Source organism: Suncus etruscus, chromosome 9 (assembly GCF_024139225.1).
Source record: "Suncus etruscus isolate mSunEtr1 chromosome 9, mSunEtr1.pri.cur, whole genome shotgun sequence".
NCBI classification, from domain to species: Eukaryota; Metazoa; Chordata; class Mammalia; order Eulipotyphla; family Soricidae; genus Suncus; species Suncus etruscus.
Genome location: NC_064856.1, coordinates 103,271,052 through 103,343,140, shown reverse-complemented (window position 1 = coordinate 103,343,140; position 72,089 = coordinate 103,271,052). Strand labels below are relative to the sequence as shown.

The window sequence follows — 72,089 nt, the reverse complement described above, 5'->3', positions numbered from 1 at the left end:
TTATCCCCCTCATCAATTTCTATCTTTATCTGTCCTTTTTACAATACTCTTAGGTCATGTGTGCTCTAGGCAATCCTAAATTTTATATAACGACTTTTCATATCCTATTATTCTATATACTACACATAAGTAATATCATCCCGTGTTTGTCCTTCTTCTCACTTACTTCACTTAATATGGTATCTTCCATCTCCATCTATGTTGCTGCAAATTGAATGATTTCATCACTCCTTAAAACTGCACAGTATTTCACTGTGTCGATATGTTAAATCTTTATTATCCACTTATCTATCATTAAACACCTAGGTTGATTCCATATCTTAGCTATTATGCTAAGTGCTGCAATAAATAATGGATATTTTTGTGTCCTGGAGGTAGATACTCAGGAATAAGATTGTTGAGTCAGGTGGCAGCTCAAATCTTACTTCAGTGAGAAATCTCCATACTATTTTCCATAGGGATGAATTAGTCTGCATTCCTCCAGCAATAAATAAGAATTCCTTTTGCCACCTCTTCAATGACACAGATATTTTTTCACTTTTTTTGGATATGCTCCATTCTAATTAGTGTGGAATGATATTTCATTGTTGCATAAGTGATGATGACTTTTTTTTTCATGAGTCTGTTGGATATCTATCAATCTTTCTCAGAGAAGTGTCTATTCAGTTTTTCTTCATTTTTTGATGGAAATTAGATTTCTTTTTGTTGAATTCTTTGAGCACTTTGTATATTTTGGACATCATCTCTGATGTGTTGAGTTAGCCATCATAATAGCATGGAGGTAAGGCGTTTGCCTTTCATGCAGGAGGTCATCGGTTCGAATCCCGGCGTCCCATATGGTCCCCCGTGCCTGCCAGGAACAATTTCTGAGCCTGGAGCCAGGAATAATCCCTGAGCACTGCCGGGTGTGACCCAAAAACCACACACACAAAAAAAATAAAATAAATTTAGCCTGTGTTACTTTTGTCATGCAGAAAAACTTTGTAGTTCCATTTGTTTATTTTTGAGTCTCTTGCCTTTGTCAATGGCACATATCATTGAAGATACTTTTTAGATCCGATTATTAGAGAATTCTGACTATATTTTCTTCAATGAACTTTACATATTCTGGTGTTATCTTGGGTCTTTGGTCCACTTTGAATTGACTTTTATGAAAGGCATGAGATATAGAGCAAAATTTCATTTTTATAGGAAGTTTCCAGTTTACCCAGCACCGTTTGCTGAAGAGGCTTTTTTTAAAACTCCATTTTATGGTCTCAATTCATTGTTAAAAATAAAATGATTATAATACACATGGAGATTTGTCCTTGGGTATTCTATTCTGACTCATTTGTCTGAGTTTATTCTTATTCCAGCACCACACTGTTTTGATCACTATAGCTTTATAGCATAGTTTCAAGTTAGGTAATGAAATAATTCTTAGTTTCTTTTTTTTCTCAGTATGGCTTTGGCATTTTGAATATTTTGAATGATTCCATACAAAGTTTATTATTGACTACTCTAATTCTTTAAAGAATGTCATCTGAATTTAGATGGGAATTGTATTAATTTTATATATTGTAATTTGGGTAGAAAGATCTTTTTTTTTTTTTTTTTTTTTGGACCACACCTGGTGATGCTCAGTGGTTACTTCTGCTTGGGGGACCATATGGGATGCCAGGGGATTGAACAGTGGTCCATCATAGGTCAGAGGCTGTAAGGCAACTTTCCTACCACTGTGCCACCACTCCGATCCCAGGAAGATCATTTTAAACAATATTTATTCTTCTGATCTGTGTGCATGGAATATTTTTCCACTTACTAAGGTCTTTTATCTTTCTTGAGTGATTCAGATTTTTCATGGTATAACATTAGCACCTCTATTGTTAGGTAGATTCATAGGTTTTTGGACACTTTCATTTATTTATTCTAAAATTGTTATTACTATTATATTTTGGTTTTGGGTCAACCTCACTAATGTTCAGGCTTCTGGATCTGCACTCAGGAATTAATCTTGGTGTAATTTTGTGCAACTTTATGTCCCTATAGATAATTGTAGATGAGTGACAAGGCAGGACCAATGGCAAAGGGGTGATTCTGGGTGTGTGGCTTCATCAGGGTAGGGCTTTGGCCTTTCCCCTCATCCCCAGAAGGCCAGCTTACAACTGTATGGCCACCATTTGTACTCATGACTTTTTTTTTCTTTTGGTTTTTGGGTCACACGCAGCAGCTCTCAGGGGTTCTCCTGGCTCTACTCTCAAAAATAGATACTGGCAGGCTCGGGTGACCGTATGTGATTCCGAGATTTGAACCACTGGCCTATCGTATGCAAGGCAAACACCCTACGTCCATGCCATCTCCCCGGCTCCCCCCCCCCCCCATGATGTTTTTTATGGCTTGATTTACATTTCTCGAGAAAATAGTGAGTCTATGGATCTGTCATGGTGTGAACCTGGTTGCTACCCGGAGAGATTCTTAATTTCTCTTTCAATTGCCTACTTATAATTGTCCTGTTCAGGTTCTGTTTTTTCCTCAAAGAGTTTTGGAAGATTACCTGATTATAAGAATTTGTTCATGTCTTCTAGAGTCTACAGTTTAACAGCATAAATTTGTAAATAGTAATATTCCATAATATCTTGAATTTGGAAGGATGGTTATAATTTCTCCCTTTTGGTCTCTGATGCAATTTAGTTAGAAATACTCTCTTTAAGTTTTACTCATGAGTCTAGTTAAATTTGTGTCCATTTTGTTAATTTTTTTCAAAAAACCAACTTCCTGTCTTCTTCATTTTCTTTTGGTATTGTTTTCTTGGTATCTATATTATTGATTTCTGTTCTGGTTTTTGTATTATTTTTCTACTACTTTTTGTTTCATTTGTTATTCCTCCTTTTCTATGATTTTTTAAAAATTATTATCCTGAACTTCTTTGTAAGTCAGCATTGCTATGAACTTCTCACACCAAATAGTTTTTGCAGTGTCCCAGAGATTCTGATAGCCTGTATAGTACTTTCATTCTCATTTATTTCGAGTATTTTTTAAAAATTTCTTTCTTGATTGTAATGTGTAAATTTAAAATAGCTCTTTATATAAACAATTAGATTATGTTGCCTTCTATTAATTGTATGTCATTTATGCCTTCTGACTCAGAATTATCTCCAATATGCTACGCTGTATTACTAATTTTTTATTTAAAATGTATACTTAAGTTCAATGCCACCATTTTTGGATGTGTTTGTTTCTTAAATAGAAAAAATAATGAAGAGTTCATTTCCTTGCTTATAGTAGAAATATATAAATACTTTTGTTAAGTTCTCAGACTTGATCAGCTTTACCCATCTTATGCCTTGCGAGAAAGGTTACATTGGAATAAAGTGTTAATTTTTTTTTTTTTTTTTGGTATTTGGTTTTTGGCTTTATGTTTTTGGGTTACACTGGGCAGTGCTCAGATGTTACTCTTGGCTAGGCATTCAAAGATCGCTCCTGGCAGGCTTAGGCTACCATATGGGATGCTGGGATTTGAACTGGGGTCTGTCCTGTGTTGACTGAGTGCAAGGCTCGCCCTATGCTGTTCTATTGCTCTGGCCCAAGAGTTAATTATTTAACTTAAAACATGCTAGTAATTATGCAGCCGTCAGGAGAGATGAAGTCTTGAAATTTTCCTATACATGGATGTACATAGAATCTAATATGCTGAGTGAAATAAGTCAGAAGGAGAGAGATAGATGCAGAATAGTCTCACTCATCTTTGGATTTTAAGAAAAATAAAAAATATTTTTGTAATAATTCTCAGAGACAAAAGGGAGGAGGGCTGGAAGGTCCAGCTCACGACATGAAGCTCATCACAAAGAGTGAAGAGTGCAGTTAGAGTAATAACTACATTGAGAACTATCATAATAATGTGAATGAATGAGGGAAGCAGAAAGTTGTCTAGAGTACAGGTTGGGTGGGGTGGGGAGGAGCGAGATTTGGAACATTAGTGATGGGAATGCTGCACTGGTGAAGGGGGGTGGGTGTTCTTTACATGACTGAAACCCAACTACAATCATATTTGTAATCAAGGTGTTTAAATAAATATATTAATGTAAAATGACATTGAAATAATTCTCAGAGTGGAGGGTCGAAAGGACTGGCTCTAGATATCAAGCTAACCACGAAGAGTGATGAGTGCAGTTAGAGAAATAACTACACTGACAACTATCATAACAATGTCAGTGAGTGAGAGATATGGAAAGCCTGTCTCGTATACAGGCGGGGATTGGGGGGAAGAGATAGAAGCATTGGTGATCGGAAGGTTGCATGGTGAAGGGGGGATGCTATTGTTAAGAATGAAACTTAACTACAATTATGTTTGTGAACCCGGTGTTTAAATAAGGAAATTAATTAAAAAAAAATCCATGCTAGCAGAGTCTGTTGATGTAATGACAGTTGGACCTAAACATGCTCCTTGGATACTCACACTGTAATGACAGTTGAACCTGGCCAAACCACCCCCCTCCTGTCATGCTGGGTATAAAATGGAAAACTTTGACCATTGGTGGATGGTGGCAAGATAGTGACCTGTCAGTGGGGGTGAGGGTGGGGCAGAGGTAAAGAGTCGGTGAGATGCTGCCTGCTTTGATCATCTATCTCTCTTTCTCTTCTGAACCTGGGATTATAGAATTTCCATCTCTGTCTCTCTGTCTCTGTCTCTCTGTCTCTGTCTCTGTCTCTGTCTCTGTCTCTGTCTCTCTCTCTCTCTCTCTCTCTCTCTCTCTCTCTCTCTCTCTTTCTCTCACCCCAGGGCAGAGGCAGCAGACCTCAGAAGGAATAAAAAGTATACTTCGTTTCTCTCTATCAGTCCTGGACATGTGATTGCTACAAGTTGGCGCCCCTGGGTGGGCTCTTAGTCCCACCTGGCAGCTGGGCCCCATGGGCCCCTAGGAGTCTTGTAGCACCAAGCCCTGGCAGCCTCAGGCCCTTGCAGCTGAGCAGCAGCCAGCATTAGGTGGACTGCACCTTACTGCAGTAACCTGCAGAAGTCTGGCAACCTTGTAGATAACTGCAGTAAATTACCTGTGGAAAATGGTGGTTATTCTATGGTAGATTCACTATTTCTAAGTTTTCTATGGCAAGAATTGCAATGATTTAGTTAAACCAAGTTTTTGGTCTGTTATTTGGCCTTATTTAGTTGTGCTCAGGGCTTATTCCTAGTTCTGTGTCAGGGATTACTCCTGGCAGTGCTTAGGGGACCATATGTAATATCCCCTAATCACCTCTCCTCTTCCTTTCTCTTTCTTCTCTCCTCTCCCCTCCATTCCCCTGTTCTTTCATTTTCCTTAATCTCTTTGCTTCTATTTTTATCTTTCTTTTCTTTTTTACCTCTTCTCCCACTGGATCTCCACTTCCACACACATTCAATATTTCTCTCTGCAAATATTTTGTACTCTTCTGGTTAGTAAATTGATTAAAAAGGAGAAAATTCAAGATAAATTTTTGTATATTGATTTTTTATCCTGGCATCATACTATATTAGTTACTATCTAATAAAAATTTAAGTGGAAACTTTAGGGTTTTCTATGTCTAATATCTATCATACAAATAATGTATTTGTATGTGTGTATCTATCATACAAATAATGTATTTGTTATCAAAGGGAAATAATTCCAGATAGACTATAGTTTTACTATTCAAAATGTGTCGTCATGGCCACAAAAACTAATTGCAGAGAGCATCTTGTGGGAATAAAACAGAAAGAAATTCTTCTTTATCATCACCATCTTTGTTACCTATCATCAGGATAAAACAAATTTAATTTCCATTATAATATATACTAAATTTCTTATAATTTTGAAGATCTTTTATACATTCTTCTAAAGTCCATTTATTCAATATTGTAATTTTAAGTCTGGTTTGCTGTCAGCTAAAGGCAAAGGTATTCTGAACATAACCTTTATATTTCTGTTATGTGTCTCTAGAGCCTCAATTAGGTGTATGTTGAAAATTGTGCAATAGAAGCACCTATTAATTGTTTTTTCTATTGTGCTGTATTTAATTTATCCTGATGTTCCTTTGTGAGGAGTCAGTCCTCTTTATAATAACCTTGACATTGGAACAATCCCCAAGGTAAAGTGTAGTTTCAACTCTGAGTTTGAAAATGTGTATCTAGTAGGTAAGGGAATAGCCCCAGACAAAGAAGTGAGAAGTTGAAAGTGTTTTGATAAACATGTAATTGTGAAATATTCAACTTCAAAAATCACGTGCATTTTGTGACCAATGTAAATAAAGCCTTGAAACGGAAAATATGACATTTTATTTCGTGTTTTGCAGGTCTTAACATTTGGTGTATGCCTTTTACACGCATGTAAGTGTATACATGTGTGAATGTTTGCACCATAGTACAAAAACTCTTTATAACTTATACCATCATTTAAATGATAGCAATCACTAATTCCACAGTTTGGGCATGAACAATTTCTCATTGTGTGTGTGTAGTTTATGGTTGTACCTTGCTTTGCTCAGAAGCTATATCTGATTCCTTGCTCGGGAGTTATCCCTGGAGGTACTTGTTGAAGCGTAAATGGTGATGGGGCTTTGAAACAAAATTTTTTACACTGCAGCCACATGCAGGGTCATATTGTCTTCTGGCCTCACCATGTCATAATTGACTTTGACTTTTTATTTATTTTTTAAAAATTTTTCTTTTTAATTTAGACGATCTAGTTCACATCAATGTTCCCAGTTGGCCATATTGATTCAATTCTCCAATCAAGACCTCACAGATCTGAACATTCTTAGCTAGCAGAGAGACACCCTTGAAAGTTGGTTCTTTACTTTTTACATAATTTCTATTCATCTTTCATCACTGATTACTCAAAATTTGAACTCTGCAAAAGTGATAGTGTGGTAATTCTCTCACTGTTCAAACTTTGAAGAATCAATGATGAAAGATGAATTGCTTATAATAATGCAGATGTGTACACGGATCCTGTGATTAAGAAGTTTGTTTAAATAAGGAATTGTGACAATTCCTTAAAGATATTATATGTTTATTGTTGGAGGATCATTGATTCTGGTAGTAGGTTTGGAGATAAAACAAAATTTTTTGGTTCTTTTTCTGGGTCACACTTGGCAGCACTCGGGTGCTTAGCACTTTGCTCTGCACACAAAAGTCACTCCTGGCAGGCTCGGGGAACCATATGAGATGCTGGGAATCAAACCGGAGACCCAGCTGTCCTGGATCGGCAGCTGTGCAAGGCAAATGCTCTAACGCTGTGCTACTGTGCTATTGCTCCAGCTCCAGGAGATGAAACAATTTTTATTTAAAACAGAAACATTGTTGTTAGAAGCCTTAAAATTCATGGGCACTTTCACATTTTGTTTAATAGAACTAAATTTTATTTTGGAAATATTTTTTTCTTGGTTTTTGGGCCACACCCGGCAGTGCTCAGGGGTTACTCCTGGCTATCTGCTCAGAAATAGCTCCTGGCAGGCACGGGGGACCATATGGGACACCGGGATTCGAACCAACCACCTTTGGTCCAGTATTGGCTGCTTGCAAGGCAAACACTGCTGTGCTATCTCTCCGGGCCCTGAAATATTTCTTTCTTAACTGGCGAGAGTGTGTTTATTTTACAGAAATAAGGGTTTCACTAATCTACTACATAGGTTTCTAAACAGTGTCTAGAAGTTGGGTTTATTATCTTTGTGTTCTAGAACATTTAAAAAGGTAATTTAGATATGAATAATTGAATCAGCTCCATCTGAGATCCATTTATGGAGAGGCTTCTTCCCATAAAAGAAATTTTCTTTTTTTCTTTTTTTTTTTTTAAACTTTATTGATTGATTGGTTTCTGGACACACCCAGTGGAGCTCAGAGGTTACTACTGGCTCTGCATTCAGAAATTGCCCCTGGCAGGCTGGGGGCCCACATAGGATGCTGGGAATTGAACTGGGTCCCTTCCAGATTGGCCACATGCAAGGCATATGCCCCATTGCTATGCTATATTTCTGGCTCCACCATTAGAGTAATTCACTCACTTAAACTGGGAAATTTGTTAGGGCTGACTCTGAATTTTTTTTACTAATACCTTTTTAATGTAGGTGCAATCAACATCAAGCTTACTTTTTTTTTAACTAAAAAATGATAGAAATAGCATAGTGGGTAGGGCATTTGCTGACCTGGCATCCCATATGGTTCTCAGTGCCAGCCAGGATTAGCTCCTGAGTGCCACTAGGTGGCCCAAAAAAACAAAACAAATTTTAATTAAAAAAATTAAAAATATTAAATCACCATGAATCAAAAAGTTTCAGTTATTCATGGTTGAGTTCCAGTCATACCAATATTTTAACACTAATCTCTTCATTAATATCCACTTTCTTGCAATAATGTCCTAAATTCTTCACACTCTTCATGTTGCTTTTATGGTACACACTTTTCTGTTTCCTTTTCTTCCCCTTTCAAACACTGTGGTTTACAATACTGCTACTGAGAGTATATCACACAATGTCATTTTACTTCCTTTCAGCAACTAGCCCTGGCCCAGAGTAAATTCTCACACATTTGTATATATTTTGAAGAAGCAATACCTCAAAGATATTACCTTTGATGGGCACTTTGATGAGTTTGTCAAACATTCTTTATTCATATTTCTCTAAAGCAAGCTCAAAATACTCTCAGAAATTTTCAAAATTTCTTTCCTCTCAATCCTTTCCACTGTTAAATTCATGAGATATCTAGTACATCTTTACTTAAGTCCTTAATTAAACAAGATAAGTCACAAGACTCATAAAAATGATAAGCCATACAGTATAAAGAACCCAATAAAACACAAAGATTAATCTAAAATTTAATTACATTTGCTTTATATTTGTTCAAGATAGGGAACTATAGGATTAAATAGTAAATGATGCATACTCCGGTTTCCTTTTTTGTTTGTTTGTTTCTTGTTTTTCGGCCACACCCGGTGACTCTCAGGGGTTACTCCTGGCTATGTGCTCAGAAATCGCTTCTGGTTTGGGGGACCATATGGGACGCCAGGAGACAGAACCACAGACTGTCCAAGGCTAGCATGCTCAAGGCAGATGCCTTACGGCTAACACCACAGCTCCTGCCCCAACAATTATGGAGCACTAGTACTGGGAGTGGGGTTCGAACCCAAAAGGACAATTGTCCATATTCTGTTTTAAACTAAACTTAAGGACCATGATTTTACATCTTCAGGTATCAGAAAGTTGTCAGAGTTGAAACTTTATCTATCCCCATCTCTATTTCCTTTCTTGGAAACCTTGAGGTTACCAGAAAAGAATGAGAATTAAAATATTAACCATTCTACTCTAAACATTCTACCACTCCATATAGCTACAATTTAAGGGACATAAAATATTGAACAGACAATCTGCATACCAATTTTCATAATCTTTGTAATATTGAATGTTATAAACTCAGTTATTATAGCAAATTATTGTACATGTTTTCTCAAACTAAACCTATCCAATATTTGAAATATCAGAAACTATATAATAGTGTGATTGCACTCACTACATCAAAGACCTGTTCCTGTTCAATGGAGTTTGAGTCCATGTTATCAGAAACTGTTGACTGTCATATGGAGTTTAAATATAATTTTTATGAGAAGTTATCACAAGACATTAAATGCAAGAAAGTCAATGATCACATTAAAGTAAAAAACATTTACAGGACCCCATAATTTTTTATTATTTAATTTATCATCTCCATTCTTACTTCAACTGGTGGTGACTAGAATGTGACCAAAGACATGAAGCATTCGACAAAGATTTTGTATCCAAGACTGGTTTTCCCAGGAGACAGTCAACCAACTATATAGTATTTTTGTATTTAAAATATTTCCTTCTAATAGTTCATTCTCACTCTAGTAAGAAACACAGTACAAGGACAAGAACAAAAGTGTACTATTTTTCTCAAATGTAGTCTACCCAGGTTGTATCCTGACACTACATATGGTTCCTTTAACCCACCAGGAGTGATCCCTAAGTGCATAACCAAGAGTAGTCTCTGCACATTGTAGGAAACGACTTATAAAGAAAAAGAAAGAAGGAAAACAAGAAACAAAGAGAGAAAGAAAGAGAAAGAAAAAGGAAAGAAAGGAAGGAAGAAAAAAGTGATGTAGTACACATTGGGCACAACTATGTGTTACATTATATTTGTGAATTTTAGAGACAAGTATTTATTCTGGAGATCTCTGTCCTGTTATGTTAATAGAAATCTGGTGCTGAATAGGACTAATTCACTAACATATAAAGAAATAACTCACTTCTAAACTTAAATGTTTTACAAAGGCTGCTAAAACATTAATATGTCATAAGGCTATTTATCATGCAGTTTTAAGTTAAAGAATTCTAGGGATGAGAGATACCATGTTTGTGCAGCATTGTTTGAGATATTGGTCCATTTGGCATATAATCTCTATTAAATAGTGCTTTCTTTATCAATGCTATCAAAGTTGTGGTCCATATTTATACATAGAGTTGGGGTGTAAGGGATTGTTAAAAAAAGAATTTGTGAGCTCAGCAATACCCTCTCTTATTTGGAAGCTTCTTCAAGGCATCTTTGATTTCCCTGTTCCTCAGACTGTAAATCAAAGGGTTCAACAAGGGGATCAACACAGTATAGAACACTGATGCAAATCTGTCAACAGCTGAAGAGCTTCCAGTGCCAGAACTCAAATAAACAACTACACTTGAGACATAAAAGAAGGAGACTGCTGTCAGGTGAGAAGCACATGTGTTGAAAGCCTTGACTCTGCCTTTAGCTGAAGTGATCTTTAAGATGGAGAGGACAATATAGACATAGGATATCATGATAAGCAGGGCATTGGTTACTCCAAAGATCATGGTGACTATAGCCAGTATGACTCGTGAAAAGAAAGTGTCATTACAGGATAAATTTATCAGTTGGGGCAAGTCACAGAAGAAGTGATTAATGATATTAGGCCCACAGAAGTAGAGTCGAAGAATGGCACACAATTGGGCTATAGCACCCGAGATTGCAGCCATATAGGATCCCAACAGCATCTGCACACAAAAGGTGGGCGACATGATTGATGAATAGAGAAGTGGATTACAAATGGCAGCATAGCGATCATAAGCCATGGCCGTCATGACACAAGACTCACTCAAGCCCATCAATGAAAAGGCGAAGTACTGAATAGCACAACCCATGACAGTGACAGTTGACTGCTCCTGGAAGAATCCTGAGAGCATCTTGGGAACTGTAGTGGTCACATAGCAGATATCTATGAAGGACAGATTGCTGAGGAAGAAGTACATGGGTGTGTGGAGATGGGAGTCCATTCTTATTAGTATAATAAGGCCCACGTTCCAGGTCAGCGTAGTAATGTACATTAACAGGAACACAATGAAGAGCACTATTAAAATTCTAGGCAAATCTGAGAACCCCACGAGGATGAAATGGGTAATTTCTGTAACATTTCTTCCCTTTACCATTGTCTTGTTGCTCCTAAATTTATGAAAGAAATAAGAGAATACTTTACCTAACCAGGAAGAACAATAGCATTACAATATTTCTTTTTGCCCTTCTCCCTCTCATTAGTACTTGTTAAAGAAAAATGCTTCCTTGATTTTGGAAGGTATCCCAGCTTTTCATCTCAAATTGTCAAAAAGTGATGCTTGGCAGTTCAGGTTCTCAATCATTTCCTAAAGTCTACAAAATGTATAATGTTAATTCATTAATTATGCAATTTAAAACAACAACAATACCCTTCCTTGCCTGAAGTCCCACAAAGCCAGACACATGCCAGCATCTGGGAACTTGTCATTCTGTCTTGGGCTGTAATATGCCATCCCCAAGGTCATGTATTGGCCAGCTCTATGTCCACTGTGGAGGCTGGATGATGTGGTGTAACTGCATAATAGAATACTACATATCTGCAAGGAATTATGAAATCATACAATTTGTTGCAACATGGATGGGACTGAAAATATGTCAAGTGAAGTAAGCCAGAAGAGAAAAAACTAAGGATGATTTCATTTATATGTGGAATTTAGAATAAAAGCATGAAGGCATGCAATGGTTTAATTGGAAGCTGCCTAGGTCACCCTTGGTCACAGAGTATTTGTAGAAGAGAAGCAATAGTGGAGGATAGGAGGGAAAGAGACAGGTGAGAAGCAATGAGGGGCAGAGATCAAAGCAGTTTAGGTTCATTGGTGGTATTAAGGAATGATAGAGCTAAACATTCACACCATAGAGCTAACAACACTGAAATTATGAGATCCAAACTTTAACAACAGAGCTTAAAAAGTGCATGTCAAGATGACTCATTTAGTTGTGTGTGTGTGTGTGTGTGTGTGTGTGTGTGTGTATGGGGGAGTGTTGAGGGAACCTAGGAATATTGGTGGAGGGAAATTAACACAGGTGACAAGATTGGTGTTGGAACATTGTCTAAAACAAAAACTCAACCATGAATAATTTTATATCATACCGATTTAAGAAAAAGTGAATAAAACCGACAATTCTAATATTGATATTAGTAAGTTATAGAGCACTGATTAAAACAAAACTGCCTTGCATTGGAGAGAGTACACGAGGATGTAAGAGCTTGCCTTGCAGGCAGCCCACCCTGCTTGGTACCTAGATGGTTCTTCGAGCACTGCCAGAGGTAATATCTGAAGCAGAACAAGATTAAACCATTAACATAGCTAGGTGTGGCTCAACCTCCATCCAATAAAATAAAATAAGTGACTATGATAATTCAATATATAGAACTGCCACTTCATAATAGTAAAGTATAAATTACTTCACTACAGAAGAATTTTGAAATACCCCAATACTTCTTTACTCCCATGTGGTAATTGAAATGTAATTAAAATTTTTTATTCTATTTTTAATATATTTTGATATATTATGTAGGTGTGAGTAGGAGGACATGTCTGGTGGTGCTCAGAGCATACTATTTTTAATGGAAATCACAATAGAATTTTACCACTTATTATCAGATAGAGAACAATGAATTACAATACTCGATTAAATAAATTACATTAATTTGAATGCCAAACCAATCATACAAGACTGGGGAAAGACTTGGTCCTGTGTGTTATTTTATATACCTCTTATTTATTTTATTATAAGTGTAATTAATAATTTTTATTAGACCACACTTATCTCTGAACTCAGGAATAATTCTTGGTAGGAATTGGAGGACTAAATGTGAAACCAAGGTCTGCTGTATGCAAGACAAGAACTCAGTTCGCTGTACTAATGCTCTAACCCCTAAAATTTCTTTCTTTACCTATAAAAATTATCACAGGTATAATAATATTTTTAGAAATATATCCAAATAATTATTTTAAGTGGTAGGGAAAATTATAACTTATATTTTGATAATATTTTCTTGGAATACACATATATACCATAATATTATAGAATAATAATTATTTTGGAGACACTTTTATATAAATTTTTTCAAAAGGAGACTAATATATGTACTATTATTGCAATTATTGTCTCAACTTTGGAATATTTTCTCTCTTAAGAAACAGCATAGTATTGTGACTAAGGGATCATAATGGAGATTTAGCTCTGAATGATAATATCAAAACAGTGTCATGGATCATGATTGGCACCATTTACTTCTTTAGAAGAACACATAAGAGATATACATAAATCAAAACATCTACTGTGAAAATCAAAGAACGTAGAGATAAATCTGGAGTCTAGAGAAACAAAGAAAAACCACATTGGGATGATAGATAGACATTATCAGGTCTGTGGTATACCTGTGATAGTGTGTCAGGTCAGGAGAGCCTTTCCTGGCCTATGTTCACTTTTTATTATTTTGACAATTTAAAAGATAAAACTAAATTTCTATAAATAAAGAACCAACAATATGTATAGGAAAAAAATAAGAGAACTGAATAGAAGGCCAGAGAGATTGCATCGTAGATAGGGTATTTGCCTTGCATGTGGCTGACCCAGTTCAATCTCCAGCATCCTATATGGTTCCCTGAGTACCACCAGGAAAGACCCAAGAGCATAGAGCCAGGAATAATCCCCAAGCATTGACAGGTGGCTCATAAACAAAAAAGATCTGAATAAACCAATAACAATTAAGAATACTGGAACAAAACCTCAACAACAACCCCCCTCCAAAGAGATGATTTTCAATAAATTCTATAAAGCATTTAAAGAAGAATAAATATTAGTCGTTTTCAATAACCTCCAAAACCTGAAGAGACAGAAGCACACTAAAACTAATTTTACAAGACCACTGTAACAGTCAGACAAAACAAACAAACAAAAACAAAAACACAACAATCCTAAAATTAATACAGAAGATAAAATCTCAACAAAATGCTTGCAAACTGAATTTACTATCACAGTAAATGAGTTCTCCACTAAGATTAAGTAGGGTTCTCTCTGGGATGCAGAGATGTACAAAATACAAAAATCAGTAAATCTTATATTTTACATTGGTAGAATATTATAAAAGTCATAGCATTTTCTTTATGTCAAAGCATTTGACAATATTCAGCACTTATTCATGAAAGCTGCAATAAATTTGGTCTAAAGAAAATGTATTTCAACATAATTAAATTTATATAAAATGTCTAGATCTAACTAATTATCAATAAGGGAAGATTGGGAACTCTTCATTAAGATCAGGAAAATAATATATTATATTTATATTATGAATATATATTATATTACAAATAATTAGCAGGTTTTTCTAGTTTAAATAATACAAGAAAAAAGATACCAGATTATAAATAAAAAATGGAATTTATCTCTGTTGTAGATGTCACGAGAACACAGTCTTAGCACATACAAAACAATTGTTGGAGCTACTAAAAATAATTAATAGTCATAAAATGTGGACTTATAAATTAATTGTATTTATACATTGATATGTATAAGTATAAAAATAACAACCCAATTTGATTAATATCAATCACAAGCACAAATTTAAGAATAGATTTAACCAAATTTATCTATTGAATAGATAAATTGAGAAACTCTGGTAAAACAATGAGGAGGTTTGAATTCCTAGATTGAGCAACCCCATATAATCTCAAATTTTTTTCAAAACGGAAAAAAATTCCATTAAAATGTTCATATCATTTAAAACAACATTAGATTTAGCGCAATCCTATCAGGAGTATGAAACTATTTTTCTTAAAAATACGACAAACAATCCTAAAATTTTTATGTATTTGCAAAAACCCCGAATAAATAAAGATAATTTGAGAAAGAAACAAAGCTAAATTAATTCCACTTCTTGATTTCAAATTTATTACAAAGCTATACAACTAAATAAAAACAATTTGACTGGTGTGCAATGAACACATAAAATAATGGAACAGCCAAAACTCAGAAATAAGATCATGTGTAATTTAGCAACTAATATTTGACAGGCATTCTAAAACACTCTATGAAGAAAATACTTTCTCTTCAACAAATGACAGTAAAACGATTAAAAATGAAAATTTTTTCATTTTACAAAATTACGTAAACCAGATTAGAATTTTATATCATGTATAAAAGTGATCTTGCATTCAAAATGAATTCAAAATGTAATCATTTATAACTATAAAACTCCTTAAAATTAGGAAAAACTTATGCAGAACAGTGGGTAATAATTTTTTTGCATCATACAAAAAGAGGCAAAAATGGAAAAAATATAGAGTTATATTACTATTAAAAGCCTTTGCATGACAAAGGAATGATATATGTCACTAAAAGGTAACTAACAGGATGGGAGAAATATTTCCAAGCCACATAACTAATATGAGACAATATTCCAATCATATAAGAATATCATGTACCTCAAGAACAGAAAGTCAATTACACAAATAAAATTTCTACATAGCATTTGTATATCTGATATATGATGACTTCATTGAGATTCTATGATTTGCACTATTGTTAATGCATTCTTGTCATTGTGTTATTTTTGTTTGTTTTGGTTTTTGGGTTTTTTTGGCCACATCAAGTGGAGCTCAGTCATTATTCCTGGAGCATGGGGAGCATGAAGACTAGAGTAAGTCTATTTTATACAGAAAATATTCTAATACCAAGTAGATGCAGAATGAATAATAATATTTACTAGACAAAGAATTAGCAAAGAGGAGATAACTGTTACACCAACTATCTATGCAAAATGCAATGAAAATGAAGAATTAAAACATTATGCTTCCTTGAGAAAGTCTTCCAGCAGCCCAACAATGAACACATAATTTTATTACAGTTACTTACGAACTGCAAATAGTTGTTTTGAAGAAAAATATTGAAATCGCTCCTGGCTTGGGGGGACCATATGGGACGCAGGGGGATCGAACCGCAGACCGTCCTACGCTAGCGCTTGCAAGGCAAACACCTTACCTTTAGAGCCACCTTCCCGCAAACCAACTCTTAAGTGTTCATTCACCAGGGCCCCTCTTGAGCACCTTCAATTCCTATGTCAGAGAGAGAGATAAGCTATCTATAACTTTCCTTCTGTCTTACTTTGCTGAAGCTGATACCATAGAGCTGTAATCAGCAAATTGCATGATTGCTTTCTTTTTTATAGCTGGATTAATATTTCATTCCATATTCATACCACACTTGTTGGTCCTAACTATATATTTCCAAAAGAAAAGTTACAAATGACCAATGAACACATAAGGTGTGTTGAATATCACAAATTACCTCAGAAATGAAAATTAGAACCATAATCAGGCATCAAATCATATTGCTTGGAATTGCTATCAGAAAAAAAAGAAGAAAAAAATTCTGTTAAGGAGATGGAAGAAAAATAACTTGAAGGAGGTAAAATGTAAAACCATATTTGATAGACAATTAACTTCTGGAAATGCAATATACAAAATGATGGTGTCAGTTTACCCAGTATTTACAGTTTATCAAATACATAATAATACATTTGAAAAAATTTGTTTCAGGGTCACATCCCATTTGAAAATTATTTAAAAATTGAGCTAAGGCAGCATTGGTGGTGGGGAATACCCCTGATTCAATGTTACTATGTACCTAAAAAATTACTGTGAAAGATTTGTAACCCACTTTGGTTAACATAAAAATTAAAAAAAAAACAAAACCAAGCATTAAGATCACATCAAAAAAAATTGAGCTAAGTCGATAGTTCATCCAGTAGGGTGTATGATGCCAACCTGAATTTAAACCCAGACACTCCATTTTGTCCTCAGAGCCCTTCAGAATTGATCCTTGGAATAATGATCCCTGAACACCTTTAGGGGTGACACTATACCCTCTAAAAAAAAAAAAAAAAAAAACAAAAAAATAAAACCCAACCCAACCCAACCCAACCAAAAAAAAAAACAAAACTAAAAAACTTAGGAAGAAAGTTATTAAAAACAATAGGACCTTTGGACAGGAACAAGTAGTTCAGTGGGTAGGGTGCTTGCCTTCACCATGGGTAACCAGGGTTAGCTCTCTGGCATCACATATAGTTGCCTGAGCACCACCAGGAATGATTCCTAAGTGCAGAGCTAAAATTGAATTCTGAGCACCACTGGATAGAGCCCCAAAGCAAAGCAAAAATAAAACCAGGATTTTCATTAATAAAAATTGGGATATCAACTGTTTTTATCAAGGGAACATTTATGAAAATGATGATGGATGTTAGACAATCTTATTCTTATAATCTTTAGAATTAACAAAATGAATATGTATACACTGTAGGCTATGTAATCTATGTAAATTTATAACAATAAAATTATTAAAAAATTTGTTTTGAGGGGTCGGAGCAGTGGGTTATTTCTAGCTTTGCATTCAGAAATTGCTTCTTGCAGACTTGAGGAGCCATATGGGATGTTGGGGATCGAACCCGGATCCATCCTGGGTCGGCAACGATCTAGGCAAACACCCTACCTCTGTGTTATAGTTTCATACCCTAAAAACTGTGAACTTTTAAGTCATAATTTACACAAGTGCAAATATCTCTATATGGAATAAATCTCAAGAAGTAAAAATGGCAGCAGAATAATACATTTTGTGGCAGTACATTTGTATTGTTAGACTCTTCATTTATGTGTAAATAGATCTGTTACCATGAAAACATTTTAAAGCCAAGAAAAGGGTTAGAAGAGATAGTACAAAGGGTAAGGAGCTTGTCTTGCATACAACTGACCCTGAGTTTTATCTCCTGCATCCTATGTAGTCCTCCATGCTCCACTGAAGTGATCCCTGAGCAGAGTCAGAAGTAAGCCCTAAATATTTTTAGGTATGTCCCAGAAACCAAACCCAAATAAACACACACACACAAAACAATATATCTAAACCTTCTTTAAGAATAGATAGTTTTGAATGCATATAAACTCTTGGATTACCCTGGATTACAGGAATGAAATTACCCAACAAGACAAGAAGCTGCGAAATGAATAAATGAACTAGAAAAGAAAAGGGAAGATAGAGGGTGAAGGGTCTTAGGCATTTAATTGGTAGTGAGGTGCAATCATTGTGTACATAAAATCATACATGTCAAGATTATTGTACAAATTTGACTTAATTCTTCTAAACAAAATTAAATGATCTAAATGAAGGAAGACTGTAATGGTACAAAATACATTTTAGCAATTATTTTATTTTAATAAAACTAAGGCAGAGCAAATATGAAGGACCAGGAGTTCCTAATAATAGTAGTTCCTATATTCAATTGCTTTAAGCTTAATTTAAGAAAAATACTTACGCGTTATTATATTGACATTTGTCTTGTATTAATATGTCCCATTCTGATGGACTGTAAGATCATGATGCTACGTTTTTGTATTCTGTCACCATCCACGCTATTGAGCTGGTGTTATTCATAGTATCTATAAACTAAAGGCGATGTTTTCCTATTTTATGATAAACATCTGAATCCCAATTTTCATCTAAATCAATGTGTAGAATATATTAATAAATAGGTAATCTGTATTCTGTGGACATGAGGCTAAGTATCTTGCATCATTTTATTAGAAATATAGTTGTAGGAATTTTGAGTCATTGTTTATATCTAGAGAGCTTCCAATATATTTTGCAAAATGAGTGAAATTTAGTAAAATGTTTTCAAAATAAAAGCCATCTTTTATTATATTATTAAAAGCACCAATATAATATCAATGTAGTATAAAAAATCAAAGTCTCTCAATTATCTGCACTAAAATTTAACATTCACATATTCTAGTAATGTAAGTAATCATACTAAAAGTATAATATGTACTCTTAATTTTACAGGATTAGGAATCATGTATTATTATTTAGATCAAAATTTCACTAAAATTGGTGCTGGCGAGGTGGCGCTAGAGGTAAGGTGTCTGCCCTGCAAGCGCTAGCCAAGGAAGGACCACAGTTCGATCCCCCAGCGTCCCATATGGTTTCCCTAAGCCAGGGGCAATTTCTGAGCGCTTAGCCAGGAGTAATCCCTGAGCATAAAATGGGTGTGGCCCGAAAAACCAAAAGAAAAAAAATATTCTCTAAAATTTACTTAAAAAATTTGGCAAACTAAAGAACAAACAACATAAATATGCTCACTTTTTAAATACGTTTTTGTTGATATTCACATTATCTGAGGAGGGTTTGTGAAGAAAATGTGACTGATGAAAATACAGGTTAGACATTTTGGTAACAGGGATCTAGCTATTAAAAAGCTTTTCCAAATGTGATGTCTGCTGTGTCAAGTGATTTGCAAGTTTTGTGTGGTTCAAAGTTAGAGAAAGCAAAAAATGTTGCTGAATGTATAATTAAGAAGGTTAAAAGACACAGGTTGATCAACAACAACTGTTTTTGTATACTAGAGTATTTCTGATATTTTAATTATTTATGCAAGTGTCTCCAGACATCTATTGTCTCTAAAAATGACAATGCAGAACTACCTGAAATATGTTCAAATGCCAGTGAAATTTTCATGTAATCACGGATAGATCAACTTACCTGTTGTACTTGAAAATCTACATCACAATTATGAGTTATAATGATAGCTTATTGTTATTATATAAGAGAAAGTCAAAAAGGGAAAAATTAAAATAAAAGAAAACTGCTATTAAGAAAACTGCTATTGGTAAGAGACAAACATGTTTTCATTGTAGTTAATTCCCCTGAAATTAATAACAGTTACTGGTATGAATATTTAATGCTCAATTACTAATTTTTGCAATGTATTATACTTTACATTATCTCACTAGATTCTTAAATGGCCCAAGTATTCTTATTTTACAGGTGAAAATACTAGTGTGTAATAGAGTTCAAGATCAAATTCTTTAGCAACTGGAATACTTAACATTTTCTCTTATCACAAAGTACTAACATTTTAGGCTACATTTTGCTGAAGGTTAAGAAGTTAGGTAAAGAGAAAGCACCACAGGAAGATGCCTAATGTAAGATAGAGAAGTGAAATTAAGGGAAGAGTAAAGAACAGGAGAGACAGAATCATAAATCTTGTGCCATCCAGGTCCTACTAGGAGAATCAAGAATCTACTATTGTCTCTAGGTCTTGCCTTCTTATATTGTCCCAACAGCCCCAGGAAGACAGAATTCTTGGAAACAGTTGAATTATGAGTCTTCTGAAGGGATTTTTTAGAAGGGCCTTATTGCCTTCCAAGACGAGTCTTTGGGCTATGAAACTGGCTGTCTGTCACAGCAAGAGAGATGCTCACAAAGGGGAAAATTTTCAATGTGGTATTAATAGTAGAATTGCAAAGGAAAAGACAGAAAAAGAAAACTCTAGGTACTTGTTCTCTGTAGTCGTGATTGTCATAGAGGTTTGGGCTGATTTCCCCATCTTCTCCATGTCCCTTCTGATTCAATTCCCATCTTCCCCCATCGTCCTATCTAAATTCTTAATTGTATTTTTTATTTTAATGAACTTACAGGTGGCAACATAGATCAGGTGATCTAATACTCTAATTTTCCACTTGAAGTCAGTGAAGCCAAGATATTTTTCAGTATAAAACAGATAATTCAATTGCTGTTTGGGAATAAGGTTCCAATAATATAATCTTTAATGAGAGTCTGATAAGATACATTTAATATAGGCCTATATAATCTATTAAATATTAGTAGCTTGTACTAATAGAATATTCTGACTCAAAGTTATTTCCAATACATTATATTGTATCACCAAATTTTTAATTAAATATGTCTACTTTAAAACACTAAAAATTCTTTTTCTGTTTCTTAATTTGAAGTAAAATAATAAAATTCAATTAACTGCCAAATATTGCTCATAAATACTATAGCTAAGATCCCAATGTTGGAACAATGAATTAATTATTTAACTTAAATATGCTAATTGGTTAGTATTTATAAGTTTTTTCTGACAAGTAATGCAATAATATAATTATTGAAACTAAAAGTTTCATGTTATTGGTTCATAGAAGCTGTGCTCAGGAGTCACTCCTGGCAGTGCCTGAGATAAGTCCAGAATGGTGGTGCTAAAAGCAAGCTCCTCTTCTTTCTTCCCCTCTCCTCTCTTACCCTCTTTACCCCTCCCTGAATTTCCCCTCCCCTCCATTTTCTTTTCCTCTCCTCTTCTTGCTCATTCCCTCCTAGTTTTCTCATTGTGCCTCCTTGCACTTCTTCCTTTCTTGTCCACCTTTGCCTCCAGTGCATTCTTTTATTTCTCCCCAACACTTCCTGATTTACATTTTTCTTTGCAATTATTTTCTAGTCTCCAGTTCCAGAAACAAATAAAGAAACAAAATTTTTATATGTAGAAAAAATTTTTGTATATTGATCTGTATCCTGACTATATAGTACTAATTATTAACTAAAATACAGATTTTATTGAAAACATTAGATTTTCTTTTATATATTACACATATAACATTATATGTTTAATATGTTACCTACAAACAGTGAATGTTTTTTATTTTCTCTATTTGGATCCCTTTTATTTCCTCTTATTTGCTAATTGTTGTCGCTAGGACTTCCAATAATATGCTAAATAATAATGTCTGAGTGTATTGTGACTGATCTATAGAAAAAAATTTAACTTTTCTCCAGTGAGGAAAAGGTTAAGGATGTGTTTATATAGTTTACGGTTTATAATATATTGGGATACATTTCTTTTATCTCATTTTCATATGAATTTTTATTATAGATTAATGCTGAATCCTTCTGAAAGCAATTCTCTATTACAAGATAATATAATTGATAAAACATTATTGATACAATTTGATTTATAATACTAGTATTGGTAATTTCCTGTGTACATAATCACAACCCCACACCAATTGCCAGTTTACCCACTTCCATCTCCCAAGATTCCCAATACCCTTCTCTTTTTTTTTTTTGGTTTTTGGGCCACACCGGCATTGCTCAGGGGTTACTCCTGGCTCTCTGCTCAGAAATAACTCCTGGCAGGCTCGGGGGACCATATAGGACACCGGGATTCGAACCAACCACCTTTGGTCCTGGATCGGCTGCTTGCAAGGCAAACGCCACTGTGCTATCTCTCCGGGCCCATACCCTTCTCTTTTAAAACATTCCCCATCTAAGTGTTGTGTATAACTCTCATTGTGTTGCCTTTGCCCTTGCCTTATTGCTATATATTTATAATTTTTACATATGAGAGTATCCCTTTCCTACTGACTGATGACTTCACTCAGCATGATATCCTCTACTTCCATCTATGTCACAGTAAATTGTAAGATTTAGTTTTTATAACATCATATATTTTAATCCCTCCTGCTGTTGATCTGATATATTACATTAGCTTATTTGCATATTGAACTAACCTTGCAATTTGGGATAAATACAACTTGGCCATTTTATACGATCTTTTGCACATATTGTTGGATTTAGGATGTTAATATTTTATGGAGAATCCCACTGAATATGAAAAGTAACATAGAAGGTTTGGCTTTTTATTATTACTTTTTATTTACTCACCATGAATTATAAAGCTATGTATGATTATTTTTTCAGGTATACAAAGTTTCAACATGAATCTTTCGACAGTGTTTACTTTCCTCCACTAACCAACCTCACATCCCTAGCAATTTCTCTTTATTCATCAGTCTGCTTCTATGAGATGTGCTTTAATTTTTTTATAGTTTTTAATATAATAGTTTACAGTACCGTTGCTTATAGGGTTTCATGTTTAATACCTCATCAGTTTTTAGCTACCTTTTTTCCTTCCAGGTTGAACTCTACTTTTCACTATGTAATAATATCTTCCCTGTCTTATCATCTCCACATTCCAAATGCCATGCTTTCTACTGAAAACTAGTTTTCATGTTCTACATTTTCATTGCCTTTGGGCATTTGTTATTTCACTATTATGTTTCTTTATATTCTGCATATAAGAGAGGTCTTTCTGTGTTAGTCTCTCTCCCTCTGACTAAGTTCATTCAGCAGAATACTTTCCAGATCCATCCACTTAGAAGTGAATTGTTACATAATTTTTCTTTTCTATGGATTAGTAATATTCCATTGTTTATATGTACCTTTATGCTTCTTAATCCAGTAGCCTGTTCTTGGACATTGGGTTGTTTCCAGGTTTTGGCCATTATGGAAACATGGGGTACAAATATTTTTTCCATTTTGTTTTTGAATCTTTAAAGTATATTCCAGTAAGTAAAATTGCTGTGTCAAATGGGAGCTCAGTTCTTAGATTTTTTTTTTCCTTTTGGTTTTTCGGGCCACACCTGTTTGATGCTCAGGGGTTACTTCTGGCTAAGCGCTCAGAAATTGCCCCTGGCTTGGGGGGACCATATGGGATGCCGGGGATCCTTGACTAGCACTTGCAAGGCAGACACCTTATGTCTAGCACCACCTCACCGGCCCCAGTTCTTAGATTTTTAGGGAATGTACATATAGTTTTCCAGAAAGGCTGGACCAGTCTAAGCTACCACTACATGACCTGTAAGAATTAGCGATTTTTTTGGGGGGGGGCACACCCATTTGATGGTCAGTGGTTACTCCTGGCTAAGTGCTCAGAAATTGCCCCGGCTTGGGGGGACCATATGGGAAGCCGGGGGGATCAAACCGTGGTCCTTCCTTGGCTAGTGCTTGCAAGTGAGACACCTTACCTCTAGCTCCACCTCACCGGCCCCGACCTTTAAGAATTAGAACACAAATACGATATTTAGAATTTTGCCATTCCATTGGAATACAAAATTGAAAAGAATTGGGAAAAATTGGGAGAGCGAAAAAGAGAAAGGTTGAAACTAAAAGTATTTGGGATACTTCACTGGTGGTGAGGAACAGTGACTGTGCACATCAAAATCATGAATATTGTACACTATTGTACCTATGTTAACTAAACTATAATTTGGAAAACTTTATAAAAGAAAAGAAACTTTTGTAAATTATAATTTTGTTAAAATAAAGAATATATATATCTATTATAGGTGCTCAGACTATTGGAATAGAATTGAGAACCTAGAGAGATAAGACTTCAGCTAAATGACAACCAATCTTTGACAAAGGAGTGAAGAAAGGAATGGTTAATGCTGGAAAACTGGTTAGGCACATGCAAGAAAGAGACTCTGGATCTGTCTCTCAAACAATAGTTGCTCAAAAGAGAAGAAATTATTTAATATTCAATGTGAATAGATTGAGGGAAACAGGCAGAGGTTTCTAATATGCTTCTACAGGCATCTTCAATGACTCAATGTTATTGGTCAAGGAAACAGAAGCAAAGACAAATGGAGCTCCATTGAACTAAGGTACTTTTGCACTAGGAAAAATGTGATGATTAGAATAAATTGACACTTCACCGGTTGGGAGAAAACTTTTGCTCATGATATATCTAACAATAGCTAATATCCAATACTTACAAAGCACTGCAAAATTTAACAATAAAAATCAAACATGCCAATGAAAATGGGAAGAAGTGATAGATACTTGCTCAATGAAGACCTACAGATGGCCAATACATATTTTTCAAAGTTCTTACTTACTATAAAGGAAATATAGTCAAACTCTAATGATATATCATGTCATATTAATCAGAATGGGGGAGAAGGGAACCACCCCCACTGTTGGAGTATTGTCTTAATAAACCTTATGGGAAATAGTATGGAGTCTATAAAAAATAAAGACCCAAGATTCCAGATGAACCAGAGATTTCATTTCTTGGCTTCTTTCCCACGAACCCAAAATATTAATTCAAAATAATATTTGCACTCCTATGTTCACTGAGCCTATATTAATTTTCCTCCTCTATTCATAATAGTCAAAATATGTCAACAACAGATGACTTGCTATTAGACAAATACTTTCTGTATAAGATAAACCTACTCCAAATTTTATGTTCCCCCTAATGGTTTAATTCATTGTGAGTGGATAAGTAGGTAGAATACCTCTGAGATATATGTCCACACATTTCACACACAGATACATATACACACAAATACTACTCATATTTATGGAAAAACAAAACTTTGCAGTTTTCTGCTATGTGAACAAAACTGGAGGGTATTCATTTTATTTATAGAGTCAGAAAAAGAAGAAATACCAAAATTATCTCTCTTATATGTGGAATATAATATATGTAGATACATTTAATAATGGCCAAAGTAACAGACCTTGAGAATTGACCTATAGAACTGAACATACTGAGCAGGTGGAGGGCTGTGAAAGGAAACCTAGAAACAATGCTGATAACCTGATGGCATGTTTGGTATAGACAGTGATGTAAAACACAATGACTAAAGACAAAGCTAGAAAACTATGATTTATTCTTAGGAGGAGCACGAATATTGGAGTAAATCTTATACAGAAAATATTCTAATCCAAGTAGATGAAGAATGAATAGTAATATTTACTAGATAAATAATTAGCAAAGACTTGAGGAGATATCCATTACACCAACTAACTATGCAAGGTACAATAATAATGAAGAATTAAGACCCAGCAGGCCAATACATGAGCACATAATTTTATGTCAGTTACTTAAGAACTGCAAATAGTTGTTTTGAAGGGAAAAAACCTGAAATCTGAAAAAATATAATTTAACAAAATAAAAAATGTGTGCACAAGGTTAATTTTTTACTAGAGATATAAGAAATTATTAGCTATAACCTGGAGTTCTAGAATTAGTAATTAAATGAAAAAGTGCAATTATAATGAACAACTCCTCGTTTAAAATTTATAATTATTTTTTCTAGTAGTAACACATCTTTCCAGATAAGTTTCAAAGAAAAATATTTCCCAAGTGGTTATATGGGTAGGTTAGAAATAAATATTTTTAAATTTTTGGGCCACACCCAGTGACGTTCAGGAGTTACTCCTGGCTATGCGCTCAGAAATCTCTCCTGGCTTGAGGGACCATATGGAATGCCAGGGGATAGAACCAAAGTATGCCCAGTTTGTCCTGGGTTGGCCGCGTGTAAGGCAAATGCCCCATCACTACACCATTGCCCTGGCCCCTCGATTAGAAATATTTTTGGGGGCCACACCCAGCTGTGCTCAGGGGTTACTCCTGGCTCTACGTTAAGAAATTGCTCATGGCAGGCTTAGGGTACCATTTGGGATGCCGGGATTTGAACTACTGTCCTTTTGCATGCAAGACAAACACCCTACCTCCATCCTATCTCTCCGACCCCAATTAAAAATACTTTTAACCATAAAATATAGTATTAGTACTTTAATGGATGAGTCTAAGATTTGTATAGAAATAGATATATAAATCTACAATCCCAGAACTTAGTATTAAACTAATAATAAATAAAAACCGTTATGAAATGTATTTATTATAGAAAAACATATAGGAAAATATAGTTTATTTACATATTCTCAAACTAGTCTATTAATACTCTTTATATTTACAAATTATCTAAAAAGTAAGTCCACATAATATTTTATTGGAGTAGAGCATGTATTTATAGAATACATGAAATAAATATCGTAAAATGTTAACCAGTTGGTTAGCCACTTTCAGAAAAGCGAACTCAGACCCCCAGCTAACACCATGTATGAAGGTAAAATCCAAATGGATTAAAGACCTTGATATCATGTCTGAAACTATAAGGTATATAGAACAACATGTAGGTAAAACACTCCATGACATTGAGACTAAAGGCATCTTTAAGGAGGAAACAGCACTCTCCAAACAAGTGGAAGCAGAGATAAACAGATGGGACTATATTAAGCTGAGAAGCTTCTGCATCTCAAAGGAGATAGTGCCCAGAATACAAAAGCCACCCACTGAGTGGGAGAAATTATTCACCCAATACTCATCAGATAAAGAACTAATATCCAAAATATACAAGGTACTGACAGAACTGTACAAGAAAAAAAATCTAACCCCATCAAAAAATGGGGAGAAGAAATGAACAGTAACTTGTAAAAGAAGAAATGCAAATGGCCAAAAGGCACATGAAAAGATGTTCAACATCACTAATCGTCAGGGAGATGCAAATCAAAACTACTATGAGGTACCACCTCACGCCACTGAGATTGGCACACATCACAAAGAAGGAAAACAAGCAGTGCTGGAAGGATGTGGAGAGAAAGGAACTCTTTTTCACTGCTGGTGGGAATGCCGTCTAGTACAACCTTTATGGAAAAGGATATTGAGATTCCTCCACAAACTGGAAATTGAGCTCTCATATGATCCAGCTATACCACTCCTAAGAATATAGCCGAGGAACACAAAAATACAATACAAAAATTCCTTCCTCACACCTATATTTATTGCAGCACTATTTACAATAGCCAGACTCTGGAAACAACCAAGATGCCCTTCAACAGATGAGTGGCTAAAGAAACTGTGGTACATATACACAATGGAATATTATGCAGCCATTAGGAGAGATGAAGTCATGAAATTTTCCTATACATGGATGTACATGAAATCTATTATGCTGAGTGAAGTAAGTCAGAGGGAGAGAGTAAGATGCAGAATGGTTTCACTCATCTATGGATTTTAAGAAAAATGAAAGACATTTTTAACAGTATGTCAGAGACAAGAGAGATGAGGACTGGTAGGTGCAGCTCATGACATGAAGCTCACTACATTGAGTGATGAGTGCAGTTAGAGAAATAACTACACTGAAACTATCATAACAATGTGAATGAATGAGGGAAGTAGAAAGCCTGTCTCGAGTACAGGTGTGGGTGGTGTGGGGAGAAGGGAGATCTGGGAAATTGGTGGTGGGAATCTTGCACTGGTGAAGGGGGGTGTTCTTTACATGACTGTAATCATACAACTACAATCATATTTGTAATCATGGTGTTCAAATAAAGATAATTAAAAATATTGTAAAATGTTAAAATATTATGATAGTTAAGGCAATGTGTTTATAATGGTATTGATATTTATTGTCTTGATATACACAATTATTTCTCTTTACTGCCATCAAATTGCCCAAGATCCCCAACTATTTCCTGTCTACCTTCAGTTTGGTGTTCTGTTTTCATTATTGTATCCACAATTTGTTATCATTAGAGATAATAACGCTGGTTTCTGCTGTGTTGGCAGACATCCTGGGCTTTCTCTATGTTGTCCTGTGGCCTGGGATTTTGATCCTCTCCACCATTGTTCCCTGAGGGCTCATCTTCTTCAGAGGTGAGCAGTCTGGCCCACAGACAGTAAAGCTGGTTTCTGCTGTGTGGCCTGAAACATAGCAGACATCTTGGGCCATCTCTATGCTGTCCGGAGGCCTGGGATTTTGATCCTCTCCTTTGTTGTTCCCTGAGAGCTCATCTTCTTCAGAGGTGAGTAGTCTGATCACAAAAAAATGGAGAGCAGCCACATCTTCTAGCCAATGAACACACATAGAATAATCCACAATATAAGTGTGACAATGGGAAAACAATGCAGGCAAACACCAGGCATAGAGAACGAAGATGACAACAGCCAATCACCTAGTTAGTCTCTCAGATATGTAGTTTAGAGAAGAAATATGGAGGATGTTCATAGAACCCAAAGAAAGCATAGATCAAGTTGACCAGAACACAAAGAAGAATCAAGAGGATTTGAAGATGGAAATCAGAAAACTCCAAACTGAAATAACAAGTCTGAAAACTCAGTAGATGAATTGAAAACTTCTCCAACAGGGTAACAGCAGCTGAGGATACAATCAGGGAGCTGGAAGATGAGATGCGTAACAACTCCATACAGCAGAAGAGATTGGCAAAAGCCTTAAAGCAAATGATCAGACAATGGAAAAATCACTCTAAGAATGTGAACAGATGAAAATAAAAGTCTTTGATAAGCTCAACAGAAACAACATAAGAAGCATTAGAGTGCCATATTGTCTTTATTATGTCCTTATAAAGTCCTTTATACTGTCCTTTAATGTTTTTATATAAACACCACAATTAAAAACATGATTGTAGTTGGGTTTCAGTCATACAAAGAACATTCTCCCTTCACCATTGCTACATTCCCGCCACCAATGTCCCTGATCTCCCTCCTGCCCAACTTCCTGCCTGTATTAGAGACAGGTATTCTACTTATCTCACTCATTAAAAATGTCATGGTAAGTTTTTTTTTGTTTTGTTTTGTTTCTTTGGGGTTACACCTTGCAGCACTCAGGGGTTAATACTGGCTCTATGCCCAGAAATGCTCCTGGCAGACTCAGGGGACCTTATCAGATGCCAGGATTCGAACCATAGCAGGGGGGTGGAGAGATAGCATGGAGGTAAGGCATATGCCTTTCATGCAGAAGGTAGGTGATTCAAATCCCAGCTTGCAAAGCAAATCCCTTACTTCCATGCTATCTCTCTGGCATGCCAGGATTTGAACCACCTACCTTCTGCATGAAAGGCAAATGCCTTACCTCCATATTATCTCTCCGGCCCCATAATGATAGTTGTTAGTGTATTATTTCTCTAACTGCACTCACCTCTCTTTAAGGTGAGCTTCATATCATGAGCCAGTCCTACCAGCTCTCATCTCTGGGCATTATCACAATAATGTCTTCAATTTTTCTTAAAATCCATAGATAAGTGAAACTATTCTGTCGGTCTGCTGTCTGTCCCTCTGACTTATTTCACTCAGCATAATGCTTTCCAATGTCCATTCTGTATAGGAAAATATCATGACTTCATCTCTCTTGATGGCTGCAAAATATTTCATTGTGTATATGTACCACTGTTTCTTTAGCCATTCATCTGTTGAAAGGCATCTTGCTTGTTTCCAGAGTCTGACTATTGTAAATAGTGCTGCAATGAATATAGGTGTGAGGCAGGGATTTTTGTATTGCATTTTTGTGTTCCTAGGGTATATCCCTAGGAGTAGTATAGCTGGATCATATGGGAGCACAATGTCCAGCATTTTTGAGGAATCTCCGTATTGTTTTCCATAGGGCTAGACTAGACAGCACTCCCACCAGCAGTGAATGAGAGTTCCTTTCTCCCCACATCCTGCCAGCACTGATTATTATTGTTCTTTATGATATGTGCCAGACTTTATGGTGTGAGATGGTACTCATTGTTGTTTTGATTTGCATCTTTCTGATAATTAGTGATGTGGGCCACTTTTTTATGTGCCTTTTGGCCATTTGTATTTTTCTTTGAGAAACTCTGTTCATTTCTTCTCCCCATTTTTTATATGGGGTCAGATGTTTTTTATTCTTGTTAAGTTCTGTCAGTAATTTGTATATCTTAGATATTATCCCCTGTCTATGGGTATTGGGTGCATAGCTTTTCTCATTCTGTAGGTGCTTTTGAATCCTAGGCACTCTTTCCTTTGAGGTGCAGAAGCTTCTCAGCTTAATATAGTCTCATCTGTTTATCTCTGCTTCCACTTGTATGGAGAGTGCTGTTTCCACCTTGAAGATGCCTTTAGTCTCTATGTCATGGAGTGCTTTACCTATGTGTTGCTCAATACCTTATACGTTTTAGGTATGATATCCAGGTCCTTAATCGATTTGAATTTAACCTTTGTGCATAGTGTTAGGTGAAGGTCTGAGTTCACTTTTCTGCAAGCAGCTGACCAGTTTCCCTAACACCACTTGTTGAAGAGGATTTCTTTGCTCCATTTTGCACTTTTTACCCCTTTATCAAAGATTAATTGATTGTATGTCTGGGTAACATTTTAGTTCCATGTAATCTGAGAAGGTAGTCTGTAGAATATCTTCCTCTTGACTTTATGGAGATATGTTTTATGGGCCAGCATGTTATACTATTTTTCTAAAATTAAACTCACCTTCTGTAATTTAATTAAAATTCCTGGGGAAAAGGTGCCCTATAAACAAATCTTTATAAGGCTATTAGAAAGTTTATATAAGGAAATTAATGAAAATATTCCACTCAGTTGAAAACATTGAAGTAGTCATTCATTAATATTATTATGATACTTTATATATAGGTATCCACATAATATAGTTTGGCTATGAAAAGGAATACCATAGTGCTAGAGATTTATTGAAGAAATTTCTGAGATATTACTGATTTCATAGATAGTCAAATTTGCCTTTAAAGAGATCTAGGTTCACTCTTCATATAAAGTCAGGTTAAAACATCTGTCGAGGTTTGTAGAGGCAAGTTCATTAGGATACAAACGATATCATAGAATTTAAATAGCAAAGTCTTGCTATTTGTTTGCATAAGATTAAATACACCTGTCTCGTTTGACAGCTTGTATCAAGCTATGAAGAATATTGATGATGTGAAAGTCAAAGTAATACAATGGTCCAATACTAAAAAGTGTATTTCTCAGTTTTGATTCAGTCAGAATGTTAGACTCATGAATAAATTTGTAAGTGATAACACCTTTAGACTATGCTATGTGCTGAAATCATCTTCTTTTAAGATGAAAGACTTATGGAAAGACAAGAAAGTAAATTAATAATTGAACACTTAGATATTAAAGTGATTACAAACATTGACAATTTATTATTTTCATACAATAGACATATCATGAAGATAAATAGAAATTCAAATTCAAGAAATGAATTTAAAATTGGTGGGCCAGAACAATAGCACAGCAGTAGGGAGTTGGCCTTTCTTGTGTCCAAAACAGGATGGATCCAGTTTAGATTCCTGACATCTCTTATGGTCCCCGGAGCCTGCCTGGAGCGATTTCTGAGCATAGAACCAGGAGTAACCCTTGAGCACTGCCGGGTGTGACTTCAAAAAGAAAAACATAACAAAAGAAATAAAAACAAACAAAAATAAAATTGGTAAGAATGAAATTAGTATTTTAAGTTGCTACAGAATGAATCTCCATGAATTGTTTGTGAACTATGGCTATAAGAGCACGAGTGAAGAGAGTAGATATGCATTAATATAATATAATTAAATTAATATAATTAATATAAAATTTCTGAAACATCACGACCACTAAAAAAGAAATTTCAATAAGAAAATATATGATGCATTAGTTTAAACATGACTATAGCTAAAATGTTCCATATTTTGTTTTATCTCTAATAATGCATTTGATATCTTTGTTATTAGAAAAATATTCTTCCATTTTTCTAACTAGAAAAGATTTTATTTTATTTCTCTACTGCAACTTATTTCACTCATCTAGTGATGGAGTTTCTTATTTTTAAGATGTTTGTCACTAGAAAAATGCTCACTTTGCTAACTATTAACTTTTATTTTATATATAGGTGACATTCTAAGAAAAATATTAGCAGAATAATAAGTTTGCTGAAGTATATGTGTATTGTTAGACTGTTTGCCTTTATTTGTGTTCTGATCTATTACCTAGAAAACCTTCTTTAAGCCAATTTAATAGGTCTGGAACTATAGTACAGCAGTAGGGAGCTTTCCTTATATGCAACTGACCCTGGATTTTATCCTTGGCACCCTCTATAGTTGCCTGAGCCCCACCAGGAGTAATTTCCAAGTGCAGATCTAGGTGCAAACCCTGAGCTCTTCCAGGTGTAGCCTACCCCCTCACTCCAATATGCCAATATATGGAGAAACTCTGTAAAACTTCAGTATTAAATGTAGATAAACCCTTGGCCACTGATTATAGAACTGAGATAAAGAAATGAACTAGAAATAACAAAAAGACATTGATGGAGTTTCTAGGGCATTTTAGAAGCAATCAGTGCAGTAATTGTGTACATAAAGTCATAAATGTTACAGGTATAATAAACATGTGTCCTAAAACATGATAATTAAAAAATTTAGAATGACACAAAGGACAGAACACTGAAAGGCACAAAAAACTTTAGCAAGAATTAATTTCTGCTTAAAGAGAGTAAGACAAATATAAATCTGAAGACCAAGGAACCCTTTATAATTTTAAGCTTAGACTTAAATAAGAATTTGCTTATATATGAGTATATTTAGTTTATCATGTATTATTTATTATATTCATTAATGTGGATTGTAAAATCATGAAGCCACTTTTTATATTCTGCTACCATAAAGCATGACTAAGCTGGTGATGTTCAATGTGAACATTGCCACCTAATGATATATCATAACTTAATATTTATGAAATTCATTAAATAATTTGGATATTTTGATAAGTATTTTTTTCATAGTTTTGATCTGAAACTAAGATGTCTTACTGTCATTTCCTTGAAAATGTAGTTGTAGGAACTTTGGGTTTATATTTAGAGTTCTGCTAATATGATTTCAGATATTTCTTACAAAATGAGTAATATTCAATAAAATATTTTCAAAATGTAAGCAATCTCATATTTCATCCTAAAAACACAAATAATCAAAATATTTATTGTAAAGAGGTCTAGTTTTCTCAGGCATTTTCATTCAAACTTATCACTCATTATATTCCAGTAATATAGGCAATTAATGCATATTGTGTAAAATATATGATGCAACTCACAATTCTGGAAAAAAAAGAGTTGTGAAATGTTCTGTAGATGAACTATATCCTGAAATTTACAATATAGAAATTTGACCAGGGAAATAAAGATTTACACATGCTTACTCTCTTTAAGTTTTTGTTCATATCCCTTGTCTGCAAAGAGAGTTTGGAGAATACAGGTGACTGATGAGAATATTGCTTAGAGATTTTAACAATTTGGGTATAGTTAATTAAAACCTTTTCCAAATCTGCTATGCTAAGGGTATAAATTATTTCCAGATTTATATAAGCTCAAAGTCAGTTTTAGGAAGCCAAGAATATTGTGATATGAATAATTTAATATAACAAAGATAAAAGGGACTGCTTGATCAAAAACAAGTATGTTCAGTAGAGTATTTTTCTATCTCTATCACCCATGGTAATGTCTCCAAATACCAATTGTTAAAGATGACAATGGAGAGCTACCTGAAATATATCAAAATACCAACAAAATTGTCTCATAATCACAGATCAATTTAGCTACTTGAAAATTTTGTCTCTATGTTTTAAATATAGGCTAATTGTTATATAAAAAATAAGGTCCTCAAGGGAAAAATTACATAGTTAAAGGATCTTCAAGAAGAATGTTGGGAAACAGATAAACATGTTTTCATCTTAGATAATTCCCCTGAAAGTAAAATATATTACTAGGAAGCATATTTGGACTTAATTATTAATTTTTTTTACAATGTATAAGCCTTTATCTACATCTTCTCACTAGATATTACATTATTTTACTAATCTTATTTAACTGCTTAAAACATTAGTGTGTAAGAGTTCAAGATCAATTATTTTTAATGGAACACTTCACGAATTTGCGTGCCATCCTTGTGCAGGGGCCATGCTAATCTTCTCTGTATCGTTCCAATTTTAGTATATGTGCTCCCGAAGAGAGCACAAGATCAAATTCTTAAGAATTTCCTCTCACCACAAAGCACTAGCATGTTGAAAGTTGAGAAGTTCAGTAAGGAGAAAGGATGGAAAGATCCTTAGTTTAGAAAAGAAAATTGAAGCAAAGGAAGAGTGAAGAATTGGAGAAGTGGGAATCATAAATCTTAACCATACAAGTCTGAATAGCAGAATCAAATGGCTACTGAGATAACACAGTATCTACTGATGTCTCTAAATCTTGTCTTCTTATCTTGTTCCAAAAGTCTCAGTAAGACAGTTCTTGGCAAAAGATGAATTGTGTCTTCTGGAGTGATTATTTCAGAAAGACACTATTGCCCTTTAAAATGGGTCTTTTTTGTCATGCAATTGGCTGTTAGTCACAGCAAGAGGGATGCCTACAATGGGAATCCTATTAAATGTGGTATTAAGAGTAGAAGTGAAAGGGCAAAATACAGAAGAAGAGAACTCTAGACAGTTATTCTCTATAGAAATGGTTGTAATAGAGTTTTTGGCCCATTTGATTCCCTTCCCTTTGTCATGTCCCATCTGATTTAATTCTGAGCTTAACCATTTAAAATTTTTATAGTGTTTTTTATTTTAATAAACTTGGAATGATTAGAACTGTAGGCCCTTAGATCATTTGATGTAAGACCTTCGATTTCCAGATGTGGAATTTGAAGCCAGGGGAGCCATGAGATTTTTCTAGTATGACACTATTAGCTGATAAAAGGATAATAATGGATTTCTTATGTGGACAGTCCCCTTTTTACAAAGTGCTATCATATATGAATATAACCTTGTTTCCTAGACATTAAAAATCATCAAGATAACCATCTCAGATTTTATGTTCTCTGCATCAAATAAGAAAATCAAGACAGATTCCCTTAAGCTCTCCTCAGAGGGCTAGGAAGGGCCCCCTCCAAAAAAAACTGCCTCCTGGAGCTGCACAGGTCGAGAGGCCAAGAAAGACCGAGTGAGTAAGGACTAGCTGTGGGGGTCGGCAGGCAGAGAGCTGATACCTTGGTCTGCGGAGGATCTTTCCTGCTGTGCCCTTCATGACTCTGAGAACTTGAAGGGATCTGTTGGCTTTGCTGTATCTCTTTTCTGATTCCCTCAAGTGCTACTCAAAGGGCTAGGAAGGTACCCACAAAAACTGCTGAACAACCAGTGGGTCCAAGATAAAATCAAAGAGGAAATAAAAACTTTCCTGGAAACAAATGATAATGAAGACACAAACTACCGGAATCTATGGGACACAGCAAAAGCGGTCCTGAGAGGAAACTTTATAGCTTTGCAAGCACACATCAGGAAGGAAGAAGTGGCATACCTGAATGACTTAATGACGCAGCTCATAAAATTAGAAAATGACCAACAAAAGGAACCAAAAATAGGGAGACAGAAGGAAATAACAAAGCTGAGAGCAGAAATCAATGAAGTGGAAACCTAACAAACAATCCAAAAGATCAATGAAAGCAGAAGTTTTTTTTTTAAATAAAAAGATTGATAGACCATTGGCAAAACTCACAAAGAAAGAGAGAGAGAGAGAAACCTCATAACCTGTATTAGAAATGGAAAGGGGGATCACGACAGATATTGCAGAGATCCAAACGGTAATCAGAGACTACCTTGAGAAACTTTATGTTACAAAACATGAGAACCTAGAAGAAATGGATAAATTCTTGGACACTTAGATCCTTCCACGGTTAAGTAAGGAGGACATAACATATCTAAACACCCTCATCACTATTGAGGAAATTGAAACTGTAATCAAATGTCTACCTAAAAAGAAAAGCCCAGGCCCAGATGGATTTACTAATGAATTCTTTCAAACCTTTCAAGAGAAACTACTACTAATACTAGCCAGGCTCTTCCATGAAACTGAAAAAATGGAAACACTCCCAAACAGCTTTTATGAAGCCAACATCACCTCGATATCAAAACCAGACAGAGATGCTGCCAAAAAAGAAAATTACAGGCCAATATCCCTGCTGAATGCAGATACAAAGATCTTCAACAAAATCCTGGCAAATAGGATCCAATGTATCATCAAGAAGATCATTCACTACCATCAAGTAGGTTTCATCCCAGGAATACAAGGGTGGTTTCACATCCGTAAATCTATCAATATAATACACAACATCAACAACAAGAAAAATAAAAATTACATGATCATATCAATAGGTGCAGAGAAAGCATTTGATAAGGTCCATTCTTGATCAAAACTCTCAGCAAGACGGAAATGAAAGAAACCTTTCTCGATATAGTTAATGCCATCTACAACAAGCCAATGACAAATATTATCCTTAATGGAGAAAAACTAAAAACCTTGCCTCTAAATTTAGGTACAAGACAAGGCTGTCCGCTCTCATCACTCCTCTTCAACATAGTACTGAAAATGCTTGCTATAGTGATTAGGCAAGAAAAAATATCAAGAGAATCCAGATAGGAAAGGAAGAAGTCAAGCTCTCACTGTTTGCAGATGACATGATACTCTACTTAGAAAACCCCAAAAACTCTATTAAAAAGCTTCTAGAAACAATAGATTCATATAGCAAGGTGGCAGGCTACAAAATTAACACACAGAAATCAATGGCCTTTTTATAAACCAATAATGATAGGGAAGAGATGGACGTTAAATAGGCAATCCCATTCATATTAGTGCCACACAAACTCAAATATCTTGGAGTCAATTTGACCAAAGACATGAACGACCTATACAAAGAAAACTATACATATACTTACCTGGCAGGGGAGACACCATGAACACGAAGGTGGTTTTCCCAGGGTGAGGCTTATTCATTGCACTCCAGATGTGCTGACCCCTGCGATTTCCCCAAAGGTGGGAAACTCGACTGCATAATGGGGGGCTGCATTCGTGCTCTCCCCTGAATAAAAAAAAAGAAGAAAAAAAAACCTATAAAAGTCTGCTCTAAGAAATAAGAGAGGACACACAGAAATGGAAACACATACCCTGCACATGGATTGGCAGAATTAACATCATTAAAATGGCAATACTCCCTAAAGCATTATACAGATTTAATGAAATCCCTCTAAAGATACCCATGACATTCTTTAAAGAAGTTGATCAAACACTTTTGAAATACATTTGAAACAATAAACACCCTCAAATAGCTAAAGCACTCCTAGGGAATAGGAGTATGGGAGGCATTACTTTCCCCAACTTTAAAGTTCATTACAAAGCAATAGTTATCAAAACAGCATGGTATTGGAATAAAGACAAACCCTCAGATTAGTGGAATAGGCTGTGTACTCAGAGAATGTTCCCCAGACATACAATCACCTAATCTTTGACAAAGGAGCAAGAAATCCTAAGTGAAGTAGGGAAAACCTCTTCAACATGTGGTGTTGGCACAACTGGCTAGCCACTTGCAAAAAAGCAAACATAGACTCCCAGTTAACATCATGTACAAAGGTAAAATCCAAATGGATTAAATACCTTGATATCAGACCTCATACTGTAAGGTATATAGAACAACATGTAGGTAAAACACTCCATGACATTGAGACTAAAGGCATCTTCAAGGAGAAAACTGCACTTTCCAAACAGGTAGAAGCAGAGATAAACAGATGGGAATACATTAAACTGAGAAGCTTCTGTGCCTCAAAAGAAATAGTGCCCAGGATACAAGAGAGACCCACCATGTGCGAGAATCTATTCACCCAATACTCATCAGATAAGGGGCTAATATCCAAACTATACAAGACACTGACAGAACTTTACAAGAAAAAAATCTAATCCCATCAAAAATTGGGGAGAAAAATGAGCAGAAACTTTGACAAAGAAGAAATACAAATGGCTAAAAAGCACATGAAAAAATGGTCCTCATCACTAATCTTCAGGGAGATACAAATCAAAACAATGATGAGATACCATCTCACACCACAGAGATTGGCATACATCACAAAAAATGAGAACAATCAGTGCTGGCAGGGATGCGGAGAGAAAGGAATTCTTATCTACTGCTGGTGGGAATGCCATCTAGTCCAACCTTTATGGAAAGCAATATGGAGATTTCTCCAAAAACTGGAAATTGAGCTCCCATTCGAACCAGCTATAGCACTCCTAGGGATATACCCTAGGAACACAAAAATACAATACAAAAACCCCTTTCTCACACCTATATTTATTGCAGCACTATTCACAATAGCCAAACTCTGGAAACAACCAAGATGCCCTTCAACAGATGAATGGCTAAAGAACCTGTGGTACACATACACAATGGAATATTATGCAGCAGTCAGGAGAGATGAAGTCATGAAATTTTCCTATACATGGATGTAAATGAAATCTATCATGCTGAGTGAAATAAGTCAGAGGGAGAGAGATAGATGCAGAATATTCTCACTCATTTATGGATTTTAAGAAAAAGACATTTTTGCAAACATCCTCAGAGACAAAGAGAGGAGGGCTGGAACTTCCAGCTAATTTAATGAAGCTCAACACAAAGAGTGGTGAGTGCAGTTAGATAAATAACTACACTGAGAACTATCATAACCATTTAAATGATTGAGGGAACTGGAAAGCCTGTCTAGAGTACAGTTGGTGTTGGGTGGGATGGAGAGAGATTTGGGACTTTGGTGGTGGGAATGTTTCATTGGTGAGGGGGGTGTTCTTTACATGACTGAAACCTAATCACAATCATGTTTGTTATCAAGATGTTTAAATAAAGATATTATAAAAAAGCATGAAATTTGCTACCATACAAATTTCAAAAATATTTAATTTTTTGAAGGTATTTTACAAAATTAGGCAAACTTAAATTTAAAGTTGTACATATTCTCTAAAACTAAATAAAGAGCTGTTCTACACCAAAAAAAAAGAAATGAAAAAGAAAATCAAGAAAATAAAGAATACCAAAACACTAATGACAGTTGTATGAGTTCATCCAACTTTGGGTTCAAACACAGATACTAGTACTGGTCAATCTAAGTTGAGTTCTGACTCTCCTTTTGCTGTTTCCCTTTGCAGTAATTAATTCTTACAAATTATTTATAATCATAATTATGGTTATCATTTATGTAATGGGTTTCATTATAATAGGCAACTTTTAAAAGAATTTATTATTTATAATTTATTACAACAGAGTGGTTTACAAAGTTACTCATAATTGAATTGTAGACATACAATATACCAACTCTGATTCCAACATCAGCATCAATGACCCAGGTTCTCAACCATCCCAGTCTGGTGTGTCCTTGTCAGGCACATTTTAATATTTGGTTGCTGCAGTTTGGATCTCATGTTTCTTGTGTTGTTGGATTTTTGTTTGCTTCTATAGCTTATTTCTTTCTATTCCTTGTATATCTGAGGCTCATGTTTCTATTAAGTCTCTATTACTTATCTTCTGCTTCTTATCCCTCTCTCTCGATTTCTATTTTTATCTGTCCTCACAATATTCTGAGGTCATATGTGCTCTTGGTAGTCCTAAATTTTATATATCGCCTTTTCATATCCTATTATTCTACATACTATAGATAAGTAATATCATCCTGTTTTTGTCCTTCTCACTTACTCTACTTAATATGGTATCTTCCAGCTCCATCTATGTTGCACCAAATTGAACGATTTTATCATTCCTTAAACCTGCACAGTATTCCACTGTATCTATATGTTAAATCTTTATTATCCACTTATCTATCATTAAACACTGAGGTTGATTCCATATCTTAGCTATTGTGCTAAGTGCTGCAATAAATAATGGATATTTTTGTGTCCTAGATGTAGATACTCAGAAATGAGGTTGTTGAGTCAGGTGGCAGCTCAAATCTTAAGTTAGTGAAAAATCTCCATACTGTTTTCTATAGGGTTGAATTAGTCTGCATTCCACCAGCAGTAAATGAGAATTTCTTTTGCCACCTCTCCAATGACACAGGTTGTTTTCACTCTTTTTTAGATATATTCTATTCTAATTAGTGTACAATGATATTTCATTGTTGCCTTGATTTGAATTTTAGTAAGCATAAGTGATGATGACATTTTTTTCATGAATCTGTTGGATATCCATCAATCTTTCTCAGAGAAATGCCTATTCAGTTTCTGTCCATTTTTGGATGGGAATTAGATTTTTTTTTGTTGAATTCTTTAAGCACTTTGTATATCTTGTACATTATCTCTTTAATGTGTTGAGTTAGCTGTCTTTTACCTTTAGTCTGTATTACTTTTGTCATGCAAAAGCACTTTGTAGTTAGTTCCATTTGTTTATTTTTGAGTCTCTTGCCTTTGTCAATAGCACATATCATTGAAGATACTTTTTAGATACAATTATTAAATAATTCTGATTATATTTTCTTCAATGAACTATATATATTTTGGTCTTATCTCTGGGTCTTTGATCCACTTTGAATTGACTTTTATGTAAGGCATGAGATATGGAGCAAAATTTGATAGTTTTACAGGAAGTTTTCAGTTTCAGCCCCACCGTTTGATGAAGAGGCTTTTTTTTTAAACTCCATTTTATGCTCTCAAATCATTGTTAAGAATAAGCTGAACCTAATACATATGGAGATTTGTCCTTGGGTATTCTATTCTGACTCATTAGTCTGAGTTTATCCTTATTCCAGTACCATACTGTTTTGATAACTATAGCTTTATAGCATAGTTTCAAGTTAGGTAATGAAATAATTCTGTTTCTTTTTTCTCAGTCTGGCTTTGGCATTTTGAATATTTTTGAATTATTCCACACAAACTTTATTATTGACTACTCTAATTCCTTAAAGAAAGTCATCTGAATTTAGATGGGAATTGTGTTAATTCTAATTAGTAATTTGGGTAGGATAATCTTTTTTTTTTGGGGCAACACCCGGTGTTGCTCAGGGGTTCTGAGCTAGGCTCTCAGAAATATCTCCTGACTTGGGGGACCATATGGGATGCCAGAGGATCGAACAGTGGTCCATCATAGGTCAGCGGTGTGCAAGGCAAATTCCCTACCACTGCACCACCACTCTGGACCCTGGAAGATCATTTTAAACAATATTTGTTCTTCTGATCTATGTGCATGGAATAATTTCCATTTACTAAGGTCTTTTATCTTTCTTGAGTGATCCAGACTTTTCATGGTATAACATTCACACCTCTATTGTTAGATAGATTCATAGGTTTTTGGACACTTTCATTTATTTATTCTAAAATTGTTATTACTATTATATTTGGGTTTTGGGTCACCCTCACAAATGTTCAGGCTCCTGGATCTTCACTCAGGAATTACTCCTGGTGTAATTTTGTGCAATTTTATGTCCTCATAGCTAAGTGTAGATGAGTGACAAGGCATGATCAATGACAAAGAGGTGATTCTGGGTGTGTGGCTTTATCAGTGTAGGGCCTTGGCCTTTTCCCTCATCCCAAGAGGGCCAACTGTATAGCCACCATACCCATGACTTTTTTTTGTTTTTTGTTTTTTTGTTTTTTTGGGTCACACCTGGCAGTGCTCAGGGGTTACTCCTGGCTCTACTCTCAAAAATAGCTCCTGGCAGGCTCAGGGGACCATATGGGATGCTGGGATTTGAACCACTGGCCTTCTGTATGCTAGGAAAACACCCTACCTCCAGGCTATCTCTCCAGTTCCACCCTTGATTTTTTTTTATGGCTTGGTTTACAGAGTAAATAGTGAGCCTATGGAATCGTCCTGGTGTGAATCTGGTTTCTACTCAAAGAGATTCTTAATTTCTCTTTCAATTGCCTACTTATAATTGTCCTGTTCAAAAAGTTTTGGGAGCTTACCTGATTATAAGAATCTGTCATGTCTTCTAGGTTCTACAGTTTAAAAGCATAAAGTTTTCCATAGTAATATCCCATAATATCTTGACTTTGGAAAGATGTGTTATAATTTCTCCCCTTTGGTCTTTGACGCAATTTAGTTAGAAATTCTCTAATTTTTACGCACGAATCTAATTAAATTTGTGTCCATTTTGTTTATTTTTTTCAAAGAAGCACCTTCCTGTCTCCTTGATTTTTTTTGGTATTGCTTTCTTGGTATCTATATTATTGATTTCTGCTCCGGTTTTTGTAACCTATTTTTTCTACTACTTTTTGTTTTAGTTGTTATTCCTCCTTTTCTATGATGTGTCTTTTTAAGTCATCGTCTTGAACTTTTTCTTTGGAAGTCAGCATTGCTATGAACTTCCCAAACCAAATAATTTTTGCAGTGTCCCATAGATTCTGAAAGCCTGTACTTTTATTCTCATTTATTTCAAGTTGTTTTTAAAAATTTCTTTCTTGATTGTAATGTGTAAATTTAAAATAGCTCTTCATATAAACAATTAGATCATGTTGCCTTCTACTATTGTATGTGTCATTTATGCCTTCTCACTCAGAATTATCTCCAATATGCTATGCTGCATTACTCATTTTTTTATTTAAAATGTATACTTAAGTTCAATGCCACCATTTATGGATTTGTTTGTTTCTTAAATAGAAAAAATAATGAAGAGTTAATTTCCTTGCCTATAGTAGAAATATATAAATACTTTTGTTAAGTTCTCAGAGTTGATCAACTTCACCCATCTTATGCCTTGAAAGAAAGGTTACATTGTAATAAAGAGTTAGAAAAAATTTTTGGCTTTATATTTTTGGGTTACACTGGGCAGTGCTCAGACATTACTGTTAATTCTGCACTCAGAAATCACTCTTGGCAGGCTCATGGTACCATATGGTTGGTATGAGTGTTGGCTGAGTTCAAGGCTTGCCCTATGCTGTGCTATTGCTCTGGCCCAAGAGTTAATTATTTAACTTAAAACATGCTAGTAATTATGCAGCATCAGAAGAAATGAAGTCATGAAATCTATTATGCTGAGTGAAATAAGTCAAAAGGAGAGAGATAGATGCAGAATAGTCTCACTCACCTATGAATTTTAAGAAAAATGAAAGATATTTTTGTAATAATTCTCAGAGACAAAAGGGAGGAGGGCTGGAAAGTCCACCTAACGTCATGAAGCTCATCACAAAGAGTGATGAGTACAGTTAGAGCAATAACTACATTGTAATTATCCTAACAAAGTTAATATATGAGGGAATTAGAAAACCTGTCTAAAGTACAGGCCAGGGTGGTTTGGGGAGGAGTGAGATTTGGAGTATTGGTGATGGGAATGTTGCTCTAGTGAAGAGGTGTGTTCTTTACATGACTGAAACCAAACTACAATCATAAATGTAATCAAGGTGTTTAAACAAATATATTAATAAAATAGACATTAAATTAATTCCCAGAGTGCAGGGCCAGTAGGATTGGCTCAATATATCAAGCTCACCACAAAGAGTGATGAGTGCAGTCAGAGAAATAACTATGCTGAGAACTATCATAACAATGTCAGTGAGTGAGAGATGTAGAAAGCCTGTATTGAATACAGGCAGGGGTTAGGAGAGGGCATTGGTAATATGAAGGCTGCATGGTGAACAGCATGAATGTTAAGAATGAAACTTAACTACAATTATGTTTGTGAACACAAGGTTTAAATAAATTAATTAATTTAAAATATTCATGCTAGTAGAGTCTGTTGATGTAATGGCATTTGGACCTGGACATACTTTTTGGATACTCCCACTGTAATAACAGTTGAGCTTGGACATGCCCCCCTGTAATGCTAGGTATGAAAAGGAAAACTTTGACCATTCGTGAAGGGTGGCAGTATAGTGACTTGTCAGTGGGAGTGAGGGTGGCATGGTGGTAAAGCAGGTAAAGCCTGCTTTGTATCATCTATCTCTCTATCTTTCTCTCCTGAATTTGGGAATTAGAACCTCTGTTAAATAGTTCTTTCTTTATTCATGTCATCAATGTTGTGGTCCATATTTGTATATAGAGTTGTGGGCTTAGGAATTGTTAAAGAAAGACTTTGTGACCTCAGCAATGCCCTCTCTTCTTTGGAAGCTTCTTCATGGCATCTTTAATTTCCCTGTTCCTCAGACTGTAAATCAAAGGGTTCAACAAGGGGATCAACACAGTATAGAACACTGATCCAAGTCTGTCAACAGTTGAAGAGCTTCCAGTGCTGGAACTCAAATAAACAACTATACTTGAGATATAAAAGAAGGAGACAGCTGTCAGGTGAGAAGCACATGTGTTGAAAGCCTTGATTCTGCCTTTAGCTGAAGTGATCTTTAAGATAGAGAGGACAATATAGACATAGGATATCATGATAGGCAGGGCATTGGTTACTTCAAAGAACAAGGTGACTATAGCCAGTATGACTCGTGAAAGGAAAGTGTCATTACAGGATAAGTTTAACAATTGGGGCAAATCACAGAAGAAGTGATTGATGATATTAGGTCCACAGAAGTAAAGTCGAAGAATGGCACACAATTGGGCTACAGCACCCGAGAGTGCAGCCACATAGGATCCCAACACCATCTGAACACAAAAGGTGGGCGACATGATTGATGAATAGAGGAGTGGCTTACAAATGGCAGCATAGCGATCATAAGCCATGGCTGTCATGACACAAGACTCACTCAGGCCCATCCATGAAAAAGCAAAGTATTGAACAGTACAACCCATGACAGTGACAGTTGACTGCTCCTGGAAGAATCCTGAGAGCATCTTGGGGACTGTAGTGGTCACATAGCAGATATCTATGAAGGACAGGTTGCTGAGGAAGAAGTACATGGGTGTGTGGAGGTGGGAGTCCATCCTTATTAATATAATAAGGCTCAGGTTCCAGGTCAGAGTGGTAATGTACATTAACAGGAACACAATGAAGAGCACCATTAAGATTCTAGGCAAATCTGAAAACCCCAAGAGAATGAACTGGGTGATTTCTGTAACATTTCTTCCCTTTACCATTGTCTTGTTGCTCCTAAATTTATGAAAGAAATAAGAGAATACTTTATTTACCCAGGAAGAACAATTGCACAACAATATTTCTTTTTGCCCTTCTCCCTCTCATTAGTACTTGTTAAAGAAAAATGCTTCCTTGATCTTGGAAGGTATCCAGCTTTTTCATCTCAAATTGTCAAAAGGTAATGCTTGGCAGTTCAGGTTCTCAATCATTTTCTAAAGTCTACAAAATACATAATGTTAATGAATTAATTATACACTTTAAAACAACAACAGTACCCATTTCCTGCCTGAAGTCTCACAGAGCCACACACATGCCTGCACCTGGGAACTTGTCATTCTGTCTTGGGCTGTAATACGCCACCTCCTTGGTCAGGGATTGGCCAGCTATATGTCCACTGTGGAGGCTGGATGATGTGGTGTAACTGCATAACAGAATACTACATATCTGTAAGGAATGATGAAATCAAACAATTTGTTGCAACATGGATGGGACTGAAGATGTGTTCAGTAAAGTAAACCAGAAGAGGAAAAACTAAGGATGATTTCAGTTATATGTGAAATTTAGAATAACAACATGAGGGCATGCAATGGTAATGGGGAGCTACCTAGGTCACCCTTGGTCACAGAGTATTTGTAGAAGACAAGCAATAGTGGAGGATAGGAGGGAAAGAGACAGGTGAGAAGCAATGAGGGGCAGAGATCAAAGCAGTTTAGGTTCATTGGTGGTATTAAGGAATGATAGAGCTAAACATTCAAACCATACAGCTAACAGCACTGAAATCATGAGACCCAAACTTTAACAACAGAGCTTAAAAAGTGTATGTCAAGATGACTAAGTGTGTGTGTATGTGTGTGTGTGTGTGTGTGTGTGTGTGTGTGTGTGTGTATGGGGGAGTGTTGAGGGAACCTAGGAATATTGGTGAAGGAAAATTAACACAGGTGACAAGATTGGTGTTGGAACATTGCCTAAAACAAAAACTCAACCATGAATAATTTTATGTCATACTGATTTAAGAAAAAGTGAGTAAAACCAAAAATTCCAATATTGATATAAGTAAATTATAGAGCATTGTTTTAAAATAATTGCTTTGTATTGGAGAGAGCACATGAGGATTTAAGAGCTTGCCTTGCAAGCAGCCAACCCTGATTAATCCCTAGATGGTTATTTGAGCACTGCCAGAAGTAATATCTGAAGCAGAACAAGATCAAGCCATTAAATAGCTAGGTGTGGCTCAGCCCCCATCTAATAAAATAAAATAAGTGACTATGATAATCAACATACATATAACTGCCACTTCATAATTGTAACGTGTAAATGACTTCCCTACAGAAGAATTTTGAAATACCTCAATACCTCTTTACTTCCATGTGGTAATCAAAATGTAATTAAAACATTTTATTCTGTTTTTAATATGTTTTGGTTTGTCACATATGTGTGTAGGACATGTCTGATGGTGCTCAAAGCATATTATTTTTATGGAAATTAAAATAGAATTTTACCGTTTATTATCAGATAGGGTGAATTGAATGATAGTAATTGATTCAATAAATTACATTAATTTGAATGTCAAACCAATCATAAAGGCTGGAATAAGACTTGATCATGAGTGTTACCTTATGTATCCATTACTTATTTTTCTTACTAAGTGTAATTCATCATTTTTATTAGACCATACTCGTCTCTGAACTCAGGAATAATTTTTGGTAGGAAATGGGGGACTATATGTAATACCAGGTAGTAAACCAAGGTCTTCTCTGTGCAAGACAAGACCTCAGTTGACTGTACTAAACCAAGGTCTTCTCTGTGCAAGACAAGACCTCAGTTGACTGTACTAATGCTCTTACTCCCAAAATTTCTTTCTTTACCTATAAAATTACCATATGTGTTTCAAAAATTTTTAGAAATGTATTCAACTAATAATTTTAAGTGGTAGGAAAAATTATAACATATTCTTGATAGTATTTTCTAAGAACATACATATACACTATAATGTTATAGAATAATAATTAATTTGGAGACTTTTTTGTATAAATTTTTTTCAAAAGGAGACTATATGCACTATTATTGCAATTATTATCTCAACTTTGGAATATTTTTCCTCTTAAGAAACAGCATAGTACTGTGACTAAGGGATCATGGCTGAGTTTAGCTCTGAATGAAAATATCAAAACAGCATCACAGATCATGATTGGCACCATTTACTTCATTAGGAGAACACATAAGAAATATGCATAAACCAAAAACAATACTGAGAGAATCAAAGAACATAGGGATAAATCTGGAGCACAGAAACAAAGAAAAACCACATTGGGATGATAGATAGACATTATCATGTCTGTGGAATATCTGTGATAGTGTGTCACGTCAGGATTGCCTTTTCTGGCCTATGTTCACTTTCAGTAATTTTGACAATCTAAAGGATAAAACTAAATTCCTATAAATAAAGAACCCACACTATGAATAGAAAAGGAATAAAAGAACTGAAAAGGGGGCCAGAGAGATTGCATCGTGGATAGGGCATTTGTCTTACATGCTGCTGACCCGTTTCAATCTCCAGTATTCTATATGGTTCCCTGAGTACCACCAGGAAAGACCCCTGAGCATAGAGCCAGGAGTAATTAATCCTTGAGCATTGCCAGGTGGTCCATAAACAAAAAAGTCTGAATAAACCAATAACAAGGATACTGGATCAAAAACCACAACAACATCCCCCCCAAACAGATGACTTTTCAATAAATTCTATAAAAGCATTTAAAGAATAATAAATATTGGTCTTTTTCAATAGCCTACAAAAACTGAAGAGACAGAAGCACACTAAAACTAATTTTACAAGACCACTGTAATAGCCAGACAAAACAAACAAACAAAAACAAAAACACAACAATCCTAAAGTTAATACAGAAGATAAGATTCTCAACAAAATGCTTGCAAACCGAATTTGCTATCACAATAAATGAGTTCTACACTTAAGATTAAGTAGGTTTCACTCTGGGCTGCAAGTAGTACTCAAAATACAAAAATCAGTAAATGTGATATATCACATTGGTAGAATATTATAAAAGTTGTAGCATTTTCTTTATGCCAAAAGCATTTGACAATATTCAGCACCCATTCATGAAAGCCTCAATAAATTTGGTCTAAAGGAAATGTATTTCAACATAATTAAATCTATATTTAATGTCTAGATCTAACTAATTATCAATAAGGGAAGATTGGGAACTCTTCATTTAAGATCAGGAAAATAAATGTTATATTTATATAATTTATATTTATATTATGAATATATATTATATTGCAAAATCTTAGCACATATAAAACAACTGTTGGAGCTACTAAAATAGTAACTAGTCAATAAAATGTGCACTTATAAATTAATGGTATTTATACACTGGTATGAATAAGTATAAAAATAACAACCCAGTTTGATTAATATCAAGTACAAGCACATACTTAATAAATTTTAACCAAAGAGGTGAAAGACTTCTGAATAAATGTTCAAAGCCATTGACTAGATAAATTGAGAAACTCAGGTAAAACAACAAGAAGGAGGTTGGAATTCCTGTACTGAGCAACCCATATAATCTCATATATTTTTCAATACTAAAAAAAATTCAATTAAAATGCTTATATCATTTAAAATGCTCATTAGATTTAGTGCAATCCTATCAGGAGTATGATAATATTTTTCTTAAAAATACAACAATCAATTCTAATATTTTTGTGTATTTACAAAAAACCCTGAATAAAATTTTGAGAAAGAAGAACAAAGCTAACTTAATTCCACTTCTTGATTTCAAACTTACTACAAAGCCATACAACTAAATAAAACAATTTGATACTGGTGTGCAATGAACACATAAAGCAATGGAACAGTCAAAACTCAGAAATAAGATCACTCGTATGTTAGCAACTAATATTTGACAGACAATCTAAAACACTCTATGAAGAAAAGAAGATCTCTTTAACAAATGGCACTAAAAATAAGATTAAAAATGAAAATGTTTTCATTTTACAAAATTACAAAAACCAGATTAGGACTTTATATTACGTATAAAAGTAATCTTGCATTCAAAATGTAATCCTTTATAACTATAAAACTCTTTAAAATTAGGAAAAATTATGCAGAAGAGTGGGTAATAATTTTTTGTATCATCCAAAAAAGAGGCAAAAAATGGAAACTATTTATATTACTATTAAAAGCTTTTGCATTGCAAAAGAATGATATATGTCACAAAAAGGTAACTAACAGGATTTCCAAACCACATAACTAATATGAGACAATATTCAAATCATATAAGAATATCATGTACCTCAAGAACTAGAAAGTCAATTACACAAATAACATTTCTGCATAGCATTTGTATATATCTGCATATATGATGACTTTATGAGATACTATGATTTGCAATATTTTTTTGGTTTTTGGGCCACACCCGGCGGTGCTCAGGGGTTACTCCTGGCTGTCTGCTCAGAAATAGCTCCTGGCAGGCATGGGGGACCATATGGGACACTGGGATTCGAACCAACCACCTTTGGTCCTGGATAGGCTGCTTGCATTCTTGTTGTGGGTTTTGTTGTTGTTTTTGTTTGTTTATTTGTTTTGTCCACATCTAGTGGTGCTCAGTCATTATTCCTGACTCTGTGCTCAGAAATTACTTTTGGCAGTCTTTGGGGACCATATTGAATACTGAGGATCAAACCTGGGTTGGCTGAATGTAATGCAAACACCCTACCTACACACCACCAGAGTATTCACTTCCCATAACCCTCAGCAAACTCTGTTTTGCCAAACAACTCTCCAGTGTTCATTCACTAGGGCCCCTCTTGAGCACCTTTAAATCTATATCATAGAGAGACATATAGATATCTATAACATTCCTTCTCTCTTACTTTGCTGAAGCTGATATCATAGGGCTGTAATCATGTCACAAAAAATCGCATGATTTTTTTCTTTTTTACATACCACACTTGTTGGTCCTAAGAATATATTTCCAAAAGAAAAGTTACAAATGACCAATGAACACATAAGGTGTGTTGAATATCACCAATTACCTCAGATATAAAAATTAGAACCAAATCATATTGCTTGGAATTGCTAACATCATAAATAAAAAGAAGAAAAAAGATTCTGTTAAGGAGATGGAAGAAAAATAACTTGAAGGTGGTATAATGTAAAATCATATTTTACAGATAATTAACTTCTGAAAACCCAATGTGAAACATAATGACTACAGTTCACCAAATTAAAAAAAATTTGTTTCAGGGCCACATCCCATTTGAAAATCATTTAGAAATTGAGCTAGGTTGATAGTACAGTCAGTAGGGTGTTTAACCTTGTAGAATGCCAACCTGAATTTAAACCCAGACAATCCATGTTGTCCTCAGAGCCCTTCAGGATTGATCCTTGGGTTAATAACACCTTTGTGGGTGACCCTATACCCCCCAAAAAACAAATAAACGAACAAAAAACTAAAAAAAAAAACAATCAAACCAAAACAAAACTAAAAAACTTAAGAAGAAAGTTATTACAAAATGGGACCTTTGGACAGGAACAGTAGTACAGTGGGTAGGGTGCTTGACTTCCACATGGGTATAACCAGGGTTAGCTCTCCGGCATCACATATAGTTGCCTTAGCACCACCAGCAAAGATTCCTAAGTGCAGAGATAAAATTAAGTTCTGAGCATCACCGGGTGTAGCCCCAAAGCAAAGCAAAATAAAACCAGGATTTTCATTAATGGGTATCAGTGGGTAGCAACTGTTTTTATCACAGGAAAATTGATAAAAACGGTGATGGATGTTAGACAATCTTATTCTTATAATCTTTAGAATTAACAAAATGAATATGTATATACCATAAGCACATGTAATCTATGTAAATTTATGACAATAAAATTATTAAAATTTTTGTTTTGATACTATCTCACACTACTTGACTGGGACTTAAATCTAATGATTTACTCATAAACAGTGGGACAAGTTCACCTAAATGTCTATACGGCTAATAGGAAGATTATATAAGGAAATTTTTTGCAAATATTTTATTATATTCACAATCCAACATATGATCATTGCTCAATAGTAATGTTTATTGTTATAGTTTGCTAAAGGTAACCAAGAATTGTAGCTATATCCATAAATAGTGCAGTCTGTCTCCCCTTAAGATAAAAATAAATTATTGAAAGACAAGAAAATTAGTAATGGAAAATTAAGCATTTAGATGTTATATGGATTAAAAATGGATAATTCATTGTTTTCATAAAATAGTCATCAAAAGGATAATTAAAGGACCGATGTGGTGGCGTGGAGCAGTAAGGCACCTGCCTTGCCGATGCTAGCCAAGGATGGACCACGGTTTGATCCCCCAGCATCCGATATGGTCCCCCAAGCCAGGATCAATTTCTGAGTGAATTAACCCCTGAGTGTCACCAGGTGTGGCCAAAAAGCAAAAGCAAAAACAAAAAAAATACCAAACAAACAAAGGATAAATAAAAATTAAAGGAATGAATTTAAATTGATATAATTAAGCAATAAAAATAGATTTTAAATAGAGAAAGAAAGAATGAACTCCACCCAAAATGTTCCGTGAACCCTAACTATAAACAAAAGCACTAGTGAAAGAGGTAGATAATGTTTATAATGTTTATAGTAATATAATCTTGTGATAGAGAAATTTTCTGAACTATAACAACCAGAAACTTTAAGAAGAAAAATTAGGAAGCATCAATCAGACATGTTTATGGCTAAAATGTTCCATATTTTACTTTATCATTAATGATATAGCCAATGTCTTTGTTGCTAGAACAAATGTTGTTTTTCTGATTAAAAAATATTTCATTTTAATTCTCAATTTCAATTGATTTTTGTCCATCTACTGAGTTTTATGTCTTATCTAAAAATTTTCCTTTAGAAAATTGCTAAAATTGTTAACTTTTTTTGATGTTGTTGTTTTTAGGCCACACCCAGCAGCGCTCAGGGGTTATTCCTGGCTTTGAATTCAGAAATTGCTTCTTGCAAACTTGAGGGACCATATGGGATCTTGGGGAATCAAACCTGAATCCATCCTGGGTCGGCTGTATGCAAGGCAAACACCCTACCTCTGTACTATAGTTCCAACCTCTAAAATTGCTAACTTTTGTCATTTTTTACGCAGGTGCAAATATCTCTACATGAAATAAATCTCAAGAAGTAAAAATAGCAGCAGAATAATTCATTTTGCTGCAGTATATTTGTATTGTTAGACTCTTCATTTATGTGTAAATAGATCTGTTACCATGAAATGCTTTAAAGCCAAGATAAGGGGTAGAAGTGATAGTACAGATGGTAAAGAGCTTGTCTTGCAGACAACTGACCCTGGGTTTCATCTCCTGCATCCTATGTAGTCCTCTACGTCTCACTGGGAGTGATCTTTGAGCAGAGAGTCAGGAGTAAGCCCTGAGTATTGTCACATGAGACACAGAAACAAAACCCAAATAAACACAGAAAGATGGTATAAGTAAACCCTCTAAGAATAAATAGTATTGGGGCCTGAGCAGTGGCACAGAGTGGTAAGGCTTTTGACTTGCCCGCACTAGCCTAGGATGGACTGTGGTTTGATACCCCAGCATCCCATATGGTCCCCCAAACCAGGAGCAATTACTGAGCACATAGCCAGGAGTAACCCCTGAGTGTCACCGGTTGTGCTCCCCCCTCCAAAAAAAAAAAAAAAGAATAGATAGTATTAAGTGTATACAAACCCTTGGCCCTGGGTTACAGAAATGAAATTACCCAATAAGACAAAGAGGCTGAGAAATGAAGAAATGGCCTAAAAGAAGCAAAGGAAAGGTGGAGGGTGGAGGGTCTTAGGCATTTAATTGGTAGTGAGGTGCAGTAATTGTGTACATAAAATCATACATGTTAAGATTATTGTACAAATTTGACTTAATTTATTTAAACAAATTTAAATGACCTAAATGAAGGAAGACTATAATGGTACAAAATAAATGTTAGCAATTATTTATTTTACTTTAATAAAACTAAGATAGGGCAAATATGAAGAGCCAAGGAGTTCTTAATAATATTAGTTCCTACATTCAATTGCTTTAAGCTTAATTTAAGAATAATACTTACACATTATTATATTTACATTTGTCTTGTATTATTTATTATGTCCCATTCAGATGGACTATAAGATCATGATGCTACTTTTTTGTATTCTGCCACCATCAAGTACTATTGAGCTGGTGATATTCATAGTACATATAAACTGAAGGAGACGCTTTACTACTTTATGACTTTATGATAAACACCTGTATCCCAATGTTTATCTGAATCAATTGCAGAATATATTAATAAATGGGTAATTTGTGTTCTGTGGACTGTATTCTGTGGACATATGTAACTCTTAATTTTACAGAATTGGAAATCATATATTATTATTTAGATCAAATTTTCACTAAAATTTACATTAAAAATTTGGCAAACTAGAGAACAAACAACTTAAATATGCTCACGTTTTAAATAAGTTTTTGTTGATATTCACTGTATCTGAGACGGTTTTGTGATGAATAGGTGACTGATGAAACTACAGGTTAGAAATTTTGGCAACAGGGATCTAGCTAATTAAAAACTTATCCAAATTGATGTGTCTGCTGTGTCAAGAGTATAGTGATTTGCAAGTTTTGTGTGAGCTCAAAGTTAGTCTTAGAAAGCAAAGAATGTTGCTGAATGTATAATTAAGAAGGTTAAAAGACACAGATTGATAAAAAAAAACAACTGTGTTTGTATTCTAGAGTATTTCTGATATCTTTATTATTCATGCAAGTGTCTCCAGACACCTATTGTCTCTAAAAAGGACAATGCACAACTACCTGAAATATGTTGAAATGCCAATGAAATTGTCATATAATCATGGATGGATAAACTTATCTGCTGCCACTTGAAAATCTGCATCACAATTATGAGTTATAATGATAGCTTATTGTTATTATATAAGAAAAAGCCGTAAAGGGAAAAATTAAATTAAAAGAAAACTGCTATTAAGTGGGTAAGAGACAAACATGTTTTCATTGTAGTTAATTCCCCTGAAATTAATAACAGTTACTTGTATGAATATTTCATGCTCAATCATTAACTTTTGCTATGTATTATACTTCATCTACATTATCTCACTAGATTCTTAAATGGCCCAAGTATTCTTATTTTACAGGTGAAAACACTAGTGTGTAATAGAGTTCAAGATCAAATTCTTTAGAAACTGGAGTATTTAACATTTCCTCTCATCACAAAGTACTAACATTTTAGGCTACTTTTTGCTGAAGGTTAAGAAGTTAGGTAAAGAGAAAGCACCACAGGAAGATGCCTAGTGTAAGATAGAGAAGTGAAATTAAGGGAAGAGTAAAGAACAGGAGAGACAGAACCATAAACCTTGTGCCATCCAGGTCCTATTAGGAGAATCAAATGACAAATGATATAACAAAGAATCTACTGTTGTCTCTAGGTCTTGCCTTCTTATATTGTCCCAACAGCCCCAGGAAGACAGAGTTCTTGGCAACAGTTGAATTATGAGTCTTCTGAAGGGATTTTTCTAGAAGGGCCTTATTGCCTTCTAAGATGAATCTTTTGGGCTATGAAACTGGCTGTCTGTCACAGCAAGAGAGATGCTCACAAAGGGGAAATTTTTAAATGTGGTATTAATAGTAGAGTTGCAAGGGCAAAGACAGAAAGAGAAAACTCTAGGTACTTGATTGTCATAGAGGTTTGGGCTGATTTCCCCATCTTCTCCATGTCCCTTCTGATTCAATTCCCACTTTCCCTCATGGTCCTATCTATCTAAACTCTTAATTGTATTTTTTATTTTAATGAACTTGTAGTCATTACAGGTGGCAACATAGATCAGGTGATCTAATACTTTAATTTTCCACTTGAAGTCAGGGAAGCCAAGATATTTTTCAGTATGACACAGATAATTCAATTGCTGTTTGGGAATAAGGTTCCAATAATATAATCTTTAATGTGGGTCTCATAATAATAAAATACATTTAAATAGTCTTTATAAATCAATTAAATATTAGTAGCTTGCATTAGTAGTAAATTCTGACTCAGAATTATTTCCAATATACTAAATTGTATCGCAAACTATTTTATTAAAATGTCTACTTCATAAAAGTACCAATCTCTCTTCTATTTCTTAATTTGAAGAAAAATAATAAAGCCCAATTACCTACCAAATACTAGGGCTCATAAATACTTTAGCTAAGATCCCAATGTTGGAACAATGAATTAATTATATGACTTAAATGTGCTAATTGGTTAATATTTATAAGTTTTCTCAGACAAGTACTGCAAGAATATAATTATTGAAACTACAAGGTTTCGTATGTTATTGGTTCACAGCAGCTGTGCTCAGGGGTTACTCCTGTCAGTGCTTGAGATCACCTGTGGTATTGAAGATTAAGCCCAGATTGGTGGTGCCAAATGAAAGTTCCTTTCCCTTCCCCTCCCCAAACTTCCCCATTTAACTCCCCTTCTCTCAAGTCCTCTCCTCTCCTCTTCCCTCTTCTCCCCTCCCTTTCTCTCCTCTTCACTCCTTTCCTCTCCTCTCCTCTCCCTTCCTTACCATTCCCTCCCCTCTTAACCTATTTCTTTGCACTTCTTCCCTTTTTGTCCACCTCTGTCTCCAGTGTACTTTTTTTATTTCTCCCCTAACACCCCCTGATTTACTTTTTCTTTACAATTATTTTCTAGTCTTTTAGTTCCAGAAACTAATAGAAAAGCAAAAATTTTTATATGTAGAAGAGATTTTTGTATATTGATTTTTAGCTTGACACTATATAGTACTAATTATTATCTAAAATACAGATTTTAGTGAAAACATTAGTTTCTTCTATGTATTAGACATAAAACATTATATGTCTAATATGTTGTGTACAAATAGTGACCGTTTTTGTTTTCTCTATTGGTATCTCTTTTTTATTTGCTAATTATTGTGGTTAGTACTTCCAATGATATGCTAAATAATAGTGTCATAGTGTATTGTTCCTGATCTATAGAAAAAATTAGCTTTTCTCCAATGAGTAAAAGGTTAAGGGTGTGTTTATTTATAACTTATTATTTATAATAAGTTGAGATTTATTTCTTCTATCCCATTTTCATGTGGATTGTTATCACAGATTAATGTTGAATTCTTCCCAAAGCAATGATCTGTATATTATATAATATAATTGTTAAAACATTATTGATATAATTTGATTTACTATTATACAATACTATTATTGGTGATTTCCTCTGTACATAATTTCAACTTCATACCAATTGCCAGTACACCCACTTCCATCTCCCAAGATTCTCAATACCTGTCTGTTTTGAAACATTCCTCAACTTAGTTTTGTATATAACTGTTATTGTGTTCCCTTTGCCCTTACTTTATTGGTGTATATCTTTAATTTTTACATATGAGAGTGATCTCTTTCCTTCTGACCAACAACTTTACTCAGCATGATATCCTTTAGTTCCATCTATGTTTTAGAAAATTGTAAGGTTTTGTTTTTATAACATTTATAATTTTAATTTCTCCCTTTGTTGATGTGATATATTACATTAGCTTATTTGCATATTGAACTATCCTTGCAACCTGGAATAAATACAATTTGGTCATGTTAAATGATCCTTTGGACATATTGTTGGAGTTAGAGTGCTAGTATTTTATTGAGGATCCCACTGAATGTGAAAGGTAACTATATTAGTATTATACTTTTATTTTTATTATTACTCTTTATTTAGTCACCATGAATTGTAAAGTTATTTATGATTAGGTTTCAAAATTTTAACATGAATCTTTTCAATAGTGTTTTCTTCCCTCACATCCCTAGCAATTTCTCTTTATTCACTAGTCTGCTTCTATGAGATGTGCTTTAATTATTTTTATAGTTTCTGAAATAATAGTTTACAGTACTGTTGCTTATAGGGTTTCATGTTTAATACTACACCAGTTTTTAGTTATCTCTTTTCTTGCAAATTGAGCACACTTTTCACCATGTAATATCTTTCCTGTCCTATCATCTCCACCCCCAAATATCTAGTTTTTATGTTCTTTATTTTCATTGCCTTTGGACATTTGTTATTTCACTATTATGTTTCTTTATATCCTGCATATAAGAGAAGTCCTTCTGTGTTGGTCTCCCTCCGATTAACTTTATTCAGTAGAATACTCTTCAGATTCATCCACATAGAAGGGAATTGCTACATAATTTTTTCTTTCTCTGGCTGAATAAAACAGTATTTCATTGTTTATATGTACCTTTATGTTTCTTGATCCAGTAGCCTGTTCTTGTACACTTGGGTTGTATCCAGATTTTGACCATATTTATATAAATAGTGCTGCAAGAAACATAGGAGTGCACATCTCTTTTTTTACATTATGTTTTCGAATCTTTAAGGTATATTACAATAAGTAGAATTTCTGGGTCAAATGAGAACTCAGTTCTTAGATTTTTAGAAGATGTGCATATTGTTTTCCAGAAAGGCTGGACTAGTCTAAGCTAAGACCACATGACCTGTAAGAATTAGAACAAAAATATAATATTTAAAATTTTGCCATTCCATTGAATTACAAAATTAAAAAGAATTGGGAAAAGTTGGGAGAGGGAAAATGAGAAAGGTTGAAACTAGAAATAAAAAAATAAATATGGTGGCAGAGTATTTTGGATACTTCATTGGTGGTGAGGGACAGTACTGTGCACATCAAAATCATAAATATTATACACTATTGTACCTATGTTAACTAAACTATAATTTGAAAAACTTTATAAAACAAAAGCAATTTTTGAAAATTATAATTTTGTTTAAATAAAGAAAAATCTTGAAATCTGAAAAAATATAATATAACAAAATAAAAAAGTGTATGCACAAGGTTAATTTTTTACTAGAGATATAAGAAATTATTAGTTATAACCTGGAGCTCTAGAATTATTAAATCAAATGAAAAAGTGCAATTATAATGATATGTTTATATATCATACTATATAAGCAGATCATTTATAAAAGACTTGATCAGAATTTCTCAACCTTTTTGATAGGTTTTGGGTTTTTTCTATGCTCTCCCATTCAATCAATTTTTACCATAGTTTTTTGTTTGTTTGTTTTTTTGTTTTTGTTTTTGTTTTTGGGTCACACCTGGCAGCCCTCAGGGGTTACTCCTGGCTCTATGCTCAGAAATCGCTCCTGGCAGGTTCAGAGGACCATATGGAATGCCGGGATTCAAACCACTGACCTTGTGCATGAAAGGCAAACACCTTACCTCCATGCTATCTCTCCGGCCCCAATACCCTAGTTTTATGTTGTTGTTCTCTGCTCATGAAATTTTATTTTTGGCACCTTTGAATATCCTGGAGTCCATATAGCACCCAATAGAGAAAGGCTTAGTAGATCAAAGACTTAGTAGAAAATAAAATCAATGACTAGGACAGTTGTTTTCATTATTTTTCATACTGTGGCCTGCTTCCAAACTTGTTTTCTCCCTGTGACTTCTATATCCTGGTGCATTTGTCTCTCCAGTCATATGCCATGACACCCCATCCATTTATGCTGTTTTTACCAGTGGCCCTTGGAATATATTGGAGGCTCACAGCAGGTATAAGGCATAGTTGAGATATGACAAGTTAGCAAATAGTAATTCAGGCTGTAAAACAATTGACTCTAAATTAGAATTAGTACAGGGGACGGAGCGGTGGTGCAAGGGGTAAGGAGTCTGCCTTGCTCACCCTGGCCTAGGATGGACTGCAGTTTGATCCCCCAGCATCCCATATGGTCCCCAAAGCCAGGGGTGATTTCTGAGCGCATATCAGGGAGTAACCCCTGAGCGTCACTGAATGTGGCCCCAAAACAAAACAAAACAAAAAAGCCATTAAAGCTGGAAAACCAGAATACTTTTCAATAAAGGTATGATGTATGTAAGAGAAAAATTTATGTCAGATGAGTGTTAAAAGACTTGAAATAATTTTTTAAATGGCTATATCTTAGGAAAGATGTGACAATAGAGGTACTATATATCAAGAGAAATAGCCCATTTGTCAGTGTCAATATAGTCATCAGGAGTTGCTCACAAAATCAGTGTGTGTAAGGAATAAATAATTGCTGGAATATGTCACAAAGTAGGTGATAATATTAGACCTACAAAATTGGAGCTGAAGTTTGACTTTTAAGTTAGACATGAAACCAGGCAAAAGGATGCTAGTATTATTCAAATACAGACCGTGACTGACATGATCGATAATTAGAAAAAGGTAGTGCATTCGTCAGAAGCCAAGGCTATCAATAAGTCTTTTGTTGTCCCATAACTGAGAAGCCGTGTACTGAGCAATCCAACATACAACCATGATAGCTACTGCTCCCAGAAGAAGGCAGAAAGCATCTTAGAAGCTTTGGAGTAGATCTACATTGCCTATATCTACAAATGATGTATAATAGAGGACTAGTGCGTGGAGCTGGGAATTCAGTTTAAGAAAGATGATGAAACACCAGTTCCAAGTCAAAGCTATTTTGTAGATCAACAAGAATAAAATGAAAAGCCCTACTATTGTAATTCCTAAATCTGGGAAAGATAATGCTATGGGGATGAATTTGTGGGATCTCTCTAATGTTATGCTGTCCCAATCATATAGTCTTGGTGCTTGTAAAATCAGAAAAGATATATGATAATGCATATGACCTGAGTCATATGACTCATATGAGTCAGTCATGCATTCTTATATATCTTTTCTGATTTTATATGATTTTCTCATATAACTGATGACTAATGTAACAATTACAATTCTTACCTGTGTCATTTCCCCCTCCTTTGAGTATTGGAACAGACAAAATGTCATCATACTTTCTTTCTAATGAAATAATCTCAGTTCTTCATTTCAAATAACCAGTACCATCTATTTAGTGTTTCAAGTTCTGATTATTTCATGAGATCTTATAAAAATTTAAAAAGAATATTCAAAGAGTATGCTGAGCACTTATAAAACTAAAATTCCTATGTTTGTTGTCAAGGAGGTAAATATCACAGATTAAAAGAGCAACTCAGTTAAAATCTATAATTATCTTCTATGAAGCCAATATCACCTTGATATCCAAACCAGACAGAGATACAGCCAAAAAAGAAAATTACAGACCAATATCCTTGATGAATACAGATGCAAAGATCCTCAATAAAATTCTGACAAATAGAATTCAATGCCTTATCAAGAAGATCATTCACTATAATCAAGTAGGTTTCTCCCAGGAATGCAAGGATGGTTTAACATTCGTAAATCCATCAACATAATACACAAATACAAGAGAAAAATAAAAATCACATGATCATATCAATAGACGCAGAGAAAGAATTTGATAAGGTTCAACACTCACTCTTGATAAAAACTCTCAGCAAGATGGGAATGAAAGGAACCTTTCTCAATCTAGTCAAGGCCATCTATCACAGGCTAATGGCAAATATTATCCTCAATGAAGAGAAAATGAAAGCCTTCCCTCTAAACTCCGGTACAAGACAAGGTTGCCCCCTCTCACCACTCCTGTTTAACATAATACTGGAAGTACTTTCTATAATGATTAGGCAAGAAAAAGATATCAAGGGAATCCAGATAGGAAAGGAAGAAGTCAAGCTCTCACTGTTAGCAGATGACATGATACTATACTTAGAAAACCCTAAAGATTCTATCAAAAAACTTTTAGAAACAATAGATGCATATAGCAATGTAGATGGCTATAAAATTAACACACAGAAATTAATGGCTTTTTTATACACCAATAATAATAGGGAAGAATTGGATATTAAGAAAACAACCCCATTCACATTAGTCTCACATAAACTCAAATACCTTGGAGTCTACTTGACTAAAGATGTGAAGGACCTATACAAAGAAAACTATAAAACCCTGCTACAAGAAATAAGAGATAACACAAGGAAATGGAAATCCATACCCTGCTCTTGGATTGGCAGGATTAATATCATTAAAATGACAATACTCTCCAAAGCTTTGTACCGATTTAATGTGATCCCTCTAAAGATATTTATGACATTTTTTAAAGAAGAGGATCAAACACTTCTGAAATTCATTTGGAACAATAAACACCCACGAATATCTAAGGCACTCCTAGGGAAAAGGAATATAGGAGGTATTATGTACCCCAACTTTAAACAGCATTACAAAGCAATAGTTATCAAAACAGCATGGTATTGGAATAAAGACAGACCCTCAGATCAGTGGAACAGGCTTGAGTACTCAGAGAATGTTCACCAGATATACCATCACCTAATTTTTGATAAAGGTGCATGAAATCCTAAATGGAACAGGGAAGGCCTCTTCAATAATTGGTGTTGGCACAACTGGCTAGCCACTTGTAAAAAAGCGAACTTAGACCTCCAGTTAACATCATGTAAGAAGGTAAAATCCAAATGTATTGAAGACCTAGATATCAGAGCTGACACCATAAAGTATATAGAATAACATGTAGGTCAAACACTCCATGACATTGAGACTAAAGGTATCTTGAAAGAGGAAACAGTACTCTCTAAACAAGTGAAAGCAGAAATAAATAGATGGACTATATTAAGCTGAGAAGCTTCTGCACCTCAAAGGAAATAGTGCCCAGAATACAAGAGCCACTCACTGAGTGGGAGAAACTATTCACCCAATACCCATCAGATAAAGGGTTACTATCCAAAGTACTATTACAAGGTACTGACAGAACTTTACAAGAAAAAAAAATCTAACCCCATCAAAAAATAGGGAGAAGAAATGAACAGACACTTTGACAAAAAAGAAATACAAATGGCTAAAAGACACATTAAAAAAATGCTATACATCACTGATCATCAGGGAGATGCAAATCAAAACTATGAGGTACCACCTCACACCACAGAGATTGGCACACATCAGAAAGAATGAGAACAAGCAGTGCTGGCGGGGGTGTGGAGAGAAAGAAACTCTTATTCACTGCTGGTGGGAATGCCATCTGGTCCAACCTTTGTGGAAAGTGACATGGAGATTTCTCCGAAAAGCTGGAAGTTGAGCTCCCATATGATCTAGCTATACCACTCCTAGGGATATCTCCTAGTAACACAAAAATACAACACAAAAATCCCTTTCTCACACCTATATTCATTGTAATGTTGCTTATAATAGCCAGAGTCTGGAAACAGCCTAGATGCCCCTCAATAGATGCATGGCTAAGAAACTGTGGTACATATACACAATGGAATATTATGCAGCCGTCAGGAGAGATGAAGTCATGAAATTTTCCTATACATGGATGCACATGGAATCTATTATGCTGAGTGAAATAAGTCAGAGGGAGAGAGATAAACACAGAATGGTTTCACTCATCTATGGGTTTTGAGAAAAATGAAAAACATTTGTGTAATGATTCTCAGAGATAAAATAGAGGACTAGAGGGTCCAGCTCCTGACATGAAGCTCACCACAGGGATCGTTTAGTACAGTCACAGAAATAATTACACTGAGAACTATCATAACAAAATATGACTGAATGAGAGTAGAAAGCCTGTCTACAGTACAGTCCGGTGAGGAAGGGATATCGGTCATGGGAATGTTGTGCTGGTGAAGAATTGTGTGTGTGTGTGTGTGTGTGTGTGTGTGTGTGTATATACACATATACATTAAAAAATTAAAAAAGAAAAGCAACAAGAAGAAAAAATCACACTAAGAACTGTGCTATAACAGAGAAGCAAGCATTCCTCTTCGGACTGTCTTCTCTGTTGAATGCTCGGGCCTAAGATTTGATCTAGTGTGAGGCTTCACCCACGGAGGACTCCCCTCCCTTAGAGGCAAGTCAGCCCATCCAGAAAGGGAGGAGCCAGAGGAGTGTGCTGCCTGCATCATATAGACAATGAATACCACCACAACACGTAGAAAAACCCACAATACAAGTGTGACAATGGGGAAACAACGCAGGCCAGCATCAGACATAGAGAATGAAAAGGACAATTCTGATGACCAGATAATGACCAACCAACTAATCAACCTCTCAGATAAGGACTTTAGACTAGCAATATGGAATATGTTCAAAGAACTCAAAGAAACCATGGATAGAGTTGAACAGAACACTAATAAGAACCAAAAAAATATGAAGACAGAAATCACAAAACTCCAAACTGAAATAACATGTCAACTAACAGGTCTGAGAAAGTCAGTAAATGAAGTGAATGACAAAATGGATAAGCTCTGGGACAGGGTATCAGAAGCTGAGAATAGACTTGGTGCTGTGGAAGATGAGATACATAACAATTCCATACAGCAGGAGAGATTGGAAAAAAAACTTAAAGCAAATGAGCAGACAATGGAAAAATTAGTCAAAGAATGGGAACAGATGAAAATAGAAGTCTATGATAAGATCAACAGAAACAACTTAAGAATCATTGGAGTCCCAGAGACCCAGGAAGAAAATTCCCAGGAAGAATCAATGGTCAAGAACATCATTAAAGAGAAACTTCCAGAGCTAAAGAATATAGGTGATCAAATCCTGCATGCTTGAAGAGTACCAACCAAAAGAGACCCCAGAAAAAACACCCCAAGACACATCCTAGTCACAATGACAAATCCCACAGATAGAGACAGAATTCTGAAAACAGTAAGATCAAAAGGGGAAATTACGTTCAAGCAAGCATCCTTGAGATTTACAGCAGACCTGTCACCAGAAACACTCAATGCCAGAAAGCAGTGGTGGGATATTGTGACAAGACTGAATGAAATGAATGCTTCACCCAGAATACTATACCCAGCAAAACTCACTTTCCGATTTGACGGAAGAATACATGGTTTCACAGACAAAAAAGAGCTCAGAAACTTTACAGACTCCAAACCAGTCTTAAGAGAAAAACTGAAAGACCTAATTTAAGACAAGACTAACCAAAAGACACACCAAATTTTGAAATAAAGATGGCATTAAATCCCAGGACAATTCTTTCTCTCAACGTCAATGGACTAAATGCACTAGTCAAGAGACACAGAGTGGCTAAATGGATCAAAAAACTCAATCCAACCTTCTGCTGCCTACAAGAAACGCACCTGAATAGTCAGAACAAACATAGACTCAAAATAAAAGGCTGGAGAAAAATTATCCAAGCAAACAACACCCATAAAAAAGCTGGAGTGGCCATACTAATATCAGATAATGCAAACTTTATACTCAGGAAGGTTGTAAGGGACAAAGATGGACATTTTATATTAATCAAGGGGTATGTAGAGCAGGAAGAAATAACTCTCCTAAACATATATGCACCAAATGAGGGGCCAGCAAAATATTTAATACAACTGTTGACAAATCTGAAAAATAATATCAATAACAACACAATAATTGTGGGGGACCTCAACACGGCTTGGTCAACACTGGATAGGTCAACCAGACTGAAACCCAACAAGAATATACTAGACCTGAGGAGAGAAATGGAAGAAAGAGGCCTAGTGGATATATATAGGACACTCCACCTCCAGAAACCTGGATACACATTCTTCTCCAATGTACATGGAACATTCTCCAGGATAGACTACATGCTGGCACATAAAACATACCTCCATAATATCAAGAGGATAGAAATTTTGCAGATTAACTTTGCTGACCAAAAGGCTCTGAAATTATTTGTGAATTCCAAAGGGACTCAGAAGAAAAACCTTAAAACCTGGTAGTTAAACAGCCTCATACTCAATAACCAGTGGGTCCGAGATGAAATCAAGGAGGAAATCAAAAGGTTCCTGGAAACAAATGACAACAAAGACACAAACTATCAGAACTTATGGGACACAGCAAAAGCAGTACTGAGAGGAAAATTTATAGCTTTGCAAGCACACATCAGGAAGGAAGAAGGAGCTTACCTGAGTAGCCTAATGACACAGCTAATAGAACTAGAAAGTGCTCAACAAAAGGACCCAAAAATAGGAAGACAGAAGGAAATAACAAAGCTGAGAGCAGAAATCAATGAAGTGGAAACCCAAAAAACAATCCGAAAGATCAACGAAAGCAGAAGTTGGTTCTTTGAAAAAATAAACAAGATTGATAGACCACTGGCAAACCTAACAAAGAAAGAGAGAGAGAGAAACTTGATAACTCGTATTAGGAATGAAAAAGGAGAGATCACTACTGATATGAGAGAGATTCAAAGGGTAATCAGAAACTACTTTGAGAAACTCTACGCCACTAAAAATGAGAACCTGGAAGAAATGGATAAATTCTTGGAATCTTATAATCTTCCACGGTTGATGGAAGAGGATGTAGCATATCTAAACACCCCCATCACCATTGATGAAATTAAAACGGTAATCAAAGGTCTGCCGAAAAACAAAAGCCCAGGCCCAGATGGATTCACTAATGAATTCTTTCAAACTTTCCAAGAGGAACTACTACCAATCCTGGCAAGACTCTTTCATGAAATTGAACAAACGGAAACACTTCCAAATAGCTTTTATGAAGCCAACATCATCTTGATACCTAAACCAGACAGAGATGCTACAAAAAAAGAAAATTACAGACCAATATCGCTGATGAATGCAGATGCAAAGATCCTCAACAAAATCCTGGCAAATAGGATTCAATGCCTCATTAAGAAGATCATCCATTACGATCAAGTAGGTTTCATCCCAGGAGTGCAAGGATGGTTTAACCTCCGTAAATCAATCAACATCATACACAATATCAATAACAAGAAAAATAAAAACCACATGATCATATCAATAGATGCAGAGAAAGCATTTGATAAGGTCCAACACCCATTCTTGATCAAAACTCTCAGCAAGATGGGAATGGAAGGAACCTTTCTCAATCTAGTTGAAGCCATCTACCACAAGCCAACGGCAAATATTATCCTCAACGGAGAAAAACTAAAAGCCTTCCCTCTAAATTCTGGTACAAGACAAGGCTGTTCTCTCTCACCACTCCAATTCAATATAGCACTGAAAGTACTTGCTATAGCGATTAGGCAAGAAAAAGATATCAAGGGAATCCAGATAGGAAAGGAAGAAGTCAAGCTCTCACTGTTTGCAGATAACATGATACTCTACTTAGAAAACCCTAAAGACTCTACCAAAAAGCTTCTAGAAACAATAGACTCATATAGCAAGGTGGCAGGCTACAAAATTAACACACAAAAATCAATGGCCTTTCTATACACCAATAGTAATAAGGAAGAAATGGACATTAAGAAAACAACCCCATTCACAATAGTGCCACACAAACTCAAATATCTTGGAATCAACTTGACTAAAAATGTGAAGGACCTATACATAGAAAACTATAAAACTCTGCTCCAAGAAATAAGAGAGGACACGCGGAAATGGAAATGCATACCCTGCTCATGGATTGGCAGGATTAACATCATCAAAATGGCAATACTCCCCAAGGCATTATACAGATTTAATGCTATTCCTCTAAAGATACCCATGATATTCTTCAAAGAAGTGGATCAGGCACTTTTGAAATTTATTTGGAACAATAATCACCCTCGAATAGCTAAAGCAATCATTGGGAAAAAGAATATGGGAGGAATTACTTTCCCCAACTTTAAACTCTACTACAAAGCAATAGTTATCAAAACAGCATGGTATTGGAATAAGGACAGGCCCTCAGATCAGTGGAATAGGCTTGAATACTCAGAAAATTTTCCCCAGACATACAATGAACTAATTTCTGATAAAGGAGCAGGAAATCCTAAATGGAGCAGTGAAAGCCTCTTCAACAAGTGGTGTTGGCACAATTGGATAGCTGCTTGCAAACAATTGAACTTAGACCCCCAGCTATCATCATGTACGAAGGTTAAATCCAAATGGATTAAAGACCTCGATATCAGCCCCAAAACCATAAGATATATAGAACAGCACATAGGCAAGACACTCCAGTACATTACAGGCATCTTCAAAAAGGAAACTGCACTCTCCAAGCAAGTGAAAGCAGAGATTAACAGATGGGAATATATTAAGCTGAGAAGCTTCTGCACCTCAAAGGAAATAGTGCCCAGGATACAAGAGCCACCCACTGAGTGGGAGAAACTATTCACCCAATACCCATCAGATAAGGGGCTAATCTCCAAAATATACAAGGCACTGACAGAACTTTACAAGAAAAAAACATCTAACCCCATCAAAAAATGGGGAGAAGAAATGAACAGACACTTTGACAAAGAAGAAATACAAATGGCCAAAAGACACATGAAAAAGTGCTCCACATCACTAATCATTAGGGAGATGCAAATCAAAACATCGATGAGATACCACCTCACACCACAGAGAATGGCACACATCACAAAGAATGAGAATAAACTGTGTTGGTGGGGATGTGGAGAGAAAGGAACTCTTATCCACTGCTGGTGGGAATGCCATCTAGTTCAACCTTTATGGAAAGCAATATGGAGATTCCTCCAAAAACTTGAAATCGAGCTCCCATATGATCCAGCTATACCACTGTGGGCGACCGTACACCCACATATTCAATGGATTTTTCACCGCTGCCTGATTCAAGCCATAAGTTTGCATAGCCCTGAGCCAAAAGAACCCTGCAAATAAATTTAGCTCACCACAGAGAATCTGGCTTAACTAGATTCCTTAAATCTTTTCATGGAACCTGTTTTTGTAACTGCTCTCATACAACGCAATTATAGATAGGTTTTTGTAAGGTTTAAACTGTAAGATCTATTAAGGATTTGCTTCCCCTCCCCCCATCCTGCCAGGTTTCTCCTTATCCTTCCCGCCATCAAAATGTGTCTGCTCCCATTGGTTAAAATCGTTGTACCTGTACAAATATGATTGGTTTAAGTTTCAATCCTATGTTTTTCCTCCTCCCACTGAAGCAGGGTATAAAAACTCTGCTTGCTCCCTCAATAAACCTCTTGACAGGAATTCAGCTTGAGCTTTTTATTATTAACTTCTATGGCTTAATTTTCTAGGTGTTCACAAAAGAGCTTAACACTTGCGAATTATTTGTATTCGCCTTCTACCTTCTGTCCTGGTTGAGAGAAAGCTGCTGGCCGGATATCTCTCCCATTAAAGGGCAGAAGCGAAGACGAGTGCAAGTGGCGCCGCAACGTGAGTGTTTTTGATCCCACGTGTTCATCCGGTCGGTTGGAGGCAGGCGAATCCAGGAGCTTGCGTGGTAAGACGTCGGTAAACCCCCATCAGGGTTGGGTAAGCTCCCATCAGGAGTGACGCTGCGTAAAGTCAGCCTTTCTTAGTGTGCACACATTTATTTTTGTGCCGACATATCGTCCCACAATTGGCTTTTGGGACTCCTGTGCCTTTTTACTATGGGTAACTCGTTAAGCACAGAAGCCAAATTCATTGCTGATATTCAGTCTGAGTTAAAAGCCAGACGCGTAGAAGTCTCCAAACAAAATCTCTATAAATTTTTTGCCCTCGTTCATGAGGTCTGCCCTTGGTTCGTCCTCACAGCGCCCCGTATTGCCCAGTCCACTTGGAAAACTGTTGGCCAAGAATTAACCTCCTTTTGTAATCAAAAGGATGACCTCCCCCATAAAAACCTTATTCTGCAATATTGGCAACTTCTTCAGGGAATTATTGTCGATGCTCCTTTCTTCCCCGCCTGCTCTCTTGCTGTCCAAGAAGCCCAGAAAGCACTGGACTCTGCGTCCCGCACCTCCACCCCTTCTCTTTCCCCTACCAGCTCTCATTCTGATCTTACCAAGCCTCCCCTGCCTTCTCCTTATACTGTTAACCCCTCTCTCTCTCCTACACCCACTGCGCCCCCTCTGGACACTGTCATTGACCCCCCCGCGTTCCATCCCCTGCACCCACCCAACAGTCCCCAGCAGCTTCACCCCCTTCGCCCCCCACCCTTACCCTTCACCCTTTGCCTTCTCCCTCCCATTCTGAGCTTCCCTCTGAACTGTCTCCCTCTGCTTTCCAAGCTACCGTCATCAAACTCTCTGAAGTCCTTGATAAAGTTCTCCAACGCCTGTCCCCACCTGACCCTCATCTCCTCTTCCCTGCCCTTGTTAAACAGCGTCCCGTAGCTCCTTCGGAACAACCCCTTTCTGACTCTCTTCCTGCCTCTGACCCCGCTCCCCCCCTGCTCCCTCCTGCTGATCCCGGAGCCACTGACCCCGCCCCCCCCCCCGCTCCCTCCTGCTGATCCCGGAGCCCGGTCCCGCCGCCCTCACACGAGATCCCAAAATCCCCGCGACCCCTCACCTTCTTCCTTTGGCGCTGCCGCGCCTCCGCCTGCGACTCTCTCTCCCCCACCTGCTAATCCTGATTCCCCGTCCTCCATTCCTGAGGCACCTCTCGCCGCGCCGCCCGCCCAGCCCGCCCCACCTTTGGTCTATCAGCAATATATTGAATATCAAGCCATGAATCGAAAAGACCTCCAGGAGCTCATGAAATCTGTCCGTGACTACGGAGTCCAAGCTCCTTACACCATTACGTGTTTGGAGACGATGTCCTACGGTGGTGCTATGTACCCTCTTGAATGGCGCCTAGCTGCCCGTAGCGCCCTTAAGCCCGAACTTTTTGTTTTGTGGGAGGCGGAATTCACCAATAACTGTAAAGACCTTGCTAAGGATGATAAGCGTTATTTTCAACAACTCTCCGGTTCTGAGCCTTTTCATTCCATCGAACTACAACAACTCATTCCCTTCCCTATCCTCACTAACACCTCTCAGGCCGCCATGAAAGCGTGGCGTGCTCTCCCTCGCTCCTCTGCCCCCTCTGAACCTCTCTCTTGCATCCAGCAAGGTGCTGATGAGCCCTATCACGTATTCATTTCCCGCCTCCTTGAGGCCATTGAACGCACTGCGGGTATCCCTCCCTCTGATTCCTCCCACCCTCTTATTAAACAATTAGCCTATGAAAATGCTAATTCCTCCTGTCGCGCTTTACTTAAATCCCACTGGCAGAGTAAATCCCTCCAAGATATGATTTCTTTGTGCAAAGATGCACATTGCTTTGCACATCAGGTCGCCGGCGCCCTCGTGGCCTTCCAAGGTCAGACTAAAGGTAAAACCTGTTTCCAATGCGGCCAGCCAGGACACTTTTCTGCTCAATGTCCCCAGCGCTGCGCCCCCACTATGCAAACTGGTTCCTCCACGGTACGCCCCTCTCTCTGCCCGCGCTGTCGCAGGGGCAGACACTGGCTCTCTCAATGCCGCTCTGTCGCAGATGTGGAAGGCAACGCCCTTGCCCCCAACCCTAGTACTCATGCTTCTCAGACCTCCTCTCAGAACAGTTTTCAGGGAAATGCCGCAGGGGCCTCCCCCAGGCCCCGCGCGCCCAGCCTCGTCATATCAACTTTGTTCCTGCAACGGGGGACCACTCATCAGGAACACCCTCAGTTCCCTCTCAGGTGCTTTATCAGCACCAATCTCCCGCCCCACAGCCTCCTCCCTTATTAGGGCCACCCCAGGCTCCGCAGGGCTCGACCTCTGTTCCTCCTCCCCTCACTTATTAAACCCTGAGGGTGGCATTTACCAGCTCCCCACCGGCATCTATGGACCACCTCCTCCAGGTTTTTTCTTTATGATTATTGGCCGCGCCTCCCTTACTACTAAAGGTCTTATCATCCAGCCTTCTATAGTTGATGGCGACTACTCTGGTGAAATTATTCTTCACGCTGTCGCCCCTTACCACCCTGTGCAGGTTACACCTGGTCTTCGCATTGCCCAGGCTTTACCACTGCCCCTGGCTATGGAACTCCCCGCCCTGCCTCACCATCGTGGCGCATCCGACCCAGGTTCCTCTGACGTATATTGGATTAAGGCCATCTGTCAGGAACGACCATCCTCCATTCTCACCCTTACTATCCAAGGCCGTCCTTTCAAAGGTCTCTTGGATACCGGAGCGGATACTACCTGTTTCTCTCCCCTCGACTGGCCCCCCGAGTGGCCAACCACCACCTCTCCTGACCATGTCTCCGGCGTAGCCGGTGCTGTCAAGCAAGTTCTTGTCAGCGCCCACCGCCTTGTCTGGCAAGACGAAGATGGTGATGCTGGTCTCGTCCGCCCTTACATCATCCCTAATCTTCCCATTAACCTCTGGGGCCGCGACCTCATGGATCAGATGGGCCTCCTGCTTCTTAAATGTAAGAATAAAACAGTTCTTAATCAACTTTTTGCTCAAGGGTATGTCCCCACCAAAGGCCTCGGAAAAAACCTACAGGGCATTAGCAAGCCCATCCAGGCCACTCCCAACCTCGGCCGCCTAGGTCTCGGCTACTCCCCTTCTCCCCCTCCCACCTCCTCTGTGTATGCTCAGTTTTCCCTTCCTCCCGTTTCCTCCTCTCTTCCTTCTCCGTCCCCTGCACCCAGACCCTCCCTCCAAATTTCCTGGAAATCTGACTCCCCTGTCTGGGTTCCCCAATGGCCCCTCTCTTCTGAAAAACTTGCAGCAGCCTCTTCCCTTGTTCAGGAGCAGCTCCACGCTGGCCACATTGAGCCTTCTACTTCCCCTTGGAACACCCCTATCTTTGTTATCAAAAAGAAGTCTGGATCCTGGAGACTTCTTCATGACCTTCGAAAAATTAATGCCACCATGCACCCTATGGGATCTACTCAACCTGGTCTTCCTGTTCCTACCGCTTTTCCTGAAAATTCTTTTAAAATTATTCTTGATCTCAAAGATTGTTTCTTTTCTATCCCATTGCACCCTGATGATTGTCCTCGCTTTGCCTTCTCTTTACCCCCAATTAATGCATCCTGTCCTTGTGCTCGTTTTCAGTGGAAGGTCCTTCCGCAAGGGATGACGAACAGTCCTACCTTG

At 36.1% G+C, this 72,089-nt stretch overlaps 3 protein-coding genes, 1 non-coding gene and 1 pseudogene across 4 annotated transcripts; 2 read left to right on the top strand and 3 right to left on the bottom strand.

The window, feature by feature from the left end:
• Positions 1 to 10,503: 10,503 nt before the first annotated feature.
• On the bottom strand, positions 10,504 to 11,442 carry LOC126018744 (olfactory receptor 5AN1-like). Its single transcript, XM_049780840.1, has one exon. It carries the CDS (start codon positions 11,440 to 11,442, stop codon positions 10,504 to 10,506), a length of 939 nt encoding a protein of 312 aa, XP_049636797.1.
• Positions 11,443 to 34,465: 23,023 nt separating this feature from the next.
• On the bottom strand, positions 34,466 to 34,572 carry LOC126019771 (U6 spliceosomal RNA). The gene has a single exon (XR_007499394.1). It is a non-coding gene; the product is annotated as a U6 spliceosomal RNA (small nuclear RNA).
• A 2,727-nt stretch (positions 34,573 to 37,299) lies between these two features.
• On the top strand, positions 37,300 to 37,453 carry LOC126019181 (uncharacterized; annotated as a pseudogene).
• Positions 37,454 to 44,416: 6,963 nt separating this feature from the next.
• Positions 44,417 to 45,355, bottom strand: LOC126017747 (olfactory receptor 5AN1-like). The gene has a single exon (XM_049779800.1). The coding sequence runs from the start codon at positions 45,353 to 45,355 to the stop codon at positions 44,417 to 44,419; it is 939 nt and encodes a 312-aa protein (XP_049635757.1).
• Positions 45,356 to 68,623: 23,268 nt separating this feature from the next.
• On the top strand, positions 68,624 to 70,236 carry LOC126018743 (endogenous retrovirus group K member 10 Gag polyprotein-like). The gene is made up of 3 exons (XM_049780839.1): positions 68,624 to 69,094; positions 69,350 to 70,133; positions 70,232 to 70,236. Exons 1-3 carry the CDS (start codon positions 68,624 to 68,626, stop codon positions 70,234 to 70,236), a joined length of 1,260 nt encoding a protein of 419 aa, XP_049636796.1.
• Positions 70,237 to 72,089: the final 1,853 nt, after the last annotated feature.

Bases quoted from the DNA above. Each gene is read 5' to 3' on its own strand.
- LOC126017747 (XM_049779800.1), bottom strand. From the start codon at position 45,355: ATGGTAAAGGGAAGAAATGTTACAGAAATCACCCAGTTCATTCTCTTG.
- LOC126018744 (XM_049780840.1), bottom strand. From the start codon at position 11,442: ATGGTAAAGGGAAGAAATGTTACAGAAATTACCCATTTCATCCTCGTG.
- LOC126018743 (XM_049780839.1), top strand. From the start codon at position 68,624: ATGGGTAACTCGTTAAGCACAGAAGCCAAATTCATTGCTGATATTCAG. The intron at 69,095-69,349 runs GTCATTGACCCC...AGCGTCCCGTAG, and splicing joins CTGCGCCCCCTCTGGACACT to CTCCTTCGGAACAACCCCTT.